General features: G+C 43.8%; 2 protein-coding genes across 5 annotated transcripts; both read left to right on the top strand.

The window, feature by feature from the left end:
- The first annotated feature begins 41341 nt into the window (after positions 1 to 41341).
- LOC125545291 lies at positions 41342 to 45693 on the top strand. Of its 2 annotated transcripts, none has more exons than XM_048709188.1 (5): positions 41342 to 41812; positions 42061 to 42167; positions 43952 to 44782; positions 44868 to 45029; positions 45119 to 45693. In XM_048709188.1, the coding sequence occupies exons 1-5, from the start codon at positions 41764 to 41766 to the stop codon at positions 45530 to 45532; spliced, it is 1563 nt and encodes a 520-aa protein (XP_048565145.1). In that variant the 5' UTR covers positions 41342 to 41763; the 3' UTR covers positions 45533 to 45693. The 2 variants fall into 2 exon arrangements, with proteins under 2 accessions (XP_048565145.1, XP_048565146.1); XM_048709189.1 differs by lacking the exon at positions 41342 to 41812 and adding an exon at positions 41823 to 41976.
- Positions 45694 to 51432: 5739 nt separating this feature from the next.
- On the top strand, positions 51433 to 56962 carry LOC125545290. 3 transcript variants are annotated; one of them, XR_007299974.1, is made up of 4 exons: positions 51435 to 51892; positions 52967 to 53081; positions 53396 to 53772; positions 54415 to 56962. XR_007299974.1 is itself a non-coding variant. In XM_048709187.1 (3 exons), the coding sequence occupies exons 1-3, from the start codon at positions 51448 to 51450 to the stop codon at positions 52972 to 52974; spliced, it is 696 nt and encodes a 231-aa protein (XP_048565144.1). In that variant the 5' UTR covers positions 51433 to 51447; the 3' UTR covers positions 52975 to 53372. The 3 variants fall into 3 exon arrangements, 2 of the variants coding, with proteins under 2 accessions (XP_048565144.1, XP_048565143.1); XM_048709187.1 differs by lacking the exons at positions 53396 to 53772; positions 54415 to 56962 and adding an exon at positions 51975 to 52217 and having other exon boundaries at positions 51433 to 51892; positions 52967 to 53372; XM_048709186.1 differs by lacking the exons at positions 52967 to 53081; positions 53396 to 53772; positions 54415 to 56962 and adding an exon at positions 51975 to 52857 and having other exon boundaries at positions 51433 to 51892.
- The last annotated feature ends 15127 nt before the right edge of the window (positions 56963 to 72089 follow it).

The following is a 72089-nucleotide window of genomic DNA, read 5'->3' as shown; positions in this document are numbered from 1 at the left end:
CAAAATAAGACGTTGCTGGTAAGCAATATGACTATTATCGCGCACAACTCTTTGTGTTCTACTCGTGCATATAACATCTACGCATAGACCTGGCTCGGATGCCATTGTTGGGGAACGCGGTATTTCAAAAAAATTACCTACGATCACGCAAGATCTATCTAGGAGATGCGTATCAACGAGACGGGAGAGTGTGTCCACGTATCCTCGTAGACCAAAAGCGGAAGCGTTTAGTAACGTGGTTGATGTAGTCGAACGTCTTTGCGATTCAACCGATCCTAGCACCGAACATACGGCACCTCTGTGTTCAACACACATTCAGGACAATGACGTCCCTCGAGCTCTTGATCCAGTGAGGACGAGGGAGAGTTCCGTTAGCACGACGGCGTGGCGACAGTGATGATGATGTTACCAGCGCAAGGCTTCGTCTAAGCACTACGACGATATGACCAAAGTGTGTAACTGTGAAGGGGGCACCGCACATGGCTAAGAGAAGACTTGGTGTGCCTTTGGGGTTCCCTCCTCCCAGGTATATAAAGGAGGGGGAGAGGAGGAGACCGTCCCTAGAGGGGGCCCGCCAAGGGGGGGAGTTCTACTTGGACTCCCGGTCCAAGTAGGATTCGCCCCCCTCCTTCCTTTCTACGGAGGGGGAAAAGGGGGAAGGAGAGGAGGGGAAGAGGGAAAGGGGGGCTACGCCCCCTCCCCTTCCTATTCGGACTCCACTTGGGGGTGCGCCTCCCCCTTGTGGGCTGTCCCCTCTTCTCTCCCATGGCCCATAAGGCCCATGATTTCCCCCGGGGGCTTCTGATAACCTCCTAGTACTCCGGAAAAATGCCCGAATCACTTGGAACCATTCGGATGTCCGAATGCAACCTTCCAATATATGAATCTTTACCTCTCGAGCATTTCAAGACTCCTCATTACGTCTGTGATCTCATCTGGGACTCTGAACAAACTTCGGTCATCAAATCACATAACTCATAATACAAATTGTCATCGAACGTTAAGCATATGGACCCTACGGGTTCGAGAACTATGTAGACATGACCGAGACATATCTCCGGTCAATAACCAATAGCGGAACCTGGATGCTCATATTGGCTCCTACATATTCTACAAAGATCTTTATCGGTCAAACCGCATAACAACATACGTTGTTCCCTTTGTCATCGGTATGTTACTTGCCCGAGATTTGATCATCGGTATCCTCATACCTAGTTCAATCTCGTTATCGGTCAAGTCTCTTTACTCGTTCTATAATGCATCATCTCACAACTAACTCATTAGTCACATTGCTTGCAATGCTTATAGTGATGTGCATTACCGAGAGGGCCTAGAGATACCTCTCCGATACATGGAGTGACAAATTCTAATCTAGATCTATGCCGACCCAACAAACACCTTCGGGAACACCTATAGAGCATCTTTATAATCACCCAGTTATGTTGTGATGTTTGATAGCACACAAAGTGTTCCACCGGTATTCGGGAGTTGCATAATCTCATAGTTAGAGGAACATGTATATGTCATGAAGAAAACAATAGCAATAAAACTCAACGATCATAATGCTAAGCTAACGGATGGGTCTTGTCCATCACATCTTTCTCCTAATGATGTGATCCCATTCATTACATGACAACACATGTCTATGGTTAGAAAACTTAACCATCTTTGATTAACGAGCTAGTCAAGTAGAGGCATACTAGGGTCATTCTGTTTTGTCTATGTATTCACACATGTACTAAGTTTCCGGTTAATACAATTCCAGCATGAATAATAAACATTTATCATGATATATGGAAGTATAAATAACAACTTTATTATTGACTCTAGGACATATTTCCTTCAATTTTTATTTTTGAATTTGAGTCTCCATCTTCTCTTATAAAGTATCAACTAGGAGGCACTATGATCGTACTTGAGCATTCGGTGTAGTCAATGTGCAACTATGTTTCATGAATGGATCAATGATCGAGTATGATGGGTTGGACTGAAGAAGAATCTCCCCTCTCTTTTCTAAAAATAGTTACTTGAGTTGCTCAAAATTGCCCGTAACCAGGGGCATGGCTAATCTATTAGGTTAAACCCTCTACAGAGGTCGTACACGTTCCCCACATGACACAACCAACCCCGTTTTTGCGATGAAGCCTTTCCGTAACAGCCCCCTATACCTGACCAAGCCGCCCGCTCTCCGATGACGGTCCTGAGGTAAGGGTTTACCGTTAGTACTAAGCTAAGCCAGAGCCCATAGTAGCATGTGGTTGTACTGGAAGCTACATCAAACAGTACTTGGAAGATCTCATTCCCCTGGACGGCAATCCCCACCAAAAACCTGTGTGCAAGACCCCAGTCGGGCGCATTCACTGCAAGACCCCGATGGGCGCATTCACTGCAAGACCCCGATGGGCGCAATCACTTGTAGACACTCCCGTCAATACCATTCCGCCCAGGGAGTAGAAGTATAATAGTATATAGTTTTAGTTTTCAAAAGTTTTCACAAAACATTGCCCCAAAAGAGGGCAAGTTTATTTGTTTAAAACTAGTTTGATTTTCAACCCACCCAATTGTGCAAGCGTGGCCAAGCATGGTAGTTAGTCCTTATGGCTCTAGCTAAAAAGTATACTTTGCAAAACTTTTATAAAATATGCATAGTATTAAATTTTAATGAGATATGTATAATATGAAAATATAGGTCAAAGCATGATCAATTTGTAACTTGCCTGAGTCTTGAAGTTGATTCCCTACTTGTTATCGTCAGTCCTTTAATTTACGATATATCTAACGACGAAAGAAAATACTTCAACACACAAAAATTCAAATAAAGATTCAAATTAACAATACAAAGACATTCTTAGGATAATTATCATGTCGTGGCTATGGTTGATAAGAAGTTTCATTGGATGGGAATGTGTCATAGATTTTATTCTAGGGTGGGTCAAGTTGGTTCAAGGAAAGATCATGGTGTCAATATATAGAGTGATTGAGAGACATGTTTTGATAACCAAATTTCCATAAAGAAACTATTTAGAATATTAGACTTGTGGTCGACTATGAGAATGAAAGTTATGAGTTTAGGGAATTGAAACTAATAATTGACTAACTCCAAATTTGTGTGGTAGTAACATATGACCACAGAGATTTGTAAGGATCAATCTAAGAGCTTTATCTAAGCATAAAATTTAATTGGTCGAAGTTGTTAAATTATGAGTAAGGATGGTGTAGAGGCTAAAACATGAACTAAGCATGGTTAAAAAAAATAAGGTATGGGTCCTAACAGATAGGTATGGTTCTAATGGCCAATTTTTATATAATAAGCTTTTGGGTATGAATTAAAGATTAAAAGATATGGCAAAAATATTCAATTTACCATTTAAATCAAAACTAAATTTTAGTTTGCTCAAAATTGAAATTTTATAATTTCATAAGAAACTACAGGTTCCCACGAATCCGGAGATATCTTATTTGTCAAAATCGGACATACGGTTTGGGAGATACGAATTTCCAAAGTTTGGTATTATTGTGAAGATGCAATACGGGATTTAATAGGCTGCCACCAAGTGTCAAGTTGTGATTAGTGCATACCCTTTCATGTGTTAGCGTCGTGATTCCAGAGTTAACGATGGAAATAAAAGAAAGGAGAGAGCTTACCGGCGTGAGACTGCCAGCGAGGTAGAAGAAGACGGCCGCAGGTCAGGCGTCATCGGCGTCGTCGTTCTGGTGATCTCAGGCGAATATCCAATAGGAGAAGATGTGCAGGACGGTGAGGTAGAGACGTTGATGGCTGTGGAAAGCTTGTGCCCATCCTCTGGCACACATGTATGGTGGCCGGAGTGAAACAGAACGCCGGCGGATTTTGGGCGCGCTATGGCCGGAGGATCGACGGGAGAAGGTGGTCAGCGAGGTGCGTGAAAGATAGACAAAGAGAAAGGAATAAGCGGGGGTCCTGGGACTCACCGACGGCGATGAAGTCGAGTGCGGACAGGGGCTACGGTTTGGAACTCCGGCGAGGAATTTACAAAGATGAGGAGGGGGGTATGCTCCCGAAGGAGAGGGCTTCGAGCGAGGAGATTATGGACGGCGTCCTAGGCTTTTATAGAGGGTCAGGGGGAGGGTCAGACCGAGCTCCGTCGTGGTGTTAATGGCTGCAGTAAAAGCAGCAGTTTCCTCGAGCTCTAATGGCCATTAGGGGTGCCTTAAGGCGCACTACTGAGGGAAGGGGTCGTGGGAGGCGAGAGGAACCGATTCAGGAGGTCAACGGGTGCAGGGGAAGGGAAGGGAAGCGTTGGGCGCAGCCGCTGTACGCCATGGCGGCTCATGTGGGGTGAACGTGAGGAGGAAAAAGACCTCCTGTATGTGTACGTGAGGAGCTGGGCTGGTTGGGCCTAGCCCAATTAGTTTTAGGACTAATAAACTATATTTTGTGTGCGTGTGTGCAAGAAGTTTAATTATAACAGGAATTAAATGTTCGTGTTTACCTATTTATTATTTCAATTCTACGCACATTAAGTTCAGAATTCAATAAACTTATTTCGTGCACAAACTTATTTTAATAATGCATTACGGGCTTCATAATTTCCCCAACATATGTGTGAGGGTTTTATGAATACCCAAATGACTAACAAGAAATATTTAATATTTCCGAATAATAGTTTTGGAGAAGTCATTTATCTCCTCTCACATTTATTTTTATTTGAGTAATTTGGAAATATTTAAATGACACTAAAGCTTCAAATAAGACCCAATTCAAATGGAACTCCCAAAATTCAAATAACTTCAAATGAAATATTCATCCATCACATTTGAGAAAGTCAATTTTATTCTCACTCCATAAATTTGAAGGTGGTTCAAAATATTTTGAAAGAATCAAAAAGAGTTGAATGCCCTTTGAATCCTTAAATAAACTTCCCCAGCCATAGTTTTCTTTATTGGACAAAATTTTCATCCAACTTTTATAACATGGTTTGAAAAGTTTAAACAAGGTCCAAAAAGTTTTAATTTCCCTTGAACGCCATAGCAATTCATTCAAAAATATCTTATTATTAACATTCCAAAATTTGGAAAATTTTGGGATGTTACACTATTGCTTTGAACAATATAAAAGTCCAAATGTCCATGCTATAAAAAAAGAAATATGATATGACATGTTAGGTAGCATTCCACATCAAAAAATCTGTTTTTATCACTTACCTACTCGAGGATGAGTAGGAGTTAAGCTTGGGGATGCTGATATGTCTCCAACGTATCTATAATTTTTGATTGTTCCATGCTGTTATATTAGCAATCTTGGATGTTTTATAGTCATTTTATATCATTTTTTGGTACTAACCTATTGACATAGTGCCAGTTGTTGTTTTCTACATGTTTTTTACATCGCAGGAAATCAATACCAAACGGAGTCCAAATGCAATGAAACTTTACAGAGATTTTTTTGGACCAGAAGACACCTAATGGGCCAAGGCTACGCCTGGGGGGTCCTCCGAGGAGAGCACAACCCACCAGGGCATGCCAGGAGGCCCAGGCCCACCCTGGTGGGTTGTGTCCACCTCGGGTGCCCCCTGGACCGACTCTTTGCTCTATAAATACCCCAATATTCCAGAAACCCTAGGGGAGTCGACAAAAATTAATTCCAGCCACCGCAGAGTCCAGAACCACCAGATCCGATCTAGAGACCATCACGGAGGGGTTCACCACTTCCATTGGTGCCTCTCCGATGATGCATGAGTAGTTCTTTGTAGACCTTCGGGTCTGTAGTTAGTAGCTAGATGGCTTCCTCTCTCTCTTGTTTGATTCTCAATACAATGGTCTCTTGGAGATCCATATGATGTAAATCTTTTTGCGGTGTGTTTTTTGGGATCGGATGAACTTTGAGTTTATGATCAGATCTATCTTTTTATATCCATGAAAGTATTTGAGTTTCTTAGATCTATTTTATGCATGATTGCTTATAGCATCATATTTCTTCTACGATATTTGGGTTTTGTTTGGCCAACTTGATCTATTTATCTTGCAATGGGAACAGGTGCTTTGTAGTGGGTTCGATCTTACGGTGCTTGATCCCAGTGACAGAAGGGGAACCGACACATATGTATCGTTGCTACTAAGGATAAAACTGAAGGAAATATGCCCTAGAGGCAATGATAAAGTTATTATTTATTTCCTTATATCATGATAAATGTTTATTATTCATGCTAGAATTGTATTAACCGGAAACATAATACATGTGTGAATACATAGACAAACAGAGTGTCACCAGTATGCCTCTACTTGACTAGCTTGTTGATCAAAGATGGTTATGTTTCCTAACCATAGACATGAGTTTTCATTTGATTAACGGGATCACATCATTAGGAGAATGATGTGATTGACTTGACCCATTCCGTTAGCATAGCACTTGATCGTTTAGTTTGTTGGTATTGCTTTCTTCATAACTTATACATGTTCCTATGACTATGAGATTATGCAACTCCCGTTTACCGGAGGAACACTTTGTGTGCTACCAAACGTCACAACGTAACTGGGTGATTATAAAGGTGTTCTACAGGTGTCTCCGAAGGTACTTGTTGGGTTGGCGTATTTCGAGATTAGGATTTGTCACTCCGACTGTCGGAGAGGTATCTCTGGGCCCTCTCGGTAATGCACATCACTTAAGCCTTGCAATCATTGCAACTAATGAGTTAGTTGCGGTATGATGTATTACAGAACAAGTAAAGAGACTTGCCGGTAACGAGATTGAACTAGGTATGGGATACCGACGATCGAATCTCGGGCAAATAACATACTGATGACAAAGGGAACAACGTATGTTGTTTTGTGGTCTGACCGATAAAGATCTTCGTAGAATATGTGGGAGCCAATATGAGCATCCAGGTTCCGCTATTGGTTATTGACCGGAGACGTGTCTCGGTTATATCTACATTGTTCTCGAACCCGTAGGGTCTGTTGGGTTTCGTAGTAATTTCAAAAAAATTCCTACGCACACGCAAGATCATGGTGATGCATAGCAACGAGAGGGGGAGAGTGTGATCTACGTACCCTTGTAGATCGACAACGGAAGCGTTAACTAGGTTGATGTAGTCCTATGTCTCCACGGCCCGACCAATCAAGTACCGAAACTACGGCACCTCCGAGTTCTAGCACACGTTCAGCTCGATGACGATCCCCGGACTCCGATCCAGCAAAGTATCGGGGAAGAGTTCCGTCAGCACGACGGCGTGGTGACGATCTTGATGTACTACCGTCGCAGGGCTTCGCCTAAGCACCGCTGCAATATTATCAAGGGCTATGGTGGAAGGGGCACCGCACACGGCTAAGAATATGATCACGTGGATCAAATTGTGTCTCTAGGGGGTGCCTCTACCTCCGTATATAAAGGTTCAAGGGAGGGGGGCCGGCCGGCCAGGAGAGGCGCGCCAGGAGGAGTCCTACTCCCTCTGGGAGTAGGACTCCCCCCCTTTCCTAGTTGGAATAGGATTCGTGGGGTGGGAAAAGAGAGAGAGAGAGAGAGAGAGAGAGAGAGAGAGAGAAGGAGGGGGCGCCGGCCCCCTCTCTCCTTGTCCTATTCGGACTAGGGGTGGAGGGGCGCGCGGCCCAGCCCTGGCTGCCTCTTCTCTTCTTCCACTAAGGCCCACTAAGGCCCATATACCTCCCGGGGGGTTCCGGTAACCTCCCGGTATTCCGGTAAAATCCTGATTTCACCCGGAACACTTCCGATATCCAAACATAGGCTTCCAATATATCAATCTTTATGTCTCGACCATTTCGAGACTCCTCGTCATGTCCGTGATCACATCCGGGACTCCGAACAACCTTTGGTACATCAAAATGCATAAACTCATAATATAACTGTCATCGTAACCTTAAGCGTGCGGACCCTACGGGTTCGAGAACAATGTAGACATGACCGAGACACGTCTCCGGTCAATAACCAATAGCGGAACCTGGATGCTCATATTGGCTCCTACATATTCTACGAAGATCTTTTATCGGTCAGACCGCATAACAACATATGTTGTTCCCTTTGTCATCGGTATGTTACTTGCCCGAGATTCGATCATCGGTATCCCATACCTAGTTCAATCTCGTTACCGGCAAGTCTCTTTACTTGTTCTGTAATACATCATACCGCAACTAACTCATTAGTTGCAATGATTGCAAGGCTTAAGTGATGTGCATTACCGAGAGGGCCCAGAGATACCTCTCCGACAATCGGAGTGACAAATCCTAATCTCGAAATACGCCAACCCAACATGTACCTTTGGAGACACCTGTAGAGCTCCTTTATAATCACCCAGTTACGTTATGACGTTTGGTAGCACACAAAGTGTTCCTCTGGCAAACGGGAGTTGCATAATCTCATAGTCATAGGAACATGTATAAGTCATGAAGAAAGCAATAGCAACATACTAAACGATCGGGTGCTAAGCTAATGGAATGGGTCATGTCAATCAGATCATTCAACTAATGATGTGATCCCGTTAATCAAATAACAACTCTTTGTCCATGGTTAGGAAACATAACCATCTTTGATTAACGAGCTAGTCAAGTAGAGGCATACTAGTGACACTCTGTTTGTCTATGTATTCACACATGTATTATGTTTCCGGTTAATACAATTCTAGCATGAATAATAAAATTTTGTCATGATATAAGGAAATAAATAATAACTTTATTATTGCCTCTAGGGCATATTTCCTTCAGGGTCCGCACGCACGCTTAAGGTTTCGATGACAGTTATATTATGAGTTTATGAGTTTTGATGTAACGACGGAGTTCGGAGTCCCGGATGAGATCGGGGACATGACGAGGAGTCTCGAAATGGTCGAGACATAAAGATCGATATATTGGACAACTATATTCGGACATCCGAAAGGTTCCGAGTGATTCGGGTATTTTTCGGAGTACCGGAGAGTTATGGGAATTCGCCGGGGAGTATATGGGCCTTATTGGGCCATGCGGGAATAGAGGAGAGAGGCCAAAAGGAAGGAGGCGCGCGCCCCCCTCTGGTCCGAATTGGACATGGGGTTGAGCCCACTTTTCCTTGTTCCTCTCCCCCTCTTTTCTTCTCTCCTACTCCAACAAGGGAAGGAGGAGTCCTACTCCCGATGGGAGTAGGACTCCCCCGTTGGCGTGCCCTCCTCCTAGGCCGGCCACCTCTCCCCTTGCTCCTTTATATACAGGGGCAGGGGGCACCTCTATACACACAAGTTGATCAGTTGATCTCTCCCAGCCGTGTGCGGTGCCCCCCTCCACCATATTCCACCTCGGTCATATCGTAGCGGTGCTTAGGCGAAGCCCTGTGTCGGTAGCAACATCATCACCGTCACCACGCCGTCGTGCTGACGGAACTCTCCCGTGAAGCTCTACTGGATCGGAGTTCGCGGGACGTCATCGAGCTGAACTCGGAGGTGCCGTGCGTTCGGTACTTGGATCTGTCGGATCGTGAAGACGTACGACTACATCAACCGTGTTGTGCTAACGCTTCCGCTTTCGGTCTACGAGGGTACGTGGACAACACTCTCCCCTCTCGTTGCTATGCATCACCATGATCTTGCGTGTGCGTAGGATTTTTTTGAAATTACTACGTTCCCCAACAAAAACGATGGGGTCTATCTCTACATAGATAGATCTTGTCTACATCATGTCATCGTTCTTATTGCATTACTCCGTTTCTCCATGAACTTAATACACTAGATGCATGCTGGAGAGCGGTCAATGTGTGGAGTAATAGTAGTAGATGCAGGCAGGAGTCGGTATACTAATCTTGGACGTGATGCCTATATAATGATCATTGCATGGATATCGTCATGATTATTTAAAGTTCTATCAATTGACCAACAATAATTTATTTACCCACCGTTTGCTATTTTTCTCAAGAGAAGCCACTAGTGAAACCTACGGCCCCCGGGTCTCTTTCTCATATTATTTGCATTTGCGATCTATTTTCCTTTTCTTTTATTTTCAGATCTATCAAACCAAAAATCCAAAAATACCTTGCAGAAATTTATTTTATTTGGTGTTCGATCTATCAATATTTACAATGTTCTCCCGTCCACGTGCCAATTTCTGGCGAAGTTACCCGAAAGGGATTGACAACCCCTTTAACACGTCGGGTTGCGAGTATTTGTTATTTATGTGCAGGGGCTGTTTACGTTGTGTTGCTTGTTCTCCTACTGGTTCGATAGCCTTGGTTTCATATCTGAGGGAAATACCTACTGCCGCTATGCTGCATCATCCCTTCCTCTTTGGGGAAATACCGACGTAGCTTCAAGCGACATCACAACCCCAACTACAACTTTGGATATCCACCAGGCCAATGCTCGTAGACCAACATAGGCCAAAAACCTAAGCTTGGGGGAGTATGTATTTCTCACCGACATTATATTCATGTTCACACACTCATTTCAGTTGGCGGTGCTCATACTTTTTCATTGTATTATCCATGTTAGTTTATTTATTTTTCTCGCTTTCTTCTTGTGTGTTTGATTAACCTTAAGAGAAAAACCAAAAAAATAGTTGTAGCTAGTTTACCGTTTATGCATGCTTAGTTGTTGTAACACCCCGGATGTAACTTTCCCAATTTGTACTCCAACTCTTGCCATTTCCGGCGTTAAGTTATATTTATTTCTCGGGTTCAGGTCTTTGTCTCTGTGTGTTGTTTTCGTTGTCATGCATCTCATATCATGTCATCATGTGCATTGCATTTGCATACGTGTTCATCTCATGCATTCGAGCATTTTCCCCGTTGTCCGTTTTGCATTCTGGCGCTTCGTTCTCCTCCGGTGGTCATTTCTAGCTTTCTTTCGTGTGTGGGGATTAAACATTTCCGGATTGGACCAAGACTTGCCAAGCGGCCTTGGTTTACTACCGGTAGACCGCCTGTCAAGTTTCGTATCGTTTGGACTTCGTTTGATACTCCAATGGTTAACCGAGGGTCTGAAAAGGCCTCGTGTGTGTTGCAGCCCAACACCCCTCCAATTTGGCCCAAAACCCACCAAACTCTGCTCCATGTCCTAGAGCGTTCGATCACGATCGCGTGGCCAAAAACCGCACCTCGTTTGGACTCTCCTAGCTCCACTTATGCCTATAAATACACCCCCCTTCGTTTCGGATCTCTCTCTCCCCGAAACCCTAGCTAAAAAAACAGATCCCCGCCACCGACGGACACGTCCGCCGCCGCCTTCATCCAACCGGGTCGCGCCAAGTGGCGCCGCCACCTTCCACCGCCGCCGGGCCCGAAGGCCCAGGGCAGGCCCTCCGCCGCTCCCGCCTGGGCCGACCTCGCCCGCACTCCGCCGCCATCTCCTCCGCGCCGCCCACCGCCCGCTCCGCCGGCCGCGCCGCCCGCCGCCCGCGAGCCGCCCGCCGCGGACGCCGCCCGCCGCCACCGGCCGCCCCAGCCTCGCCTCGCCTCACCGGCCCCGGCCTCTCCCCTCCATCTCCGGCCACCACGCCATTTCCGGCGACCTCAAGCTACAGCAACTCCGGCGGCCTCGGTTCCCGTGCGATCTGGATCTAGATCCAAAAATATCCCGAACGGTTGACTTTTCCCTCCGAACCCTAATTTTTTATGCCTACTTTGACCATCCGTATCTCCACATCCGTAGCTCCATTTTCGACGTATTGTATATCAAAATGTTCGCCTCGATGAGTACATCATTTCATTCCATTGCATCATTTTCATTTGAGTACATCTTGACGCCCAAAATGCTGTTAGAAGGAGGCTTCGTGAGTTAATTGTCAAATCTGCTAGTTCATCTTAGACTTTTGTCATTTTTGCCATGATTATTGTGTGCATGCTATGCCTGTGAGTCCTTCATATGTTTTGTTAAGGATTTTGTCTTCTTTCCAGAGGTGCAACCCATGCATTTTTAGGATGTGTGTGGTGACTTGTGCAAGCTTGCAAAGTGAGGCACCCGGGAAATCTGTTTTCAGAGACTTAGTTGTTTTCACTAAGTCTGGGATTATTCAGTTCATGATGCCATATGTTCAGCTTGTTTCCTAGTGATCCGTGCCTCTTTTAAGGATGATCAGTAAAGGATTTTTGTTAATCATGTTATGCTCTATCCATCCATATCTTTGTTTGAAATTATGGAGCACCCTAGCTTGAGTCAATCGAGCTCTACTTTTGCTTCATTGTGAATCTAGGCAGATCGTCAACTCGTTTGCGATTTAGCCGGCGTTGTTATAGTTGATCCGTGCATGATATGTCATTGTTCTTGCCATGTCTAGATAGCATTTTATGCCTTCTTAATGGATGTATGCTTGCCTTGCCATGACTTGCACCGTAGTGAGTGCATCGAGCTCGTTTACATGCCTTCGTGAGTTATATTTCAGCATGTCTCAGTTTTCACTAAGTCTGAAAACTGATTATGTTTTTGCTATGTTCGTGTGCCCGTTAGTATATTTTGTGAACCCTTTTGGCCCCAGGTCACTCTGGGTCTTCTGTTAGGCTTGTTGAGTAGCTCCATGCCATGTTCTTACTTGTCTTAATCAGGTCATGTATCATGTTGTTTTTCTGCTCCGAAGAGGGCTTCGTGATCTGAAATTTCAGACAAGTGTTAATTTCACTAAGTCTGGAATCTGTTTTGCATTTGCGTTTTTGCCATGCTTGTTTGAACCTCATATTGGATGATTTGGCCGTAGCTCACTGCTAGTCTTTTGTTAAGAATCTTGTGTGCATCCCTGCCATGTATTTTGTTGTCATGTTTGGTGGCTGTAGCATGTTCATCTCATTGCTTTTAGATGCCTACTTGCTGTAAATCGCAGACCGGTGTCATTTTTGAATCGCTTGCCGTTTCCAAACCGTAACTCCGATTCCGGCGTTCTTTATATCGTTTTCAAGCGATTTCATCTCATCTTTCCAGTGGCACCCTTGGAATTCCAACTTGAGGCCAGGTCCATGCATTTCCTGTCATATCTTGCATTTTGCATCCCGCATCGCATCCCGCATAGCATATCATCATTTCATCATATTGCTTGGTCTTGCACATGGTTGATTGTATCCTTGTTGCTTGTTTGTCTTGTTGGGTAGAGCTGGGAGACGAGTTCGCCACCGAGTTGCCCGTTGAGTTTGCTTGTGAGGATCCAGTCAACTCTGACAACTGTGCAGGTGAGATGATCATACCCTCGAAATCACTACTATCTTTGCTATGCTATTTTGCTCGCTCTTGCTATGCCACTGCTACGATGCCTACCATTTGCTTTTCAGCCTCCCAATTTCCATGTCAAACCTCTAACCCACCTTGTCCTAGCAAACCGTTGATTGGCTATGTTACCGCTTCGCTCAGCCCCTCTTATAGCGTTGCTAGTTGCAGGTGAAGATTGGAGGCCGTTCCTTGGTGGAACATCATTTATTTACTTGTTGGGATATCATTATATTGCTATGTTATCTTAATGCATCTATATACTTGGTAAAGGGTGGAAGGCTCGGCCTCTCGCCTAGTGTTTTGTTCCACTCTTGCCGCCCTAGTTTCCGTCATATCGGTGTTATGTTCCCGGATTTTGCGTTCCTTACGCGGTTGGGTTATAATGGGAACCCCTTGATATTTCGCCTTGATTAAAGCTTTTCCAACAATGCCAAACCTTGGTTTTACCATTTGCCACCTAGCCTTTTCTTTCCCTTGGGTTCTGCAGACTCAAGGGTCATCTTATTTTAACCCCCCCGGGCCAGTGCTCCTCTGAGTGTTGGTCCAAACCGTCAGCCGCCGGTGGCTACCAGGGGCAACTCTGGGCTGGCCTACCGGAAGTTTAGACAATCTGAGTGTGCCCTGAGAAAGAGATATGTGCAGCTCCTATCGGGATTTGTCGGCACATTCGGGCGGTGTTGCTGGTCTTGTTTTAACCTGTCGAAGTGTCTTGTTGTACCGGGATGCCGAGTCTGATCGGTGTGTCTCGGGTGGAGGTCTATTCCTTCGTTGACCATGAGAGCTTGTCATGGGCTAAGTTGGGACTCCCCTGCAGGGTTTGAACTTTCGAAAGCCGTGCCCGCGGTTATGGGCAGATGGGAATTTGTTAATGTCTGGTTGTAGATAACTTGAACCTTAATTAATTAAAACGAATCAACTGAGTGTGTTACCATGATGGCCCCTTTCCGACGGAGTCCGGGAAGTGGACACGGTGTTGGAGTTATGCTTGCGCAGGTTGTTCCTCTAGATTCTCGCTCGCGCCTTGCCTCCTCTTCTCGCTCTCTTTTGCGAATAAGTTAGCCACCATATAAGCTAGTCGCTTGCTGCAGCTCCACATATATTTGCCTTACCCTTCCTATAAGCTTAAATAGTCTTGATCACGAGGGTGCGAGATTGCTGAGTCCCTGTGGCTCACAGATACTATAACTCCAGATACAGGTTCAGGTGATTCCGCTCCAGGTGACGAGTACGAGCTCAAGTGGGAGTTCGACGAAGACTCTCAGCGTTACTACGTGTCTTTTCCTGATGATCAGTAGTGGTGCCTAGTAGGGGTTCGATTCAGGGCCTTGTCGCATGTTGTGTTCTTTTCTATTTTGGCGCCGTAGTCGGGCCATGAGTGTTTGAATGATGGATGTTATTTATGTACTCTGATGTGACGTGGCGAGTGTAAGCCAACTATGTATCTCCCCCTTTTATTATATATTATATGGGATGTTGTAATGATTGCCTGACTTGCGACATTGCTTTCAATGCGGTTATGTCTCTAAGTCGTGCCTTGACACGTGGGAGCTATAGCCGCATCAAGGGCGTTACAGTTGTAGTATTAAAATAAAACCCAAAAAGATTTCTCGTTCTTCTTTTGCTTGTTGGGAGCTTTCCCGTGTAAATAGTTTTTCTCATTCTTGTTTCTCTTTCTTCAGAAAAACAAAAACTCCAAAAATATTTCAGCTTGTTTCTTTGAAATTCTTTTCTTTTCTTTGGGGGTCGAGAGGAGAAGACCACGATGAAAATGTTGAGTAGCTCTCATATGCAGTACTGTTGATCTAACAAAGAGCCCATATTACCTTGTCTTCTCCTTTGAATAAATGTTGCAGATTCCAGCTTAGTACGATGCACATGCACTATTATTATTATCCACATCATTCGGTCATGCAAGTGAAAGGTAATAATGACGATATCTCTACTCCTAATGGAGCAGTTGGTAGTCTCGTTTCCAGGTTTTTTTCCGTCTCACCTCCCATGGTTTTTTTGGTACCTCCTCCCACCTTCGCTGGTTTTTTTTCGTAGATTTTTTCCATCCCTTCCCCCCACTCCTCGGTTTATTTTCGCGTCACCCTTTGACATAACGAAAGAAATCTGAACAGATCAGAACTTTCCATACTGGCGCAAGTTATGTAGTAATGTAAAAGCAATCACGAACAATCTCTAAAGATCAAATGTAAATCAATTAACCTTACCTTAAATCACTCAATCACATTAATTAGAAAACAAATAATTGATTCTCAGAAAACTCGCTCAATCACATTAACCTTACCTTAACTCACGGATGGTAATCAATCTCCAAACAAAGGAAACAATACATCGAGGGAGCTGTAAATAAACTCCCTTTCTTATGACATGTATATGATCTTCCCTTCCCTCTCCATTGTCGAGCATTCTTGATTCTCGAGGCCGATGCTTGGGCTGCGTCACTGGATCGCGGCGGTGCCGGAGAACGAGGACGGCGAGGCCGGGTGCCGCGGCCGGTGAAGGGGGCGAAGAAGGGCGGCTTCTCTGGCCCTGGCCGTGGCCCTAGGAGTTGGTGCAGTGGAACCGGCACTTGAAGGACCCGGCGTGGGTGGCCGGCGCGCAGACGCACTTGGAAGCGGGCCCGTGGCACACGCCGGACGGCACCGACGCTGACCCATGCCACCTCCTCCGCGTATTCTTGGAGCTGTGGCTGGCCGATTTACATGAAATTAATTCCCTCAGTTGTGGTGGCAAATATAATACACATAATCCATATTGTTATGCACTAGCGTGTGTGTGAAATAGATGGATTATGGTCCCGTACCCAATATGATGGATATATGTGTGTGTTAGAGAGAGAGAGGGAGAGGGAGGGAGAGAGTGTGTGTGTGAGGATTTGATGGTAAAAAAGGTCGCCAATGTCACTTGATGTGTATGTGAATATGGAGTTGTGGCTGGCCGATTTACATGAAATTAATTCCCTCAGTTGTGGGCAAATATAATACACATAATCCATATTGTTATGCACTAGCATGTGTGTGTGTGTGAAATAGATCGATTATGGTCCCGTACCCAATAAGATGGATATGTGTGTGTGTTAGAGAGAGAGGGAGAGGGGAAGAGAGAGTGAGGAAGAGGGAGGGAGAGAGTGTGTGTGTAAGTGAGGATTTGATGGTAAAAAGGGTCGCCAATGTCACTTGATATGTATGAGAATATTAATATTGAACTCTTAAAGTTAATGTGGCCCCGTTGCAACGCACGACCGTTCTTCTAGTATGATGAAATGATTGAGATGAGGAAAAGCCGGTATGAACTCATCCTATCTTGTTTTTGTAAATATGATTAGTTCATCGTTCCTGATTCAGCCTATTATGAATGAGACATGTTTGCAATGACAATCAGAGATTGCAGTTACTCATGCCATGCTTAATTAACTAGGAGTTTATAATGGTTTATCTTGCGCGCCAACATGTTATTAAAATGGTTGTGATGTAGTATGATAGGATGGTATCCTGCTTTGAATGATTTGAGTGGCTTGACTTGGCACATGTTCACACATGTAGTTGAAACAAAACCAACATAGCCTCCATGATATTTATGTTCATGGTGATTTATATCCTACTCATGCTTGCACTCAATGTTGGTTAATCTCAATGCATGTTTATGACTGTTGTCACTCTCTAGTTGGTCACTTCCTAGTCTTTTTCTAGCCTTCACTTGTACTAAGCGGGAATACTGCTTGTGCGTCCACTTCCATAAACCCAAAGTTGTTCCATATGAGTCCACCACACCTTCCTATATGCAGTATTTACCTACCGTTCCAAGTAAATTTGCATGTGCCAAACTCTAAACCTTCAAATAATAATCTATTTTGTATGCTCAAATCGCTCATATACCAACTAGGGTTGTCAATATATTCCATGCTAGGTGGGTTATTCTCACGATGAGTGGACTCCGCTCATCATTCACGAGAAAATGGCTGGTAACCGGGATGCCCAGTCCCTTGCTCAAAGCAAATCAAATCAAAATAATTGCAAACAAAACTCCCCCGGGATTGTTGTTAGTTGGATGGTACTCGTTGTTTTAGACCAGCCGTGGAGTGTGCTTGTTGGTGGTGGGGGAGTATAAACTTTACCATTTTGTTTCGGAACCGCCTATAATGTATGTAGCATGGAAGATATCAAGATCTCTTAGTTGTTATGTTGATAATGAAAGCATACCGCTCAAAATATTATTCCTCTCTATTTCAAAACTCGAGCTCTGGCACCTCTGCAAATCCCTGCTTCCCTCTATGAAGGTCCTATCTATTTACTTTTATTTGCCGAGTCATCATCCTCTTAGAGAAGGCACCAGTTAGAGAGGACCACTATCATTTGTATGCATTGTTATTAATTTACATTGAGTATGACTATGACTGGAACTCTTTTACCATGAATTACAGTGTCTAGTCGGTCCTTGATCTTCAGGGATGCTCTGCATTTATGTTTTGCGGTATCAGAAAGGGCAAGTGAGATATGATACCTCTCCGTCGCATCTATAATTTTTTTTTATTGTTCCATGCCAATATTCTACAACTTTTATATACTTTTGGCAACTTTTTATACTATTTTTGGGACTAACATATTGATCCGGTGCCCCGTGCCAGTTCCTGTTTGTTGCATGTTTTTTGTTTCACAGAAAATCCATATCAAACGGAGTCCAAAGGGGATAAAAACTGACAAAGATTTTTTTTTGGAATATATGTGAATTTTGGGAAGTGCAATCAACACTAGACGATGCTCGAGGGGACCACGAGGCAGGGGCGCGCCCCTGACCCTCGTGGCCAGCCCGTAAGGCGGTTGGTGCTCTTCTTTCGCTGCAAGAAAGCTAATATCCGGGTAGAGATCGTGTTAAAATTTCAGCCTAGTCGGAGTGATGGATCTCCAGGAATTTAAGAAACAGTGAAAGGGCAGAATCAGAAAATGCAGAAACAAGAGAGACAGATCCAATCTCGGAGGGGCTCTCGCCCCTCCCACTCCATGGAGACCATGGACCAGAGGGGAAACCCTTCTCCCATCTAGGGAGAAGGTCAAGGAAGAAGAAGAAGAAGAAGGGGGGCTCTCTCCCCCTCTCTCCCGGTGGCACCGGAACGCCGTCGGGGCCATCATCATCACCACAATCTACACCAACAACTTCACCGTTGTCATCACCAACTCTCTCCCCCTCTATGCAGCAGCGTAACCCCTCCTTTACCCGCTGTAATCTCTACTTAAACATGGTGCTCAACGCTATATATTATTTCCCAATTATGTATGGCCATCCTATGATGTTTGAGTAGATCCGTTTTGTCCTATGGGTTAATTGATGATCGTGATTGGTTTGAGTTGCATATTTTATTATTGGTGCTGTCCTATGGTGCTCTCTGTGTCGCACAAGTGTGAGGGATCTCCGCTGTAGGGTTTGCAATATGTTCATGATTTGCTTATGGTGGGTGGCGTGAGTGACAAAAGCACAGACTCGAGTAAGTAGGTTGTTTGCGTATGGGAGTAAAGAGGACTTGATGCCTTATAATGCTATGGTTGGGTTTTACCTTAATGATCTTTAGTAGTTGTGGATGCTTTCTAGAGTTACAATCATAGGTGCATATGATCCAAGAAGAGAAAGTATGTTAGCTTATGCCTCTCCCTCAAATAAAATTGCAATAATGATTACCGGTCTAGTTATCGATTGCCTAGGGACAAATAACTTTCTTGTGTGACAACAAGCTCTCTACTAAAACTAACTTAGTTGTGTCTTCATATAAATAGCCCCTACTTTTTATTTATGTGCTCTTTATTATCTTGCAAACCTATCCAACAACACCTACAAAGTACTTCTAGTTTCATACTTGTTCTAGGTAAAGCGAACGTTAAGCGTGCGTAGAGTTGTATCGGTGGACGATAGAACTTGAGGGAATATTTGTTCTACCTTTAGCTCCTCGTTGGGTTCGACACTCTTACTTATCGAAAGAGGCTACAATTGATCCCCTATACTTGTGGGTTATCAAGACCTTTTTCTGGCACTGTTGCCGGGGAGTTATAGCGTGGGGTGAATATTCTCATGTGTGCTTGTTTGCTTTATCACTAAGTAATTTTTATTTTGTGCTCTTGTTTTCTATCTTTAGTTATGGGTAGGAAACGCAAAATACCAAAAAAATTAGTTGTACCTACTACACCAATGGTTGAAGAACCACTCAAAATCTATCACACTCCTGAAGCTTTTTTACTTGGATCATCTTCGATCCCTATGTGCTCGTGCTGAAACCCCAACTAGCTTAGTTGAGGGCAAATCTTTAGATGAGCATGCTTGTTATGTGCGACATCGCTTATCTGAAAAATGGAAACTTTTACTGGATCAAATTCATCGTTTGCAATGCTATGCTTGGAATTTATGTGAAATATATGATTTTGCTTGTTGTTCTGAAGACCCTAAGAAACACCTTCCCTACCAATGTGAGTTTAGTGATAATGGAATCGTATCTTCGTATGCTAAGGGTGTTTATAATTACTATGATGTTCAACAAATTGAAGAATTTCTTGCTTTTAAGGGTGCTTATGAAATTGCTTCTTTGATTGGAAAGTATGATGCTACTCTTTACAAATCTGAAAAATTTGCCATACTTAAATATAGTTATGATAATTATGCTTCTAATGCTTATGTTAAACCATATATTGAGAACTCCTCCGCTGTCCAAGCAGAGACTAATATTTTGTAGGAGTCTATGGAAGAAGGAATTGATGAAACTGTGAGCTCATTGGATGAAAAAGATGATAAGGAGAGCGAAGAACAAAAGGAGGAAGAGCGGATTAGCTACCCGTGCCCACCTTCTAATGAGAGTAACTCTTCAACTCATACATTGTTTAATTTCCCTTCATGCTTACCGAAGGATGATTGCTATGATGATTGTTATGATCCCATTGATTCTTTTGAAATATCCCTTTTTGATGATGCTTGCTATGCTTGTGGCCAAGATGCCAATATTAATTATGCTTATGGAGATGAACTTGCTATAGTTCGTTACGTTAAACATGAAATTGTTGCTATTGCACCCACGCATGATAGTCCTATTATCTATTTGAATTCTCCCGACTACACTATATCGGAGAAGTTTGACCTTATTAAGGATAATATTGATGGGTTGTGTTTCACTACTACACATGATGATTTTGATAGATATAATATGCATGTGCTTGCTGCTCCTACTTGCAATTATTATGAGAGAGGAACTACATCTCCGCCTCTCCATGTTTCCAATATGATAAAATTGCAAGAAACTGTTTATACTATGCATTGGCCTTTACTATGTGTGCATGAATTATTCTTTTATGACATGCCCATGCATAGGAAGAGAGTTAGACTTCGTCATTACATGATATATGATGCTTTGTGCTCACTACTAAATCGCAAATCATTGTTAATTAAAATTGGCTTTGATATACCTTGGGGTCCGGGTGGATTCATTACTTGAGCAACTTATGCCTAGCTTAATGGCTTTAAAGAAAGTGCTCCCAGGGAGACAACCCGGAAGTTTTAGAGAGTCATTTATTTCTGTTGAGTGCTTTTATATAGTTTAAAAACAACAACAAAATAAAGAGGGGAACCCAAAACTTTTCAAAAAGGAAAGTGAAAGTGAGAGAGACAAGCATTGTTGAAGTGAGGGAGCTCCTTGAACTTTGTTCATGCTCACGGAAACTTTATGAATCTTGATTACAGAAACTTTTCAACAAAAATAATTATCCCCTTGTACAATTCCATTGTATTATAAAGATAATGTGCCAAGATTTGCCTTTAGGATGTTTACATTGCTTGTTGGTTTGTGCGGTACAGAATAGAAACTTTGGCTGTAGTGCGTGATTTTACATTTTTTACTGGAACGTAAAACGGTTCTGAAAATTTTTGCACTGTCTTTCTATACAAATTTTTTATTTTTCCTATTTTTTAAGAATTTTTGGAGTAACAGAAGTATGGTGAATGTTCAGATTACTACAGATTGTCATGTTTAGGACAGATTCTGTTTTTGATGCATAGTTTGCTTCTTTTGATGAAACTATCAATTTCTATCAGTGGATTAAGCCATGGAAAAGCTATATTACAGTAGATACAATGCAAAAACAAAATATGAATTGGTTTGCAACAGTACTTAGAGTAGTGATTTTCTTTATTATACTAACGGATCTTACCGAACTTTCTGTTAAGTTTTGTGTGATTGAAGTTTTCAAGTTTTGGGAGAGATCACGATGGATGAAGGAATAAGGAGTGGCAAGAGCCTAAGTTTGGGGATGCCTGAGGCACCCCAAGGAAATATTCAAGGACTCCCAAGCAACCAAGCTTGGGGATGCCCTGGAAGGCATCCCCTCTTTCTTCTAACGATCATCGGTAATTTCACTTGGAGCTATATTTTTATTCGTCACATGATATGCGTAAATCTTGGAGCGTCTTTTGCATTTAGTTTTCACTTTTATTTTATGCACCATGCTGGTATGAGATAGTCCTTGGTTGATTTATAGAATGCTCATTGCACTTCACTTATATTTTTTGAGTATGGCTTTATAGAATGCTTCATGTGCTTCACTTATATCTTTTGAAGTTTGGATTGCCTGTTTCTCTTCACATAGAAAACCGCCATTTGTAGAATGCTATTTTGTTTCACTTATATTTGTTAGAGCGTGGGCATATCTTTTGTAGAAATAATTAAACTCTTTTGCTTCACTTATATCTATTTAGAGAGATGACAGGAACTGGTCATTCACATGGTTAGTCATAAAATCCTACATAAGACTTGTAGATCACTGAATATGATATGTTTGATTCCTTGCAATAGTTTTGCGATATAAAGATGGTGATATTAGAGTCATGCTATTGGGTAGTTGTGGATTGTAGAAATACTTGTGTTGAAGTTTGTGATTCCTGTAGCATGCACGTATGGTGAACCGTTATGTGATGAAGTCGGAGCATGAGGTATTTATTGATTGTCTTCCTTATGAGTGGCGGTCGGGGATGAGCGATGGTCTTTTCCTACCAATCTATCCCCCTAGGAGCATGCACATAGTACTTTGTTTCGATTACTAATAGATTTTTGCAATAAGTATGTGAGTTCTTTATGACTAAAGTTGAGTCCATGGATTATACGCACTCTCACCCTTCCATCATTGCTAGCCTCTTCGGTACCGTGCATTGCCCTTTCTCACCTCGAGAGTTGGTGCAAACTTCGCCGGTGCATCCAAACCCTGTGATACGATATGCTCTATTACACATAAGCCTCCTTATATCTTCCTCAAAATAGCCACCATACCTACCTATTATGGCATTTCCATAGCCATTCCGAGATATATTGCCATGCAACTTCCATCATCATCATATACATGACTTGAGCATTCATTGTCATATTGCTTTGCATGATCGTAAGGTAGCTAGCATGATATTTTCATGGCTTGTCCGTTTTTTGATATCTTTGCTATGCTAGATCATCGCACATCCTGGTACACTGCCAGAGGCATTCATATAGAGTCATATATTTGTTCTAGTATCGAGTTGTAATATTGAGTTGTAAGTAAATAAAAGTGTGATGATCATCATTATTAGAACATTGTCCCATGTGAGGTTATCAAAATAAAAGAGGCCAAAGAAGCCCAAATAAAAAAAGAGGCCAAAGAAGCCCACGAAAAAAAGAAGAAAAAAGAGAAAAAATAAATAAATAATGAGAGAAAAGAGAGAAGGGGAAATGTTACTATCCTTTTACCACACTTTTGCTTTAGAGTAGCACCATGTTCTTCATATAGAGAGTCTCTTGAGTTATCACTTTCAAATACTAGTGGGAGTTTTCATTATAGAACTTGGCTTGTATATTCCGCTGATGGGCTTCCTCAAATTCCCGAGGTCTTCATGAGCAAGCAAGTTGGATGCACACCCACTTAGTTTCCAGTTTGAGCTTTTATACACTTATAGCTCTTAGTGCATCCGTTGCATGGCAATCCCTACTCCTGACATTGACAGAAATTGATGGGCATCTCCATAGCCCGTTGATTAGCCATGTCGATGTGAGACTTTCTTCCTTTTTGTCTTCTCCACACAACCTCCACTATCATATTCTATTCCACCTATAGTGCTATATCCATGGCTCATGCTCATGTACTGCGTGAAAGTTGAAAAGGTTTGAGAACGTCAAAAGTATGAAACAATTGCTTGGCTTGTCATCGGGGTTGTGCATGATTTGAATATTTTGTGTGGTGAAGATGGAGCATAGCCAGACCATATGATTTTGTAGGGATAACTTTCTTTGGCCATGTTATTTTGAAAAGACATGATCGCTTTATTAGTATGCTTGAAGTATTATTGTCTTAATGTCAAATGATAGACTATTGCTTTGAATCACTCGTGTCTTAATATTCATGCCATGATTACATATGTGATCAAGATTATGCTAGGTAGCATTCTACATCAAAAATTATCTTTTTTATCATTTACCTACTCGAGGACGAGCAGGAATTAAGCTTGGGGATGCTGATACGTCTCCAACGTATTTATAATTTTTTATTGTTCCATGCTATTATATTATATGTTTTGGATGTTAATGGGCTTTATTTTACACTTTTATATTATTTTTGGGACTAGCCTATTAACCGAAGGCCCGGCCCAAATTGTTGTTTTTTTTGCCTATTTCAGTGTTTCTTAGAAAAGGAATATCAAACGGAGTCCAAACGGAATAAAACCTTCGGGAACGTGATTTTTGGAACAAACCTGATCCAGAGGACTTGGAGTGGATGTCAAGCAATCAACGAGGCGGCCACGAGGCAAGGGGTGCGCCCTCCCCCCTTGTGGGCCCCTCGTAGCTCCCCTGACTGACTTCTTTTGCCTATATATGTCCATATACCCTAAAAACATCAGAGAGCAGAATAGATCAGGAGTTCCGCCGCCAGAAGCCTCCGTAGCCACCGAAAACCAATCTAGACCCATTCTGACACCCTGCCGGAGGGGGGAATCCCTCTTCGGTGGCCATCTTCATCATCCCGGCGCTCTCCATGACGAGGAGGGAGTAGTTCACCCTCGGGGCTGAGGGTATGTACTAGTAGCTATGTGTTTGATTTCTCTCTCTCTCGTGTTCTTGAGTCGGCACGATCTTGATGTATCGCGAGCTTTGCTATTATAGTTGGATCTTATGATGTTTCTCCCCCTCTACTCTCTTGTGATGAATTGAGTTTTCCCTTTGAAGTTGTCTTATCGGATTGAGTCTTTAAGGATTTGAGAACACTTGATGTGTGTCTTGCATGTGCTTATCTGTGGTGACAATGGGATATCACGTGATCCACTTGATGTATGTTTTGGCGATCAACTTGCGAGTTCAGACCTCGTGAACTTATGCATAGGGGTTGGCACACGGTTTCGTCTTGACTCTCCGGTAGAAACTTTGGGGCACTCTTTGAAGTTCTTTGTGTTGGTTGAATAGATGAATCTGAGATTGTGTGATGCATATCGTATAATCATACCCACGGATACTTGAGGTGACATTGGATAATCTAGGTGACATTAGGGTTTTGGTTGATTTGTGTCTTAAGGTGTTATTCTAGTACGAACTCTTGAATAGACCGATCAGAAAGGATAACTTTGAGGTGGTTTCGTACCCTACCATAATCTCTTTGTTTGTTCTCTGCCATTAGTGACTTTGGAGTGACTCTTTGTTGCATGTTGAGGGATAGTTATATGATCCAATTATGTTATTATTGTTGAGAGGACTTGCACTAGTGAAAGTATGAACCCTAGGCCTTGTTTCAACGCATTGCAATATCGTTTGTGCTCACTTTTATCATTAGTTACCTTGCTGTTTTTATATTTTCAGATTACAATAACCTATATCTACCATCCATATTGCACTTGTATCACCATCTCTTCGCCAAACTAGTGCACCTATACAATTTACCATTGTATTGGGTGTGTTGGGGACACAAGAGACTCTTTGCTATTTGGTTGCAGGGTTGCTTGAGAGAGACCATCTTCATCCTACGCCTCCCACGGATTGATAAACCTTAGGTCATCCACTTGAGGGAAATTTGCTACTGTCCTACAAACCTCTGCACTTGGAGGCCCAACAACGTCTACAAGAAGAAGGTTGTGTAGTAGACATCAGGAAACGAGGAGACGGCATGGCAACAGGGCGCACCCTAGGGATAGGGTGTGGCCTATTACCTCGTGGGCCCCACATGGCTTTGTCTAACCTAATTCCACTTCTATAAATTCTCGAGTATTGGGAAACCCCCAAAGAGCCACTTGAAACACTTTTTCTGCCACTACAAGCTTCTGTTCTTCCGTGATCCCATCTGGAGGCCTTTTTCGGTACTCTGATGGAGGGGAATCGATCACGGAGGGCTTCTACATCATCATTGCAACCCTTCGATGTTGTGTGACTAGTTTACCACAGACCTACGGATCCATAGCTAGTAGCTAGATGGCTTCTTCTATCTCTTTGACCTTTAATATAAAGTTCTCCTCGATCTTCTTGGAGTTCTATCCGATGTAATCTTCTTTTGCGGTTTGCTTGTTGGGATCCAATGAATTATGGATTTATGATCAGATTATTCATTGAAAGTAATTGAGTCTTTTCTAAGCTTTATTATGCATGATTGTTATAGTTTTGTATTTCTCTCCGATCTATCCGTTTGGTTTGGCAAACTAGACTGATTTATCTTCAGTGAGAGAGGTGCTTTGTGATGGGTTCAATCTTGTGGTGTCCTCACCCAGTGACAGTAGGGGTATCAAGGCACGTATTATGTTGTTGCCATTAAGGGTAAAACAATGGGGTTTATTCATATTGATTGGGTTTACTTTGTCTGCATCACGTCATCTTGCTTAAAGCGTTACTCTGTTTGTCATGAACTTAATACCATAGATGCATGCTGGATAGTGGTCGATTGGTGGAGTAATAGTAGTAGATGCAGGCAAGATTCGGTCAACCTGTCATAGACATGGTGCCTATATACATGATCATTGCCATGAATAATGTCATAACTATGCGCTTTTCTATCAATTACCCAACAATAATTTGTTCACCCACCGTATGCTATGTGTTCGAGAGAGAAGCCTCTAGTGAAAACTATGTCCTCAGGTCTACTTTTACCATATTATAAAAACCAAAAATACCTTGTTGCAATTTATTTACTTTTATTTTGTTTTGCAATTTATTTATCTATCTATGACTACGAGAATTAATCCTTGCAAGTAATGAGTTCAAGGGGATTGACAACCCTCTTGCACGTGTTGGGTGCAAGTTTTTGCTTTTGTGTGTGTAGGTATTGATAAAGAAGGTTTGCGTGGTTCTCCTATTGGTTCGATAACCTTGGTTCTCACTGAGGGAAAAATACTTATCTCTACTATACTGCTTCACCCCTCCTCTTCAGGGAAATCCCAACGCAGTTTACTGTTCTTCATCGGGAGGCCAGATCTAGAGTCGTTTGGGGCTCCGGAGAGGGGGATCTTACGTCTTCGTCATCATCAACCATCCTCCATCACCAATTTCATGATGCTCACCGATGGGAGTGAGTAATTTCTTCGTAGGCTTGGTAGACGGTGATGGGTTGGATGAGATTCATCATGTAACTGAGTTAGTTTTGTTATGGCTTGATCCCTAATATCCACTACGTTCTGAGATTGATCTTGCTATTCTTAATGCTTGTCACTAGGGCCCGAGTGCCACGATTTCAGATCTGAACCCTTTATGTTTTCATGAATATATTTGTGTTCTTGATCCAAACTTGCAATTTATATGCACCTGCTACGTGCTATGATCCACATACCCCAAGGTGACAATAATTGGGATTATTTCCGGTGATTACTGTAGTTTGAGGAGTTCATGTATTCACCATGTGTTAATGCTTTGTTCTAGTTCTCTATTAAAAGGAGGCATTAATATCCCTTAGTTTCCTTATGGACCCCGCTGCCACGGGAGGGTAGGACAAAATATGTCATGCAAGTTCTTTTCCATAAGAACGTATGACTATTTAGGGAATACATGCCTACATTACATTAATGAATTGGAGCTAGTTCTGTGTCGCCCTAGGTTATGACTGTTGTATGATGAATATTATCCAACATTATCACTGATCCAATGCCTACGAGCTTTTCTGTTTCTTGCTAAGTTACTACTATTGCTACTACTGTTACAACTGCTACAAAACTATTGACACTATTGTTACCGCTACCATTGCTATCATTACTACTACTATCAAATTACCATACTATTGTGCTACCGATTACTCTGCTGCAGATCTTTAGTTCTGCAAGTGTGGTTGAATTGACAACTCAACTGCTAATACTTGCAAATATTCATTGGCTCCCCTTGTGTCGAATCAATAAATTAGGGTTGAATACTCTACCCTCGAAAAATGTTGCGATCCCCTATACTTGTGGGTTATCAAGAGTACACGGGAAGGTGCACTTGCAATTTTAGGGGTTTTGTCAATGTCGATCCACCATTTAGGGTTATTTGCCATTTTAGGGGTTTTGTCAACATCGAGCCACCATTTAGGGTTATTTGGCATTTTAGGAGTTTTGTCGATGTCGATCCACCATTTAGGGTTCACTTTGGCAGAACATACAACTGAGAACATTGATCATGGAAGAACTCACAACATCAAACCATACATTGATCATAGCAGAACATGCAACTCACAACATAACTTGATTTAGTTTGACAATGTAACAGAACATAACTTGGTCATCACAATATGTAGCAGAAACATCACAACATTTAGTTTGATAATGCACTGGCCAACAACATGTAACAAACATAAGTACCAAAACATTACCAAAATACATCAGTTCATAGTTTGACAAACATTGCATAACAACACCACATCAGTGCATTGATTGGAGGGAACATGTAGCCAACATCATCACCATTTGACACCAGTAGCGGTCAAGTAGTCCTTAATTTTATGGGTGGGCTTCTTGGTTCTCTGGGAACCACCAGTAGGTATTGGAGGCAAGAAATCTCCCCTTGGTCCCTTTGTAGCAGCAGATGAAGATCCAGTTGTTGGTGCCTTTCCCTTTCTAGCAGTTGATGGAGATCTAGTTGCTGGTGCAACACTTGCAGGTGAACTAGCAATAGCAGTAGATCTACTTGTCCTCTTTGATGGTGCAGCAATAGCAGCAACAGATGATGCCCCCCTTGATGGTGTGGCACTTGCAGTAGTAGCATCATCAGAGTCTGCCCTCCTCGCTGGTGCACCACTTTGCAGCACTAGTATTAGGTGAGTGCTACCTATTGAGCTTGCGTTGGTTTTTCACTTGAAGAGAAAAGGGTGATGCAGTAAAGGAGCGTAAGTATTTCCCTCAATTTTGAGAACCAAGGTATCAATCCAGTAGGAGACTACGCAACAAGCCACCGAATACCTGCACAAACAAACACCAACTTGCAACCAACGCAACAAAGGGGTTGTCAATCCCTTCACGGTTATTCGCAAAGTGAGATCTAATAGATATGGATAAATGGTAAAGTAATATTTTTGGAATTTTTGGTTTATAGAACGGAAAGTAAAATATTGCAAAAGTAAGTAAATAGGAAACTAGAATTGTAGATTGAAAACTTATATGATGGAAAATAGACCCGGGGGACATAGGTTTCACTAGTGGCTTCTCTCAAGATAGAAAATATTACTGTGGGTGAACAAATTACTGCCGAGCAATTGATAGAAAAGCGCAAATTTATGACGATATCTAAGGCAATGATCATGAATATAGGCATCACGTCCATGTCAAGTAGATCGAAACGATTCTGCATCTACTACTATTACTCCACACATCGACCGACCCCTACCTGCATCTAGAGTATTATGTTCATAAGCACAGAGTAACGCATTACGCAAGATGACATGATGTAGGGAGATTAACCCAAGCAATATGATGAAAACCACATCTTGTTATCCTCGATGGCAACAATACAATACGTGCCTTGCTGCCCTACTGTCACTGGGAAGGGACACCGCAAGATCGAACCCAAAGCTGAGCACATCTCCCATTGCAAGAAAAACCAATCTAGTTGACCAAACCAAATCGATAGTTCGAAGAGACGTGCAAAGATATCAAATCATGCATATAAGAATTCAGAGGAGATTCAAATAATATTCATAGATAAGCTGATCATAAATCCACAATTCATTGGATCTTGGCAAACACACCGCAAAAGAGTATTACATCGAATAGATCTCCAAGAACATCGAGGAGAACATGTATTGGGAATCAAAGAGAGAGAAGAAGCCATCTAGCTACTAGTTATGGACCCGTAGGTCTGAAGTAAACTACTCACGCTTCATTGGAGAGGCAATGGTGTTGATGTAGAAGCCCTCCGTGATCGATTCCCCCTTCAGCAGGATGCCGGAAAAGGCCCCAAGATGGGATCTCACGGGTACAGAAGGTTGCGGCAGTGGAAAAGTGGTTTCGTGGCTCCCCTGGATGTTTTTGGGGTATAAGAGTATATATATAGGCGAAAGAATTAAGTCAGGGGAGCTATGAGGGGCCCACAAGGTCGGGGGGCGCGCCCCACCCCCTGGGCGTGCCCTCCACCCTTGTGGCCGCCTCGAGGCTCCTCTAACTGGTACTCCAAGTCTCCTGGGTGCATCTGGTCCAAGAAAAATCATGGCGAAATTTTTATTCCATTTGGACTTCGTTTGGTATTCCTTTTCTGCGAAACTCTATAACAAGGAAAAAACTAGAAACTGGCACTGGGCTCTAGGTTAATAGGTTAGTCCCAAAAATCATATAAAATAGCATATTAATGCATATAAAACATCCAAAACAAATAATATAAGAGCATGGAACAATCAAAAAGTATAGATATGTTTGAGACGTATCAAGCATCCCCAAGCTTAATTCATGCTCGTCCTCGAGTAGGTAAATGATAAAAACGGAATTTTTGATGTGGAATGCTACCTAACATATTTATCCATGTAATTCTCTTTATTGTGGCATGAATGTTCAGATCCGTAAGATTCAAAACAAAAGTTTAATATTGACATAAAACCAATAATACTTCAAGCATACTAACAAAATAATTATGTCTTCTCAAAATAACATGGCCAAAGAAAGCTTATCCCTACAAAATCATATAGTCTTGCTATGCTCCATCTTCATCACACAAAATATTTAAATCATGCCTAAACCCGATGACAAGCCAAGCAATTGTTTCATACTTTTGACCTTCTCAAACTTTTTCAACTTTCACGCAATACATGAGCGTGAGCCATGGATGTAGCACTATAGGTGGAATAGACAGTGGTTGTGGAGAAGACAAAAGAAGGAGATAGTCTAACATCAACTAGGCGTATCAACGTGCTATGGAGATGCCCATTAATAGATATCAATGTGAGTGAGTAGGGATTGCCATGCAACGGATGCACTAGAGTTGTAAGTTTATGAAAGCTCAAAAAGAAAACTAAGTGGGTGTGCATCCAACTCGCTTGCTCACGAAAACTTAGGGAAATTTGAGGAAGCCCATCATTGGAATATAAGAGCGAAGTTCTATAATGAAAAATTCCCACTAGTATATGAAAGTGATATCATAGGAGACTCTCTATCATGAAGATCATGGTGCTACTTTGAAGCACAAGTGTGGTAAAAAGGATAGTAACATTGTCCCTTCTCTCTTTTTCTCTCAATTTTTTTATTTGGGCCTTCTCTCATTTTTTTGGCCTCTTTTTTTCGTCTGGAGTCTCATCCCGACTTGTGGGGGAATCATAGTCTCCATCATCCTTTCCTTACATGGGACAATGCTCTAATAATGAAGATCATCACACTTTTATTAATTACAACTCCAGAATTAAAACTCGATACTTAGAACAAAATATGACTCTATGTGAATGCCTCCGGCGGTGTACAGGGATGTGCAATGAATCAAGAGGGACATGTATAAAAAATGATGAATGGTGGCTTTGCCACAAATACGATTTCAACTACATGATCAAGCCAAGCAATATGACAATGATGGAGCGTGTCATAATAAACGGAACGGTGGAAAGTTGCATGGCAATGTATCTCAGAATGGCTATGGAAATGCCATAATAGGTAGGTATGGTGGCTGTTTTGAGGAAGGATATGTGGTGGGTTTATGGTACCGGTGAAAGTTGCGCGATGCTTGAGAGACTAGCAATGGCGGAAAGGTGAGAGTACATCTAATCCATGGACTCAACATTAGTCATAAAGAACTCACATACTTATTGCAAAAATCTATTAGTCATCAAAACAAAGTACTACGAGCATGCTCCTAGGGGGATAGATTGGTAGGAGAAGACCATCGCTCGTCCCCGACCACCACTCATAAGGAAGACAATCAAACAATAAATCATGCTCCGACTTCATCACATAACGGTTCGCCATACGTGCATGCTATGGGACTCACAAACTTTAACACAAGTATTTCTCAAATTCACAAATACTTACTAGCACGACTCTAATATCACCATCTTCATATCTCAAAACAATCATAAGGAATCAAACTTCTCATAGTATTCAATGCACTTTATATGAAAGTTTTTATTATATCCCTCTTGGATGCCTATCATATTAGGACTAATTTTATAACCAAAGTAAATTATCTTGCTGTTTAGAGACCCTCAAAATAATATAAGTGAAGTACGAGAGTTCATAAATTTCTATAAAAATAAAACCACCGCCGTGCTCTAAAAAGGTATAAGTGAAGCACTAGAGCAAATTTTGCCTAGCTCAAAAGATATAAGTGAAGCACATAGAGCATTCTAATAAATCACGATTCATGTGTGTCTCTCTCAAAAGGTGTGTACAGCCAGGATAATTGTGTCAAACTAAAAAGCAAAGACTCAAATCATACAAGACGCTCAAACCAAAACACATATCATGTGGTGAATAAAAATATAGCCTCAAGTAAAGTTACCGATAGACGAAGACGAAAGAGGGCATGCCTTCCCGGGGCATCCCCAAGCTTAGGCTTTTTGACATCCTTGAACATTACCCTGGGGTGCCTTGGGTATCCCCAAGCTTAGGCTCTTGCCACTCCTTATTCCATAGTCCATCAAATCCTTACCCAAAACTTGAAAACTTCACAACACAAAACTCCAACAGAAAATCTCGTAAGCTCCGTTAGTATAAGAAAATAAATTACCACTTTTTGGTACTGTTGTGAACTAATTCTTTATTTATATTGGTGTAATATCTACTGTATTCCAACTTTTCCATGGTTCATAACCCCCGATACTAGCCATAGATGCATCAAAATAAGCAAACAACACGCGAAAAATAGAATCTGTCAAAAACAGAACAGTCTGTAGCAATCTGGATATTTCGAATACTTCTGTAAGTCCAAAAATTCTGAGAAATTAGGAAGTCCTAGATAACTTGTTTATTAATCCTCTGCAATAACAATCAGCATTTTATCACTCTTCTATTAAATATTAAAACTAATCTCCTGGTCGCAAAAGTTTCTGTTTTTCAGCAGGATCAAATCAACTATTAACATAAGCTATCCCAAAGGTCTTACTTGGCAGAAACACTAATTAAAACACAAAACCACATCTAACCAGAGGCTAGATAATTTATTTAATGCAAAACAGGACCTAAAAGCAAGAAAAAATTGGGTTGCCTCCCAACAAACGCTATTGTTTAACGCCCTTAGCTAGGCATGAAAACATGAATAGATCTAAGTATTATCATCTTTGGCATGCAAATCTTTAATCACACACTTATGACTCTTGGGAGATTCTTTGGTTTTATAGATGATCAAACTCCTAGGCAAGAAATCAAGAGATTCATTCGTGACAATAGGTTCCTTAATAATATCGAGAAAATTGGGGTGAGTACTAATTGATTTGAGATCTTCATTATTTTTGCTAGAAGATTCACCCTTATTCTTAGGAACATAAGTAAACTTGGCAATCTTGGTAGGAGGAAGATTTTGAGTAGTTTTAATGGAGGAAAAAGCGAAACCCAAGTTGGTAATAATATCTTCTAGCTTGCCAATTCTAGTAGAATCTTGATCTATCTTTTCATTAACTATTGGTTCCTTTTCCCTAAGATTCTTTAAAGTAACTCCTACTTTAGATCCATATTGAGTAATCTGATTATGAATCTTTTTATCCAAATTTTCAATCAACTCAACTATAGCAATTTTATTTTCAATAATGTCCAATCTTTGCATAACATGTTCGAAAGTTAAAACAGTTCCATTAACCAAAAGAGGTGGTGGGCCTAGCAATCTATCATGGCATTATAAGAATCAAAAGTATGACTCCCCAAGAAATTTCCCCTAGTAATGGTATCTAGAACATATCTATTCCAAGGTGTAACGCCTACATAAAAATTGCGAAGAAGAACAACAGTAGATTGCTTTCGAGTAGATCTATTTTGAGCATTGCAAATTCTATACCAAGCATCTTTCAAATTTTCTCCTTCCCTTTGTTTGAAATTGAGAACTTCATTATCAGGAGTACTCATGATAATGGGAGGACTAGCCATGAGAGCTAAATGGACATTTAAACACACGAGCACACAAAAAGCAAGCAAAAATGACGAATGGGAGAGGGGCGAAGAAAAGGCGAATCTTTTTGAAAATTGTTTTAGAAGTGGGGGAGAGTAAAAGGAGAGGCGGATGGTGAATAATGTAATGCGAGAGATGAGAGTTTATTATGGGTACTTGGTATGTCTTCGCTTGGTGTAGATCTCCTCGGCAAGGGCACTAGAAATCCTTCTTGCTACCTCTTGAGCTTGTGTTGGTTTTTCCCTTGAAGAGGAAAGGGTGATGCAGTAAAGGAGCATAAGTATTTCCCTCAGTTTTGAGAACCAAGGTATCAATCCAGTAGGAGACTACGCAACAAGCCACCGAATACATGCACAAACAAACACCAACTTGCAACCAACACAACAAAGGGGTTGTCATTCCCCTCACGGTTATTCGCGAAGTGAGATTTGATAGAGATGGATAAACGGTAAAGTAATATTTTTGGTATTTTTGGTTTATGGAACGAAAAGTAAAAGATTGCAAAAGAAAGTAAATAGGAAACCAGAATTGTAGATTGGAAACTTATATGATGGAAAATAGACCCGGGGGCTATAGGTTTCACTAGTGGCTTCTCTCAAGATAGAAAATATTATGGTGGGTGAACAAATTACTGCCGAGCAATTGATAGAAAAGCGCAAAGTTATGACGATATCTAAGGCAATGATCATGAATATAGGCATCATGTCCGTTTCAAGTAGATCGAAACAATTTTGCATCTACTACTAGGACTCCACACATCGACCGACTCCTGCCTGCATCTAGAGTATTAAGTTCGTAAGAACAGAGTAACGCATTAAGCAATATGACATGATGTAGCAAGATTAACTCAAGCAATATGATGAAAACCCCATCTTGTTATCCTCGATGGCAACAATACAATATGTGCCTTGCTGCCCCTATTTTCACTGGGAAAGGACACCACAAGATCAAACCCAAAGCTAAACACTTCTCCCATTGCAAGAAAAACCAATCTAGTTGGCCAAACCAAATCAATAGTTCGAAGAGACTTGCAAAGATATAAAATCATGCATATAAGAATTCATAGGAGATTCAAATAATATTCATAGATAAGTTGATCATAAATCCACAATTCATCGGATCTCGGCAAACACACCACAAAAGAGTATTACATCGAATAGATCTCCAAGAACATCGAGGAGAACTTTGTATTGAGAATCAAAGAGAGAGAAGAAGCCATCTAACTACTAGCTATGGACCCGTAGTTCTAAAGTAAACTACTCACGCTTCATCGGAGAGGCAATGGTGTTGATGTAGAAGCCCTCCGTGATCGATTCCCCCTCCGGCGGGATGCCGGAAAAGGCCCCAAGATGGGATCTCATGGGTACAAAAGGTTGCGGCGGTGGAAAAGTGCTTTCGTGGCTCCCCTGGATGTTTTTGGGGTATAAGAGTATATATATATAGGTGAAAGAATTAGGTTAGGGGAGCTACGAGGGGGCCCACAAGGTCGGGGGCACGCCCCACCCCTTGGGCGCGCTCTCCACCCTTGTGGCCGCCTCGAGACTCCTCTGACTTGTACTCCAAGTCTCCTAGGTGCATCTGGTCCAAGAAAAATCATGACGAAAGTTTTATTCCGTTTAGACTTCGTTTGGTATTCCTTTTCTGCGAAACTCTAAAACAAGGAAAAAACAGAAACTGGCACCGGGCTCTAGGTTAATAGGTTAGTCCCAAAAGTCATATAAAATAGCATATTAATGCATATAAAACATCCAAAATAGATAATATAATAGCATGGAACAATCAAAAATTATAGATACGTTGGAGACGTATCAGTGAGGAAGCGTTGGTGCTTGGTTGCAAAGACAACAAAAGAAATTAGTAAGTAAGCTAGTTATGAACAAAACAAACAACACGGTACTATTAGCATGTTAGTTAGCTGATGCATGCTCTTTCTCATGGCCAGTGCAGGCTTAAAAGCATCATGGCAACTAGTGTATCTATGGCCTACCTTGTTGCAATTGGAGCAAGTAATTGAGGCCATCCTTGAAGTGTCCTTGGGAGCTGGCTTTTCATACTGCCCCTTTCACCTCTAGCTTAGTCTGAGCTCTGCCCTTATGTTCTTTGAAAATTGGAGGATCAATGTTCAGACTATCTATCCTTGGCCACATGTCAGGGCCAGGTACATGATATATTATGGGACTGCAAGCTACCCTGTACATTGGTTTTTTGAAGAAGAAAAAACGTAAACTAAGTCCTCTTACTGAAGCTTAGCCTTGTGTATGGCAGAAACAACATGGTTGCAAGGCACTGCTATCATATCCCACTTCCTATACCCACAAGTCCTATGTTCCAACTTGACCGCATATGTTTTCTCTCCACTTGTCACGTGGTAAAGATGTGGGCCAGCCATCAAAGATTGCCAGTTCCTATACTGTGATAGCCTGGCTTATTAGGGATGATAGACTACTCATATCAATAAGGAATTCCTTCTTTTCCGGGAGCCCATTCGGACAGAACTCCAAAGTTAAGCGTGCTCAGCTTGGAGTAGTGTCAGGATGGGTGACCAACCGGGAAGTTGCTCCCGGGTGCGCACGAGTGAGGACAAAGTGCGCAGAAAAGACTAGTATTGATCTGTGGGGCCAGTCTAAATCCCGCCAGGAGTAACGACCACCGGCGGGTGTGTCCGGGGTGTTACAAGTTGGTATCAGAGCCGACCCTCGCGGTTACATGGATGGTTGCGCACATGTGCGTGGTCATGTTGTTCATGACGTTTGTGACCCGTCGTGGCACCCGACATGGCGCATGTACCAGACTGGAAGCACAGACGTTTGTGCCAAGAGGGAACGTTCCTGTGGCCCGACGAGGACGTCGGTTCCTCTGAGTGGGGGTGTATGTGATAGCCTGGCTTATTAGGGATGATAGACTACTCATATCAATAAGGAATTCCTTCTTTTCCGGGAGCCCATTCGGACATAACTCCAAAGTTAAGCGTGCTCAGCTTGGAGTAGTGTCAGGATGGGTGACCGACCGGGAAGTTGCTCCCGGGTGCGCACGAGTGAGGACAAAGTGCGCAGAAAAGACTAGTATTGATCTGTGGGGCCAGTCTAGATCCCGCCAGGAGTAACGACCACTGGCGGGTGTGTCCGGGGCGTTACATATACCACTTCTTTGCTTCCTCAAGTTTCTCAGCATACGTTGGGCAAATCTCCCATTTAATAGTCTTAGTTTTGGTTCTATTTGCATTGAACTTGGTCGTTAACTTAGTTCTAACACCATCAACCATGGTCCTTATTGTCTTTGCCCTGACATCTAGAACCCACTTGTTGAAAACCTCACTTAATTTGTTGACTAGTAGCAGCAAGAATTTGTTGACCAATAGTAAGCTTTATGAAGCATCAATCCGCATTTGCACATATAGTAAGGTAATTAAAGCACAAATGATGAGTTGATCAAAGCACATATTAGTTATACAAGGGAATTACCTATGAATGGTCTGCAACCATTGAGAAACCCTTCTTTGCATCCATTTAGGCAGATGAACAACCCATGAAACCTAGGGTTCTTGCTTGTATGATCCTTCAGATATCTTATCGTGACAATGCATCTAGAACCTGGATTAGTATCTAGCACACCCTGCAAGTAATCTCTAATCCTGGTGTACTGGGCCTTCTGATCTCCTAAAACAACTCTCTTAGCTGCCCTCTTAGCCATGTAGGTCATATGGGTTGATATCTCCATTGCATACTTGCTCTTTGCAATGCTAATAATTATTGTAATTATTGTGCATGGGTCATTCCTGATTGCATCCTCACAATGTTTTGCAACCCACTTGGCAGTGACGTTGGTGTTCTTTGACACGAAGGGCATGTGTGCATCAAATACTGCTTCCTGATAGTAAATGTCTTCTCAGTTGTAATCTGAGAAGTTGTTGTATAAAAAGGGCATTGTTCATCTATGCGTTGTGCTATAATTCTATCATTGCAATTTCTATGGTACTCAAAGTTCCTATTCTGTGAAATGTGCGGAGTTTGAGGTGAACTTCTGAACTGGTACACATTAGTAAAGCAAAGATGCTTCACACACTGCTCCTGTGGGTGAGCTCTCTCCTCTTCATACCAGGTCCTTGGCTCCATCTTCTTTGCTTTGCTCTTTCTACAAGTGGGCAACACATATGCCAGGGCCTTAGCCCCGTCATCATCTTCCAGACCCAAGTCTAATGGTTTCATGTACTCATCGGATGATGGTATCCAGTCGTCCTCAAGCAAGTGATCTATACTTGCATGTGCTCTGCTTGTTGGGCCTTTTCTATATTCTTTTGCACATCTTGCGAAACCTCCCCTTCTACTTCCTCTTCCTCCAATTCCTCCTCCTGTTGCTCCTCTTCATCCTCTTCTTCCCCTTCTGGCTCGTACAGTCCCTCCTCCTCCTCTATCTCGTACATTTCCACAACATCTGTGTCCTCCTCAAAATGTAGTAGTGGATCATCCCTCTATATTTTCATATCCTCAAGCCTAGCAAGGATATCACCATATTCTATCAAATTAACATCCTCATTGTCCTCTTCATTGTCCATAACTGCAGCTTTCCTTTACAATGAATTGCCCTTCTCTTTTTGTTTCTTATTCTTCCTAAACATTTCAATCTCCTTTCTCCTAGTCTCCACCATATATTTTTCTATTTTCTCTTGATCCTATAATTGTTTGCTACATGATCTTCTTCCACTTAAAAATGAAAATCTTGTTCTACACCACCTAAAGCAGGTTGCAGGCTCACAATGTTTATGCTCTGATGTGTTTGAAACTATATTGACATTGGCTCTTGTTCTGCTGTTGCATATGGATTTTCTACTACTACATCTACATGTTGTGCATTTAACAAGACTCCTTCATCATCTATCTGATACAGTTTGGGCTCTCTAATTTCTTCTTGAGGGACCTGCTGCTCAACAACATTGGCACTGCTGCTTATATCTTCAGGTTTGGGAGAATTAACCCTAACAACTGCCGCATTCAATATCTTCTACTGCTGCATGACTAAGTGGTATAGAATTTCCTCCAGCTTGTCATAATCATCTATTTCATCCATTCCTTCAATCCCTAGGCTAGGATCCCTGACATAATACATGTAAACTCTCAAACCATATCTTTCAGTCTCTATCAGTGCTACTAGGTTGTAAAATGCGATGTTTGACAATGTCATAGTTCTCTCAAGATTGTCTCTATCATGAAAATGCATTCTCAATTCCCAAAACTCACCATCCAGACTGCCAATAATGAAAACAACATAATAGTGCTTAATTAAAACTATGTAAAACAAATGAAACAGGGCATAGCAGTGTGATACAAAGCTTTGCTTAATTAAAAAGTTGGACAACAAAAAATAGAGCAATGCAACATAAATGATTAAGTATAACTAACCCCTAGCATTCAACATCACCTAATTTGACAAACAGTACACTAACCCTAGGGTTCAACAACACCTAGTTTGACAAACAGTACAACTAACCTTAGCATTCAACAACACCTAATTTGACAAACAGTACACTAATCATAGAGTTCAACAACACCTAATTTGAACTAAATGACACGCAAACAGTATACAAATTGAACAATTAGCACATCATAGCATTAAACAACACCTAATTTCTCTACTGCAATAGTAACAGTAACCCTAGCCCTAACCCTAGTCAAAGCAGTAGAGAGGGGAGAGGGGGAAGGGGGAAGAAATCTCGCTATACTCCGCCGAAGGATGATGTGAGGTGGTGGCTTCCCGTCGGATTGGCCTTCACCGCCACGGCAAACGCTCTCGCCGCCGTGTATTCGACCGAATACTGCAACAACGCTATCTTTGTCGGCTTGCTAGGTTCGAGCTCCCGCAAAGCTTGCCTGGCTTAGGATCCACATCGCCTGCATCACCGCTGGGCTGGCCGCCGCCGCCACCTGGTTTTGCCAAATTCGCCATCTCTAGACTAAGGCCAACTCCAACGCGTGACCCCAAATAAATGTTCGTTTCTTCCCCTTTTTCGTCCGTTTAGGGGTGGTAATGGGGTCGTGTCCACCCGGATTTCTGGATGCGGTGGCCGTGCGCCCAACGTGCAGCCGCATTTTGGCCGCATCTCGCCCACATACATTTTTTTGCAACACATATCTTTTATTTTCATCATTGATTTTTGATACATTGGAGCACATCACCAAATCTTGACTAGAATAGCAAGACCAAACAAAACAAGAACCACAAGAAGACATTTTAGAAGATATCCAACTTCCATAAATGCTCCCGTAAATTGGATTAGTGCCTTCTCGATGCATTCATTGTTGATCTGCGGAGGCTCGATCTTGCATGCTTCTTTCTTCTTCGAGTATAAAGAAGTAGACGTTACTTCTTCTTCGCACCTAGTCTCATCTCTAGCCTCCATTCTAGCAACAAGTGCATGAATATCTATTAATCTGGGCTCTGTCAATAGATCGATGTATTCTTCTTCCCTATACCAAAAGTTGCATCCATCCTACACAATACATATATGAGTCTAAGCAAAACGAGCCGAATCCGAAAGCACAATCGAAGCTAAACTAGCACATACCCCATCATTTGTGCACTTGACTAACACCCATCCGGGATGTTCTGGCGTTGTAGACATGCGGCGCAAGACCTTCCATGGACAGTCGTTGCACTTTATGAGCGGCAACGTCGCGCCGACGAGCCTTTGGGTCAGCTTTGAGCCCGGACGACGGTCGTTCGTGTATTTGCCGGTGAACCGGCCACGGGTTCGATCCGAATGGCTAGAGACGGAGTAAGTACCTGCATGCGGCCTGGGGGCCTTGTCGGGGCTTTGCGGCTCGGTACTCGGCCAGTCCATGGCAGGGCGTGGCCTCCGGCAACCGAGGTGAGCTCAAATCACCCCGATTCGCTCCAAATCCTGCCGCTGGATGCGCTGAAATCAGGCGGCTGGGGGTGGACAACTCCGGGCGTCGAGTCAATAGGGGCTGCGGAAGGGGAGGGGCCTGGGTTTCGCGGCCGTGCTGGACAGCGGACGACCGAGAAAAATGGCGGCGGTGGCGGCTAGGACGGAGCGAGGGTGGGTGGGGTGCGGTTGGAGAGGGGGGAAGTAGAAAAAAGGGCGCATGTGTCCTCGATGGACGGGCTAGGGGCACGCGCCACGCGCCGTCCGTGCGTGTCTGTTCGGCTGCAAACGTGACCCAACTTTGGGCCAGGAATGGGTCAAAAGCGGACGAAAAACGGACGACAGTCCATTTGCTCCCGCGCGTTAGGCGGCCTGTTCTGTCCGTTTGCCCCAAACGGACGCGCCGGACCATTTGGGGTCGCTCGTTGGAGTTGGCCTAAGAGAGGGAAGAAAGCGAGGGGAAAATGCTGATGCAGCGGGAGGGAAAATGTACTTGGTCTGGACGACGTCGTCGAACACCTTCTAACGGCGGGCGGGACGGCTCGTATAGCCACGTAGGCAGAAAACGGGCTCCATCTGTCATAAACACTTAACAGGGCCAAATTCGCCGATCAGCGGTTTTGGCACAAAAATTACACAAGACGAGGAGCCATTTCTTTTTGGCGATTCTCCCGGAATCGCCCCCCTTCCCAGCTTCTCCCAGAATCGTTACTTTATTTTTTTTATAATTCTATCTAGTTAAGGTCTAATTAATTAGGATTGTAAAAAATACATGAAGTGGTGATTCTATAAGAAGCTGAGGAGGGGGGACAGGCCAAAAGAACTGGCCCGAGGTGTTTCCTGCTAACCACTTCAATGTGGGACAGGCCGCTCGCGCCCCTCTCCTCGTACAGCTCCGGGATCTCCACGCCGACGAGGCCGACGCTGACGATTTGCTCCCTGCGGGCCTCACGGTAGCGCTCGTGGCCTCGCCAGTCGTCTGTCGCCGTCGCGCACGCCCGCATCCCCTCCGTCCCTCCTCTTACCCCGTCGCGCGCACACGAGCCGCGCCGCCTCCAAGGGGGTCGTCCGCCTGCCCGTTGGCCCTGTCGTCTACCCCGCGTTCCCGTGCGTGGAGCCGGTGCTCTCGCTTCCACACCCCTCGCTGCCCTCCTCACCCTCGCCGTCAGGTCTCAACCCCCGGCCGAATCAAAGGCGGCCCACTCAAGATTTGACAAGTGGACGCAGAGATAGCAGGGGAGCCAATGCCTTGTTTAGTTGATACACGATCCAAGATAAGCCTTGGAGTTGGAGGTAGGAGAAACAAATGGTTGGAGAAGGATCTTCATCCCACTGTCTGATGAGCTCCTCCATCATTTTTTGCAAAAACATTTATGTTTTTTCTTGAATTTAAGCGAGTGCGTGTTAGTTATCTTGCAGAAAACTGGGTAAAAGGGAGAACCAGAATTGTTGTGCCTGTGCGTGTGTGTTTGTATGCTCGAGTTGGTTGTTTCCTTCTGTTAACATCTGTATCACTCACTGCCGTGTATTATGTGCTGCAGATGAATTGGTTACTTCAGTGCCAGATAAAAAGGACTCACTCTGCCAACAAGATGATCAGTCACAGGGTGATGATACGCCGACATCTTCAGGGCCGGATCTACCTGAGGTATGGCATAAAACATTGATAATGGAAAATTGGTTGACCTGTGCTGTCCGCATAAAATCGTGAACATATCTTCTAGTATTATCTTCTTTGTTGCTTTGACAGTGAAATTAACCTCTCAGTTGCTTATTACTGAGGTGATTTACGTGGTCTGGCTTGTACTCTTGCAAATCAGCCTATGAGGCTTTCTTTTTGGTACTATCAGATTACCTGGGCTCATTTGCGCTGTAAGCTATTCATTTGGCTTGCCATCAATAATCGATGTTGGATGGCGGACGGCCTGGCCAAAAGGAGGTTGCTACAACCGGCTGCTTTCCCCTTGTGTGAGAACATATCAGGTGCACCGAGCCAACTCATGCACCGAATGCACCCATGCTATATGAGCCATTGGATAAAAAACTTAAGGATACGATCAGGCTGGTAGTTGGATTGTTGGAACATTGCAGAATATTCCTATTTATCAAAATCAACCCACACTACACATCTCCCTTTCCTATAAATAAATCTACGCGTTTAATTTGTTTACTTCAAACAAAAAGGTGCCATATAGTTTAAACTAAATGTCCGATTTCTGATCCGTTTTGACAGCCATCTTTGTTTTGACGAGATCTTCGAATCAAGATCAATATTGAGTATAATTTTTTTACTTTTTGAAATTTTTAACTCAACTTGACTGCAACATATACATGTTTTGCATCTTTCTCACAAGTTCCGAGTCAAGCTTCAAAAAACCAGCAACTACTAATTTTTGGATACATATTGAACATCAACCTTATTTCGAATATCTTGTCAAGACAAAAATGATAGTCAAAACGGATCTTAAATCGATCGTTCGGTTCAAAATATATGAACCATTTTATGTTTGGGCCAGAAAAATAAACACACAGATTTTTTGATGGGAAGTGTGTGCTGTGGAGTGCGGGTTAGTTTGTAGAAAGTGCAAGGTTGTCTCTGCAAAAGAGGTATAGTCCTTCTTTTGACCAAAATCTGGCCCATTATTTTTTCATCTAAGGGTCCTAAATTCACCGGTGCATTGGGTGCATAAATTGGCTCGGTGCACCTGATATGTTCTCCCCCTTGTGTGACCGAGTTGAGGAGTCAACTCAGCACATCCTTGTGCGGTGTGCCTTTGCCCTGCAGGTCTGGTCTTGTATTTTGCAAAGACTAGGCCTAATTGCTGTTGCTCCACAACCCACCACTGGCTGGTTCTCAAGCTGGTGGTGCCAAGTTCTCAATCAAGTTCCCAAAGAATTCCGAAAAGGGCTTAACTGCCTCATTATCTTGGTAGCGTGGGACATATGGAAGCATCGGAACAATTGCGTTTGCAGTGACGCTAGGCAAAATGTTTTCATGGGTTGCTGACAGTTGCTAGTGAATGCACCCTCTAGTGTTCAGCCAGACATTTGGCACTTCGGCAGCTTTTATGTGGGCCGCTTACCTTGGACAATTAGGCTCGTCCTTTGTCTTAGTTTGGTAGTTTTGTTTCCTGTGGTGTGAGTTCTTAGCTTGTTCCTTAGAGGTGTGTTTGGGTTGAGGAAGTTTCTATCTTCAGCCTTCTACATATTTCTTTCTTAATGAAGTGTTACACAGCCCTCCTGCGTGTTTGAGAGAAATATATTTATGATTGCTTTGCATGTCAACGTTATTTCTGTCTTTTTGCTACTGGGTTTATTTGTTCCAAGCTATCGCACAAAGCACCATTCCTTGACTGGGTTCCTTAATTTTTTGTAAAAAAAATGTTTGCCTTTACAATCCCAGTGATCAACTATTTTTCCATGCCTGTGCAGGATATCTGGTGCCTTGTACATTCCCTAATGCCATTGTGTGATTCTGCCCACTCTGCCTGTGTCTCTCGCACATTTCTACGTTCTTGGAGATGCCACCCCAAGCTTATCTTCACTGAGGAAACACTAGGCTTGAAACAGACGGAAGCAAGGGATTTCACTAGCAGAGTTAATCAAATTCTGAAAAATCACTCAGACACCGGTGTGAAGATACTTGAGTTTGTATTTGATGATTGTAACAATGTCAACACATGTCATTTAAATAGTTGGCTCCAGAAAGCTGTCACGCCAGGGATTGAAAAAATCACCCTTTTTCTGCCTTGGCGATATAGGGAAGAGTACAACTTCCCGTGCTCAATTTTACTTGATGGGCGTGGAAACTCAATTTGTTATCTTGACCTCACCAATTGTGCCTTCCATCCCATGGTTGGATTTGATTGCTTGAGAAGCCTGACAAAGCTGCGTCTCTATGGAGTTTGTATCACGGGGGATGAGTTGGGGCATCTTATTTCCAATTGTTTTGCTTTGGAGGAGTTGCAAGTCTGGTGTTGCATGGAGCTAATCTGCTTGACGATACCATTCTGGCTGCAGCGGCTTAGTTGTTTGACTCTGTCAGAGTGCAATATGCTGCGAGTGATAGAGAGCACAGCTCCAAACCTCACCACTTTAGACTTCTTTGGTGAACCAGTACAACTCGTGCTTAGAGAATCATCAAAGGTCAAACACTTGAAGGTGGGGTATTCATATAAGCCCAATGCTGTAAGTTATGCTATCACTAAGCTACCTTCTATTGCGCCACATCTTCAGACTCCTGCTATATACTCGTCTTCTGAGGTATACTCTGAAGCTTCAATTATTATATTCCAGTGTTTATGAATTGTAAGAAGGAATGTGATTAATTCGAGATATCTTTGTGCAGACGGTTAATACCCCAATGGTAGCTGATAAATTCCTTGACATAAAGCACTTGAATATTCACCTTGGTGAGGATGATGATGATGCTGTTACCCCGACCTATGATTATTTATCCTTGGCTTCGTTTCTGGATGCTTGTCCTGTCCTGGAGAGTTTCACCTTAAGTGTGAGTTTACTGTTCACGCTTCAAATGTGTCTAAGTATCTGCTGCGGAGACATTTAATTTGATTGGCAATAATATTTGATGCTATGCAGGTAGATCAGAGTGATATGCAGCATGAGTCGGTTTTTGGAGATCCCTCCTTATTTTTGAGGCAGATTCTTCAACACGAGCATGAGAGGCTCAAGAAGGTGCAGATCATTGGCTTTTGCTCTGCAAAGAGCATGGTGGAGCTAACATGTGATATTCTCAAGAATGCAACATCACTTGAGAGCCTCACACTGGACTGTATATTTGGTGCCGGTACGGGGGCGATTAGTGATTCTGTTAGGTGTGGTCCCTCAAAATCCGGTAAATGCTGGATCAGAAGCCGAGCTATGATCTTGGAAGCACATAAAGCAGTTGGTGCCATCAAAAGATACATCCTGGAGAGAGTTCCCCCTGCAGTCAAGTTAAATGTTGGGGGGCCCTGTAGCCGGTGCCAAGCTATGAATGTGATGCTACCGTAATTATCCAATGTTTAGATTTGCAATGTTGTAGATGTCATTGTCATTGTTTAGTGTTATAGCTAGTATATGCAACGCCGAATGTGTTGTCAGAATTTTTCTATGCTATGCACCTTATTGGCGTCTTTTAACACTGCAAGTTGATTGTTACTCCACCTTGATTAGAGCTAAGGCTAGCTATGCAAATACATTTTGGTCTGTTTGGTTCCAAAGTATTCTTAAGTATTCCAAGAATACCAAAGTATCTTGAAAAACTATATGATACATAATAAGTGTCGTAATTTGGGACTAAGGTTGAACTAACCTGAATTGAAAATTGCCACACTTATTTGGATCAGAGGGAGTACCTGTTTGGAAGCAATGATAACACCAGTTTTTCGAAGTATTGTTGAAACGATGATGGTGTGTATGGCAATAATAAAAGTACATAGCACTGTACTTGGTCACCGTCCTCTTCTTTTCCCTCTCTGTTTGTTGCCGGATTGACTAGTCAAGGTGAATAAATTTAGCGCTGAAATCACCAAACTCAGTGTTGATGTGTAATCAAGAGACATTCGAGAGAGACAACAAAATGAATCAACTGTGTATTCTTTATTGATGATTGAAGCTTATATACAATGGAACGGTTGCCTCCAAGGGAGGCGACGGTTCGCTGGAGGCGTCTCTCCAGGCTGTAACCGACATGACGGTTGCTAGTATTGCGGAACCGCACGAGTGGAAAAGAGCGGGGATTATCCCCTAATAACGGCATGGGTTATTATTCTTAACACTCCTCCTAATTACCGCTTGACTGCATAAGGATCCATCATCTTTGGTTAAGTCTCCTTCAAAAACCATGTGGGAAAAATGTGAGGAGTAGTACAGGCTATGCTGATAAAACTCCTTCAAACCCAGTGGGAAAATAAGGAGAAAATGATCCAACATATAATGATTATTGCCTCCGTTAACTCAATATGAAGTATATTCATAGAATTTAGAGGACAATAAATATGTCGTATATACTTTCCTAAAAAACCCGGTGGGGAAAACAGAAAGTATGACATATGATCTTGTGTTGATATTACCTCATTAAAAACCTTGATGAGAACCTATGAAGTAAACTCGTAAAGGAAAAAAGAGTATAATATGATGCATTGAACATGAGTAATTCAGGAAGATACTCCCCCTGATTCTTGCATATCTCAAAGTCATCGAATACCAATTCCAGAAACATTTTCTGCATGTTGAAGTTGGTAGAGGCTTTGAGAACAAACGTATAAGTTTGTTGTATGATTTGACTTGCAAGATGAGCAATGTAGTGATATTGCTTGTTACGTAAACTGTTTACATCCGGGCAACACAAATAACATTATCTTTGAGATAATGGTTGGTGGATGTAGCCACGAGGTCTGTTTTGAAGACTATTCATGATAGGGCTACCACACCTAGTAGGAACACTAAGCTTCTCTATGATCTGACATAGCGGAGATCTGATCAATGTATCCAATGCTATTGGTGTTCAGATTTCTATGGAACTTTGAAAAACCAGGACAAGATGTTTGATGCCTTTGGAGATATCGATAGATATTCTTGAGTCCCAACCAATTGTGTTTGGTGGATCCAATGGCATTATGGAACACCGAGTCCCAATATCTCATTTCCATCATCTCTTGGTCTAAATAAATCTTTCTCTACGTCTAGAGAATGAACTACCATGAGAGTTATGGATGGATAAGATTTGTCCACAATGAATTTCTCCAATATATTTTGGATATAGACAACGTAGTATACCATAATGTATGAATGAAGGTGCTCAAGTTGTAGTAACGAGCGGTATTTTGGTTTACCCAAATCCTTCATTTTAAACTCCGTCATTTTAGATGATTACATGTGTCGTCATTGCAGACACACAAACATGGATAACCATCATTGTAGGAGTAATCCTTATGTATAAGGAACTCACTACGTCGGTTGTACCAAATGTACTGACAATAATAATAAGTCATATGGTGACTTATTGATTTTACACAATGTATGTTGCATTTTATACTTCGATTCAGAATTGAGGTTCTGCCAGGAACCATCTATATCTGAATCTAATGATCTACATGGGTATGTAATCACTACGTCTATCAACTGCAGAGATAGATGATTTTGAACTGCCAATTATATAAGTTATCTGAATGAGATCCCACCTCTGGAGAATAGTTGGGTATCTGCGTGAACCCTTGTGCTACAATACTTGCTCTTTGTTTCACCACCTCATTGTTCTCAATTCTGTTTCCAGAAGAAAACTGGTGTAGGTATTGCTTATGAACACCTTCCCATTATTGAGCAAGATCATTTCTACCTAGATTATACCCTTTGCTTGAGTTCAGCCCGAGTGTTGTTCACACTTTGCCATGGCCATGGTCTTTGGATCTGAATCATTTGAAAGGTTTTTGCAATCTAGTTGAGAAATGTATGTCGATAATTGTAGACTTCCGGTTATATGATTCTCCAGAATCTATATATAAATATATAGTTGATGGAAATATAGTTACCCATAGTCACTGCTCGCGATTTCCCAATGCGATTGAGTCGGGTATTCCGATGTCCCGGTCATTGTGTGCACTATGATCTGAGTTGGTGGAGGTTTCCCGTCCACTGGGTGTATACTACCCATTTGGTGTCTGTCAACGTGAAGTTGACTTGCATTTACTGATTCACAGGCCTTGATATCCTTACTTGGAGAAGCCGGATCCTGATGTACTTCTGCCATACATATCCCCCTGTTGCTTTGAACGGGGAGTGGAGTGGATTTTGTTGGTACCTCCACTCTTTCAGGCATACTTTTACAGGATTGTAGAATTGTGTGACACCTTTATAGTCAGTAAATGAATCTGGCAGGTTATTTGCAATGTGTTGCAAATCTTCTGAACGCATAGTTTAGATCTTTGAGTACATGGATTTGAGGCAGAAATGTGTTGAACATTTCACTAATTTCCTGGCATTCTTTATGGTACTTGAAATCTACCCTTAATGCCTGGAAATGTTCCTCATTGAATCAGCATACTGGCCTTGAATAACTCCCCATGTGTCGGGGGGATGAACCCTGATGACCCATAAGTATAGGGGATCTATCGTAGTCCTTTCAATAAGTAAGAGTGTCGAACCCAACGAGGAGTAGAAGGAAATGATAAGCGGTTCAGTAAGGTATTCTCTGTAAGCACTGAAATTATAGGTGACAAATAGTTTTGTGATAAGATAATTTGTAACGAGAAACAAGTAACAAAAGTAAATAAAGTGCAGCAAGGTGGCCCAATCCTTTTTGTATCAAAGGACAAGCCTGGACAAATTCTTATATAGAGAAAAGCGCTCCCGAGGACACATGGAATTATCGTCAAGCTAGTTTTCATCACTTTCATATGATTCGCGTTCGGTACTTTCATAATTTGGTATGTGGGTGGACCGGTACTTGGGTACTGCCCTTACTTGGACAAGCATCCCACTTATGATTAACCTCTATTGCAAGCATCCGCAACTACAACAAAAGTATTAAAGTAAATCTAACCATAGCATGAAACATATGGATCCAAATCAGCCCCTTACGAAGCAACGCATAAACTAGGGTTTAAGCTTCTGTCACTCTAGCAACCCATCATCTACTTATTACTTCCCAATGCCTTTCTCTAGGCCTAAATAATGGTGTAGTGTCATGTAGTCGACGTTCATATAATACCACTAGAGGAGAGACAACATACATCTCATCAAAATATCGAACGAATACCAAATTCACATGACTACCAATAGCAAGACTTCCCCCATGTCCTCAGGAACAAACGTAACTACTCACAAAGCATATTCATGTTCATAATCAAAGGAGTATTAATATGCATATAGGATCTGAACATATGATCTTTCACCAAATAAACCAACTAGCATCAACTACAAGAAGTAATCAACACTACTAGCAACCTACAGGTACCAATCCCGGACTTAGAGACAAGAATTGGATACAAGAGATGAACTAGGGTTTGAGAGGAGATGGTGCTGGTGAAGATGTTGATGGAGATTGACCCCCTCCCGATGAGAGGATTGTTGGTGATGACGATGGCGATGATTTCCCCCTCCCAAAGGGAAGTTTCCCCGGCAGAACAGCTCCGCCGGAGCACTAGATTGATTCCGCCAAGGTTCCGCCTCGTGGCGGCGGAGTCTCATCCCGAAAGCTGGTTTATGATTTTTTTTCCTCATTGAAAGACTCCATATAGCAGAAGATGGGCATCGGAGGGCCACCAGGGGGCGCACCCAGGGGGTGGGGGCGCCCCCACCCTCGTGGGCAGGGTGTGGCCCCCCTCCGGAACTTCTTGCGCTCAGTATTTTTTATATATTCTGAAAATGACTTCCGTGAAGTTTCAGGACTTTTGAAGCTGTGCAGAATAGGTCTCTAATATTTGCTCCTTTTTCCAGCCCAGAATCCCAGCTGCCGGCATTCTCCCTCTTTATGTAAACCTTGTAAAATAAGAGAGAATAGGCATACGTATTGTGACATAATGTGTAATAACAGCCCATAATGCAATAAATATCGATATAAAAGCATGATGCAAAATGGACGTATCAACTCCCCCAAGCTTAGACCTCGCTTGTCCTTAAGCGAAAGCCGAAATCAAAAAATATGTCCACATGTTTAAAGATAAAGGTGTCAATCTTTTCCTAATAATAAAGCACGGATTGAGTTCCTTTGCTTTTCGAAAATGGGGGCTGCTACAAATAAGCCGGATGATTTCTTAGAGAAATCATTCGCCTATTTAGCCGTTCGATCGGTGCACTGGTGGCCGTTGAATTACAGCGACGCCACGGTAGCAGTGAGTCAACGCAGCCCCATTGCAGACTTGCAGTCCCAGCGCAGCTCCAACGCAGCACCACAAATTGATTCCGGTGAGCTCCATTGCGGCCCCAGCAGAGCTCCGACGCAGCACCGACGCGCCGGCGAAGCTCCATTGCAACTCCGGCCAAACTCCAATGCAGCCCCGGCGGAGCTCCAACGCAGCTCTGACGGCTCCGGCGAAGCTGCATTGCAACCCTGCCTGAGCTCCACCGCAGCGCTGACGGCTCCGGCAAAACTCTATTGCAACTCCGGCGAAGCTCCACTACAGCCCGCGCGTGTTCCAAGGCAGCGCCGACGGCTCCGGCGAAGCTCCATTGCAACTCCGGCGGAGCTCCATTGCAGCCCGGCATGGTCCAAGGCAGCGCCGACGGCTCCAGTGAAGCTCCATTGCAACTCCGGTCGAGCTCCATTGCAGCCCTGCCGGAGCTCCACCGCAGCGCCGACGGCTCCGGCGAAGCTCCATTGCAGCCCGGCCTGGTCCAAGGCAGCCGATGGCTCCGGCTCCACGGGTCACATGTCGCTTGCTACACTGCAGCTCCTCGCCGATTCGCGTTGCAGCGTCACTGGTCGACGGCGAGATCGTGGGGTCGTAGCGCTGCTGTGGTTGGACTGGTCGCGTCTAGAAAAAAGAGAAGAAGCAGGTGGAGCGGTGATGGCAGCTGGTGGTGCCTGCAGCAGCAGGTTGGGTTGGCTCATGCAGCGGTAGCTGCCGCGACGACGGGCCAGTGACCGGTGGCGGCTTGCTTATCCTGCGTCCGGAGAAAGAGATAGGGATTTGCTTCTGCAGAGATAGGAGATGAGGGAGCCGAGGGACACGCGGAGAGGATAAGGTTGTGAGGTCCATGCCACGCGGGACACTCGTCGCTGTTATCAGCCGGATGAAAATAAACGATTTCCTTCGAAAATAGAACCCACATTCCTTTCTTTAGTGAATCTGGGAAAACGCTTCGGTTTAAAAAAAAGACCCTTTTTGCATAAAGATCCCTGTGCTTTTTAGTATTTCACCTGCAGTCCATGGATAAGTGAAACGATTCATCCACGCCGTCTTATTTTCCACCCGCGCCGCACAAGGATGGATAAGGCGAAGGGGGCGAAAGATGCTGACGCGTGGGGGGAGAGAGTGGGAGGAGTGCGCGTACACGGGAGGCGGGAGGCGGGGCCAGGGAGGAGGAAGACAGCCGCGACGGCGACCAGTGCCGCGCCGCCGGCGGCGAGGAGAGCTCCGGGTTCACCGGATCGAGCGTCGCCGAGGAGGGGGACACTCCACGGCGGCGGTGCTTGGGGCTCCGACGAGCGGCGACAGGAGGCGACAGGAGAAGCTCCGCGGCGACCTGAAGGCCATCAGCCATGGCCGTTGTGGTTTCGCGTGCGCCCGCGAGCGGCTGCACGCTGGGGGAGGCGGAGCTTGACGCAGCGCGCGAACCTAGCCTTGGTGCGAGTGCGACGGCGACGCGGCTGCTGTCCTCCCGTCCAACCCGCAGCACGTCGAGCCTCACCGGAGTTCCTCCATGACGCCGGTAGGAAGCCCCTATCCCGCAGTCTCTCTCTGCTTCCTTCCCATGTTCCCTCTCTGAATCTCTCTCTCCTTCCTTTCTTCAGTAAGCAGCTGCCACTGCCCTCCATGGAGCCCCGACGCCTCCGCCATGAACCCATCCATCCCTCCTGTGCGCGCTTCCCTGCAACTCCAGACGCCCGCCCGCAGCTCTCTGCATCGAGCAGCAGCAGTTCGGGCAGAGGACGACGCCTCTGCCTCGACCGCTCGCCCCCTCTGCTTCGCGCTGGACTGCCAAGCCCCTCCCGTCCTCATCCCCGTGCAGCTGCGCGCTCTCGCCTGCCCCCACGGCGAGCTCCGCCTCCTGCGTGTGGTCGCCGCCTCCCTCAACCTCCACCACCTGCTGCAAGTTGGTGCCCAGGGCGTCGCAAGCTGCCAGCGGCGGCAGAGTTGCTGCTCCCGTGTCGTGATTGGACTCCGTGTTCTTCTCCAACAGCAAATACGTGTTCTTCTCCAACACCAATCAATGGATTTCCCGAGCCGGATTTGAGTTGCCTACTATAAGAAGGAAGGGTCCTCGGACCAGAAGCTCCATCACATCAAATCAAATCCCGTCGAAATTGCAATCTTCGTCGAAACATCCATGTCGCCGCCGAGTTCGCCGGAGGAAGAAGCGCAGAGTTCGCCGGAGGAACAAGCGTTGGACGTGTGTGGCGGCGTGCTCGGAGAGCGGGGAGGGGCGCTGTGGTGGTGGAGATGGCCGACGCCGTAGACAAGCGCTGGGAGCTTCTGAAGCCATGGCCGAGCGAAGGGGAGAGCCGCCATGCTAGACGAGAACAACAACCGTGGTAGATGATGTTCAGGGAGATATTACAAACTGCTAGATGTTGCTACTGTATTGACTATAAGCTGCTGGATTTCTTGCTCCCAAGTATACTTGCTTATCTGTGCTATAATGGAAAATAGCCTAACCGTTGGACCTTCAGTTTATTATATTTTCTTCTTTGTTCTTGGTAGACATGCGCAAGTCAATGGCTGATCACTTCTTTATATGCGATCCTGAGCTGATGTGAAGGTCCTATGTTTTCTTGATTGGCAGGCAGGTGAGCAAGAGGAGGACCATAGGTCAGGGAGTGTTTGGTTTCAGGGAGATCGTTGGGGAGGAGTTCATGACCATGTTCCTGTCAGTTTTTAGCCGTATGGTTCAGAGACTGGTAATTACTTTGTCAAACACACATATTCTTTCTTGATACGCATTTTCATTTTTGGTTATCTGTGAGAATGTTTAGTATACAGAGAAGTTGTTCCATGGATCAGCTAAACAAAAAATAACTTTTCATTTGTGATAGTTTGCGATATGCAGAGATAGGTCTATCAAAGTTTGTAATGGCTCATGGCCAAACATATGAAACTGTTCTTGATACTATTTTATCCTTTTCTTAATATCATCATCATCATATATATATGTGTGTGTATATATATATATATACACACAAATTAGAAACTTTCTAACATCTGCATATTTCAGGTTTAGGAGGATGTAGAGAGAACGATGTTCAAACAATTAAGTGCAGCGTCAACAGACGTGTTCCTAAATTTTGATGACTATTAGAAAGAGAGAGGATATGGTGACCGAAAGTCTATGTGTTTGTGCCGTGTACGTGTCGGGCAGTGGTAGATTAAAGATATTTTGTAATTGGACTTGGCAAGGGATAGAGACTAGCATGAATTTTTTTTTTGAGCAGCGAAATGGCGCAACCCTTCGTGATTTTTGAAGTTTGAACAGAGTTATGAACTATTCGCCGCCTAATCCCTAGATTCTTGGAGTATCAAGATGGTGTGGCCATCAGGGTTCCCATCACCATGCATGCCATGCTTGAGCTCCTCAAGAACGCCACCAAGCTGGTAAGTTTCTCATATCTTCCGTCCTTTATTTAGCCTTTGCAAATCTACATTCAGTTTATTGCATCAGAAGAACACTAACCCAATCTAGCATCATACAGTAATCGTCATTGTTATGGATACAAGAAAGTACAAATATTTTCTTAGGCAGTATCTGAGCGTTATTGTCTTGTGATTGTGGCCAAGCATAAACTGACATAATGACATCTTTCAGCAAAAGTCGGTAGTGCTTCAAGCCTGAAAGTTGATACTTTAAATTTAACAACGGATTCGTGTTGTAGTGCTTCAAGTCTGATTGCTCCTTGTTTGATTCAAGGCTTAGTTCCTGTTAAAATAGTATACCTGGTCCAGTTACATATAATTCGTGTTTTGCATTATATTAAATACTCAAAAAAGGGCATGCTTGGTTGAGTAACCCCAGGTAAAAGGTGGCTGCTACAAAAACTGTGGCAAACAAAATGACCACGAGCTTGGCAAATAAGTTCTGTTTCTCCCGATTTAATTCAAGTTTGAAATATTCACAGATGCTACACTTCAGGCCGTAAATGAACAAAAAAGCTAGGACTGATCTTTTAGTCAGTTTTGTGTCAATGAGTAAATCAGTGCTCGTCCTCTGAGATTGAGCATCTATTTTATTTCCCATAGGCGTGTAATGGATGATGGCTGATGCAACGATGGAGGAGGCGTATTGATGTCAGTTTGAAGCAAATCAGGAGAACGCCACCATCGGTGAGGTTGCCAGGTGAAGGAAGCAGCGGACTGGTGGCAAGGCTTTTCTACTCACCGCCGTTTGAGTTCATCATCTGTCGCTACTGTACCCACTCAGTCGTATCCATGTTTGATATTCTCCAGCCCATTCAATAATCCACGGTAAGTGGTTAGGAGCTACATGGTTTCCACTTTTGCCATGTTTTATATACCGAACTAATATTTTTTTACATGAAACTAGATTCCGATCTTCTGGTCTTGCCTACTGTTTACTTATTCAAATTGTTTCAGTTTTCCGTTCGTGTGCATTAGTCATATTATAAGTTGTTGCACGCTGCCGCAAGCTGCCCGGAGCCACGCAACGTCTGTCCTAAAGGCACGACATCGCTAATAATTCTGGCTCCACTTCCTCTAGGAAGCATAGTCATTGAAACCCATAATATGAGAGACAGTTTAGTTGCCCGATGGTAGGATGCTGCTATGGCGGAATAAAAGGAAGATTGTGATTACAAGTACATTTTGGATAATAGCAGGAAGGAGCTGCTGGAACTAACTAATCTAGAAAGTAATTTCTTGATCTATTTACTCACATACACAAGTAGTTGTTGAGGTAAAGCAATATGCTTTTTGGGCCCAAGTAGCATTTACATTAATAGTGATTTTTGTGAGAAGAAAAATATTATAGGCTGATTCCTATTGTTACAGTACCAACTTATCTTAGAAACAAAGAAGCACCAAGCTGGACTGCTGGCCGAGGAGATGCATATGTGGGCACTTTCTGCTGGCCAAGTTCAGAAGCAAATTAACTGCTTGTATTTGCATAAGCAACAGAGAGAAAATGTTAGAGAACTTAGCAAAAAAATGGTACTCGAGGCTTAGAATGTCTTGCACTTTCTGCTGTAACACATCCACTGTTTAGTGTGTTTTAAAGCAGCTTTATCCTATTTTCGCTTGAACAGAAAGGAGAAAGAAATGTCTAAGAAACTGAAGGTATTGCTGCAGCTGATAGGTCGCCTACTCCTTTGGATACCATTCATATCGTACTTAACTCAGTGAGCAAATTGAGGACTACGGTTATCTTCCATGTCTATGTGAAATAAATGCGATAGTTTCATAACACCAAATGGTCCAAAGTGCATCCAATACATGGTCAAGAGCACCACTGACGTTCACGAAACCGATAATATTACAGGTCAGTGTAGATATGAGTTTTCTAATTTTGTCAAATGCAGCTATGTTATACTAACAACCCGTGTTTGCATGTCCTAATTTATGTCTGCAAAAGCTGTATCTTTTGTTGAGCTATATTATAATATTATGTGTATGTACGCGCATGTTGCACAGAGATGCTATTTGGCATGCATGAATTCTAATTTTAATTTAAAGTTAGGCATGCTTAATCTCACACACCACAAAATTTCCTTACTGTGTACTACATCTTTTATCTCCAATTTGGATAATCTAAGCGATAACTCTTTAGTCTGATTTAATTATCTTCAAAAGTTTGCTAGAGGCTATAGATGACCTTCTGGTTTTTCTTCAATAATTTTTTATAGTGCAATTGTATGAACTGGTTTCCCCATCAGGGCTGTATTTTCTTTTCTTTGATAGATTCTAGAGTCATGTACTTCCGTTTCATGTGCCCATGTTTGCCATTATATGTGCCTTTCTTGTTGAGCTCTATTTGGATGAACTTTTGTTATGGGATGTGGCTTCATGGGCATGAACGGACATTTTGATCTAACCTTGTTTGAGATGTTCTTTTATGCTTGCCTCAGGCACTCAGCTTTGTGTGGTTAGTGATGACAATCGACAGTGTCTCTGTTAAAAATTATTCATAATTACTAGGAGCATTCCATAATTTGTATCGGGCTGTTTATTTATTTATTGAGGAAAGGCTTGTATCAGGCTGTCCTGGTGGCTATCTGGCGCGCGCGCGTTGCAGCGCTCGTTTTCGGACAGGCTCGATTTGGAAAGTGGTTTAAATACGTGATTAGTTAGGGGCGGATTAATTAGGCGCGGCCCCCTCTGAAAATCAGGGGGGGCGATTAGTGTTGATTTCAGATGGGGCCGACTCCTCATGCCTTCCCAGCCTTCATACAAAGGCCTCACGTGGTGGGCCCTTATGGAAATTCTGGTCGGCTGATGACTTGTCTTGGATTGGCTTCGCTCGTTGGAGCGGTCGAGCGCTAAGGAGTCTTCTCGGTCCTGGTGTGGCTACCTAGGAAGCACAAACAGGGTTGGTCGTCACCAAAGATGAAAACATTGTCGAGCCTTACTTTTTGCAAGTTGCCTCACTTCTACTACTTTTAGAGGAAAGATAGCAATTTCAGTCATGTTGCACGAACACTTGTAGATCGCGGTGCATCAAGATCATAATTGCTACACTCAAAGGTTACATCGACCTTATTTCTGACATTTGCAAAAAATGTATTAAAAATGCTGCATAATGGCACATGGAGCAATTTATACTTAATATTTCGTCTGGTGCAACGCACGGGCATTTGTACTAGTAAAAATAAAATACGGACATGAGGGCATCATGGTCATTCTTAGAACAACAACTTATATAATTCTTGTCATATGATCTCTTATGCTAGAGGAACAATTCAATCACAATTTTAAGTATGAATCATAAACTTCATTGAGAACTAACAAACTATAATCTCAGTCATTGGAGCAATTGCAATTTATCATAACATAGGAAAGAGTCAATATAAGAGCTTTTCAGCAAGTCTACATACTCAACTATCATATAGTCTTTCACAATTGCTAATACTCACGCAATACTTATGGGTATGGAGTTTTAATCGGACACGGAGAAAGATAATGGCTTATAGTTTTACCTCCAAACGTTTTACCTTAAGGGTAATGTCAACAATAATAGTTTATGAAAACTCACATCCAATTAGCCATATATATACCAGGATCTTTCCAACATGTTGTGCTTGCCAAAAGATAAAATGTAAAAAGGAAGGGTGAGGAACACCAAGACTTTTATGTAAGGTAGGAGATAAATGTAAAAGATAGGCCCTTCGCGGAGAGAAGCAGAGGTTGTCATGCGCTTTTATGGTTGGATGTACAAAATCTTAATGCGAAAGAACGTCACTTTATATTTCCACTTGTGATATGGACCTTTATTATGCAGTCCGTCGCTTTTACTTCTTCCATATCACACGATCGTATAAAGCTTGTTTTCTCCCACACTAATAAGTCATACATATCTAGAGAGCATTTTTTTTATTGCTTGCACCGATGACAACTTACTTGGAGGATCTTACTCAATCCATAGGTAGGTATGGTGGACTCTCATGGCAAAACTGGTTTAAGGGTGTTTGGAAACACAAGTAGTATCTCTACTTGTGCAAAGAATTTGGCTAGCATGAGGGGGGAAGACAAGCTCAATCATGTTGGATGATCCATGGCAATATAATTTTCAGATGTAAGAAAACATAACCCATTACACTGTCTTCCTTGTCCAACGTTAACTCTTTAGCATGTCATATTTTAATGAGTGCTCACAATCATAAAATATGTCCAAGATAGTATATTTATATGTGAAGACCTCTCTTTCTTTATTACTTTCTATTAATTGCAACGATGACCAAAACTATGTTTGTCAACTCTCAATAACTTCTATTCATCACACTTTTTATATGTGAGCTCATTACTCTCCATAAGATCTATATGATCTCTTTTATTTCCTTTTTATTCATGCCAGGCTAGTTAATAGACAATCTCATATTCATTAGATCAGTCTCGTGGTAGACATATGTACTCTGTACTACATCGACATGAATATAATTAAAAGCAGGACATAGGGTTTTACCTCCATCAAGAGATCCTGAACCTGGTTAAAATCCCATGTCCATATTACCATCGCTTCAAGACGCCTAGCTTAGGACCCCTACTACAAGATCCGCCAATTTTGACATCGACATTGGTGCTTTCATTGAGAGTTTGCTAGGCGATCGTTGCGGTTCGATGGATCTTCAACAAATGCCAAATCAGGTGTTGTAGTTTCAGTTTATTTCGTTGTACGTAGATCAATTCTTTTGCCAAAAGAAAAATCTCTGTTGTTCATTGCCATTTTTTCTGCAGATTCGATTCGGCTCCGCGCGCATAGGCCATCAAGGCAAGAAACATGCGTAGCTATACGAGCGCCAGATGCCAACGTGTGCTAGAAGCAGCGGCGGCAGGAGGCCTGGCGGCCGAACACATCATTGGGGAACACATGCCCTAGGGTACCTGATCAGGGCCAGGTTCGTACGCTGGCTGGACAGCAATTCATGGGACCTGCCAAAAATCCGAACTATGGTAATCCAGCGAGGAGACCCTGCCTATGCTGAACAGTGTGCGGGCCGACAAGAATTCAGATTTGCTGGAAAATGATCCGATCCTAGTTTTATTTTCTTTATTATTTAATCATGAGACTGTCTATGCTTTTGGCTAACCATCTGTCCCCTATGCATGTCCCACGTGCAAGTGCCAGGACTGCCATTGTCCACGTAATAGAGGCAGCATATGTTTTTGTTTGCATTGCCACAGCACTCACGTGAAGACAAGGACCTCCGAACACACTTGCAATTAAAGCATACAGTGCCCTTTGCACTGCCGCAGCAGGCGCAAGACGCGCAAATCACAAGAGACTATCCAAATGATAGCACGGTTGCTTTAATCAGTACAAGCAATTAGTTTTTTTCCTTCCAATAAAATTGTTCGCGCAGATAAGTACTGCCGAAGACCTTTGTACTGGCAAAAGGTATAATTTTGCGCGCAGGTTATTGGCGCTGGCAGTTCACAATCAGATTTTCGCTCTAGCCGATGACCTCTGACCCGCGTCGACGTCCCCGCACTCTCGATCTTACTTCGGCGCGGGGGTCGTATTTGTTTTATTATTATTATTATTATTATTATTATTATTATTATTATTATTTGGTTGCATTATTTTGTGTGTGCAGGCAATCTATTTAGATTGGGCCGCGCTAACACCTCGGCAAGGTGATATCGTCATCCTGCCGACGTTGACCAAGTCGCCGTGTCGCGTCGACGCATGTCCCTGTGTCAACGTTTCCACATTGCGGCTCCGCCGGGCTGACCTTGTCACCCAGGCCATATCTCTTTCATTATTTACTTCACTTATATTAATTAAATAGAAGAATTTGTTTATATACATTATTATTTGTCATTACTTTTTGGTTTGCACTATTTTATCTGTGCAGCCAATCGACTTAGACTGAGCCGCGTTATCGCCTCCGTCAACCAAATTGTGTTATCGCCTTGGCGCGCTGCCCTATGTTGGCAACCCCGCGTCGTCGCTTCGTCAACCTACTCAGCCGGAGACTCCGGTGTCACTCGCCGATCTGCTCCATCACCGCGACTGGACTGGGGGCTTCATCTTTTCGGAGTGCCGAACTCTCTGCTCGGCCACCTCGGGACCAGCCTGGGAGCTGGAACCTTGTCCCGCATCAAGCTCAGACCACATCATCAATACTGAACACATTAACCACCTAAGTTGCCTTCATGCTCAAAGTTTTAAATTTTTAACTTGTGTTCGGTTCGACCAAGCATTATACTTTTTTGGCAAAAAGTTGTTTGTGAAAAAATTCCTTGTCATAACCCTGTTTGGGACACACAAATTCAAATACCCCATTTACTTGGGGGCTTCCTTTATGAAACTTTTCCTCTTGCATATGATTATACTTGTACGGCTCCGTTCCTTGTTCATGTATTACGCCACAATATGCACCATGTTGACTTAAGCGATTTGCAAGCTGGGTTGCCTCGCTCCTGTGTTTACCCCTATGTTCCCGATTGTTCGGCTAGGGAGTAAAGGAAGCACCTCTGCGATTGTCACAATCGGGTCATCCGAGCCGGACCTCAGACTGGGTGAAGCCGAAAGTTAGCGCTCTTATTTTCAATTATGGTCGGCACACAACGGAACTCATGAGTACAAAAAATCTATTGCACAAGCCTCATAGTAACAATGAGCATCGAAGAAAGGTATCGGTGGGGGTACTATTTTCTTCGAAGATGCTTCTTACACTTTGTCAGTAATATAGCATAAGTTCCCTGAGCGTGCTTTGTCTGTTACAGCCATATGACCTGATTGCCTGGTTATTGGAAACACCGTTGATATTCTCGACAGGTGGAGTACATAACACTTTTCGGTCCTTGACCGAAGAGGGAGAAGCCGACGGTCGGTTAAGATGCGTTTAAAGTTCGGTGAACACAGATATGATACAAGTACTTCCGTACATACGATCATTATACATAAAAATTCTTTTACCCAAGTCACTTGGGGGCTCTTAAAATTTATATGAGCCGTTTATAATAAATAATTTCTTCCTAGTCGTTGCAAAGTCTTTTTCTATCACTTCTTTTTCGACGCGAGTGTGTGGTCAATAGTCGGGTAGCCTGATTTCTCTCTCAAGCCGCTCGGGTTTTAGTTTGCTAAATTGGCCTAACGAGAAGTACCCCGCCTTAGGGATAGGAGGTTGTAGCCGTAGGCTAACCCGCTTGAAGTCTTGAGATAGGATGTGTCATATTAAAGCACGACATAAGCACTTTTTTTCTTTTCTAAGACCAATTTTCGGATTGACACCGAACACTTGATCTTGTTCGGACGTCTAGTTTTTATTGACATTTTTTGGTTTTCCAAGCTTATGGCACTTTTAAACTATTTGTGTGTTTCCCGCATAAGTCACGCAGTGCAACGCCGGACACCTTTAGAGATTCGGCAAAAACATTCTCGGATATTACTATATATGCATTGGTTTCGAATTATGTCTTCGGTCAATAGTTGGGTTGCCCGGCTCTTGTGCTTGACCGCCTACGTTCCGCTTTGTTCGGCCAGGTGTGCAAAAGGAGAACCACTATGATTGTGCTTCCAGCTAGCATGGTTAAGCACCTCAGTGGAGAAAGCCGAAAACTGACTGTCACAATAAGCGTAAACTGGTCAGTGATCCGATGACTGTGTTAAATGACGGGCCGTTCATAACAGTGGCCGAGGTGTTTACGGCTTGACCTCGGCTGTCGCCGAACACTAACTGGGGGCTTGTAGCTAGCTTCCCCAATTTAAAACTCCTCTGACTAAGTGAAAGTTATAAAGCTCGCATATCTGATTGACTCGTTTCCGCTAACTCAACCGCCTTCGGGCACCGAGATGTCGGCTAAGGGTTGTCTTGTTATTGCGGAAACACCCTGCGTAGTATCTACAAAGGGGTAGAAGCCGACGATGGGCCACTTTCAACTGATAAACGGTCGCAATGGAGTCCAAATAAACATATCATCAGCATTTACATTTTACTTTGGATATCGATCCTTAATTCGGCCACCCGTGCCCACATTAAGGCTCGGGGCTACTGGGCCTCGTGCCTATTATTTACAAACATTAAAGGGGTACATCGATCCCCTGATCTGGTGTTCCCACCCGACCAGTGTCTCGGGGGCTACTGCATTGACAATCCAATGCTGAAAATTTAAAGTGCAATATAGTTTTCGAGGAGATTATTATCCTCAGGTTGGTTGACCGCACCCAACCTGAGTCTCGAGGACTTTGCACACCGTGTTTCTATTCCTAAGTATGCTGCCGAGCTGGGAATTGATCCTCAGGCTGATTTTATGAATCGACCTGAGTCTCAGGGGCTACTAGGGTTAGCGGTTTGATTTTTTCCTTCAGGTGCATCCCGGATATTAGGACAACACGCACCCATCTCAGCAAAGATTCCTTTACACAATTCGAAATTAAATTCATAAGAATCAGCCCATGGTCGAGGTGGTGTACTACCTCCGATACAGTCCGGCGTTGGTGCTCGACTACAATAGACACCCTGGAAGCAGTCCGGCATAAAGCTTGGATGCCAGTGGTAGGCTCCGTAGAGGGCATGAGGGAGTCCTGGATTAGGGGGTCTCCGGACAGCCGGACTATATCCTTTGGCCGGACTATTGGACTATGAAGATACAAGATTGAAGACTTCGTCCCGTGTCCGGATGGGACTCTAATTGGCGTGGAAGGCAAGCTAGGCAATACGGATATGTATATCTCCTCCCTTGTAACCGAACTTGTGTAACCCTAGCCCCCTCCGGTGTCTATATAAACCGGAGGGTTTTAGTCTGTAGGACAACAGACAATCATACCATAGGCTAGCTTCTAGGGTTTAGCCTCTACGATCTCATGGTAGATCAACTCTTGTAATACTCATATCATCAAGAACAATCAAGCAAGACGTAGGGTATTACCTCCATCAAGAGGGCCCGAACCTGGGTAAACATCGTGTCCCCTGCCTCCTGTTACCATCCGCCTTAGACGCACAGTTCGGGACACCCTACCCGAGATCCGCCGGTTTTGACACAGACAGAGGGCATCCGAGGATTCGAGAGTTCCATTGTGTCGTCACCATAAAGGGGGGATGGACCGTCTCGTTGTCAATGACAACATCACTTCTGGGGGAGCCCTGGCTGTAGGCCAAACTCTCCAGCTAGGCGGCTTCGTCATGACCGCCCGCTCGGCCGCTGCGCCAACTATGACTTCTCGGGTCATCGAAAACAGCCTCCACATCGGCTCAGAATTCGCCGAGCATATGGATCCAATGGAGCTCTCCTCTTTGAACGAGCTCTTGGATCGCATCGCCGCTGTGGGAGTCACTACGGACTACGATCTGATCGGGCTTAAACCCGACCAAAGGGAGATTAACTCTCTGCGGCTCACCCATAAAATAGCGGTGGTGGAGGAACAAAGCGGCGTTTCTCCCTCTATCCCGAGGACGAACTATGTCCGGATTCCCGAGCTCTCCGATCCGGATACTCGCTCACGGGAGGACAACTCCCTAACCCTGAACCTGGAATCAGGTCGCATACCGAACCCGCGGAGCAACATCCCCGAGTCCGAACTTCCAAGATCGGAAACTCCCCTGCCCCGGGATCTCAGATTGGGTCAAGGTCTGGACTTAAATCTACCCACCCACCCAGATACAAATGATCTCTCCCACATTAGGCAAGCGCCCCAAGAAACAGTACATCACTATTGGGCCAGATTCCTCCTTGTAATGAACAGGGTCAATGACTGTCATGAGGAAGACGCAATTTCGTTCTTTTGTAACAATTGCACGGACAAGGGGATCCTCAACGCCATAAGTCGCCGCGACATTACACACTTCACCGACTTGGCGGCCATAGTACGGAAATACTGTGCGATGGAAAGCGCCTGGAAAACCCAAACTCAATTCTGGGATAATTTGGCCCTGTCAAAACCCCCAGCCCGAACTAAAAGGGTGCACTCTCATAAGTCGCCCGACTCAATTATAAAGAAACAAAAGCCCACTACAGGGCGTGCAACCGTATTGGAGGGATGGCTTAACGGGCCCTGCAAAATTCATAGTACAACGGATGCCATACCAACACATAGCCTTAGAGCATGTTGGGTACTCCGGCAGATGGCCAAAAGCGGTGAGGATCTCCTCATCCAAAACACCCCAGAACACTTCCCTGGGGATCACAATACAGTACTGACAGTCTTCGAGACCTTTGCCTCAAACAATAGGCGTAAGCGAGTACTCTGCAGCCTTGCTGAAGTCTGCCACGTAGCAGCAACAAATCCATGGAGCGACACGGCTATAACCTTCAATGCCAGTGACAAACCTCAATTCCGAACAACGTGAGCACCAGCTTCTTTGGTCCTCAGTCCAATTGTGGACGGCTTTCGGCTCACTAAAGTGCTCATGGACGGCGGCAGCGGATTAAACCTCATTTACGAGGAGACCCTCCAAAAAATGGGAATAGACAGCAACCATATAGAGCAAAGCAGCACGACCTTCCGAGGAATTATCCCTAGTCGGGAGGCACGTTGCGCTGGGAAAATCACACTAGATGTGGTATTCGGCACTCCGGAGAATTATAGGTCCGAAGAAATCACATTCCAAGTGGCCCCGTTCAGTAGCAGATACCACGCCCTTCTAGGGCGGGAGGCATTCACGATTTTCCAAGCCATACCTCATTACGGGTACATGAAGCTCAAAATACCCGGACCCAATGGAATCATCACTCTAGCTAGTGATCCGGACATAGCACTCCTGCCGAAAACAAAACAGCCGCACTGGCCCTCGAGGCACTATCCGAAGCCCTTGTGGCAGAGGAGTTAACCGCGCTGCGCTCCACAGTGGACAGGGACGACGTGATACTAGACAAAAGATCCAAGTCCACCTCCTTTAAACCAGCGGACGAAATAGTCAAATTCCAAGTCCATCCAACGGATCAAACAAAAACAGCATCCATCGGGGCACAGTTAAACCCCGCTGTAGACGCCGCACTACGGGAGTTTCTGCGCGAGAATTGGGACATATTCGCCTGACATCCTTCAGACATGCCAGGAATCCCACGCAGATTGGCCGAGCATAGCCTTAATGTTCTAAAAGGATTCAAGTCGGTCAAGCAGACTCTTCGGCGTTTCTCTGAACCTAAGCGACAAGCCATGGGAGAGGAGCTAGCCAAGCTACTAGAGGCCGGATTTATTAGAGAAATAAAACATCCGGGCAGGCTAGCAAACCTGATGATGGTACCAAAGAAGGACAAATCCTGGAGCCTATGCGTCGACTTCAAAGACCTTAATAAGGCTTGCCCAAAGGATCCCTTCCCACTCCCTTGCATCGATCAAATCATCGACGCTACCGTAGGACACGAATCATTGTGCTTCCTCGACGCATACTCCGGTTACCACCAGATTAAGATGGCGGAGTCCGATCAAGCCGCGACGGCATTTATCACTCCATACGGCCCCTTCTGTTTTAACACAATGCCCTTTGGGCTCAAAAACACCGGCGCAACATATCAGCGCATGATTCAGACATGTCTGGAAAAGCAGATCGGCAAGACTATGGAGGCATATGTAGACGATGTGGTCATTAAAACCAGACACGTCGACTCCTTAATAGACGACTTGAGGCTCACATTCACCAATCTCCGAACATACGACATTAAGCTCAATCCGGAAAAATGTGTTTTCGGCATCCCCGCCGGAAAGCTCCTGGGCTTCATCATCTCTAGTAGAGGAATTGAAGCAAATCCGGCTAAAATCCAAGCCCTGTCGCAGTTGGCTATCCCAACCAAGCTCAAGCAAATACAGAAGTTAACTGGATGTGTGGCGGCCTTAAGCCGCTTTATCTCCCGATTAGGAGAAAAGGCACCCCCCTTTATCGCCTTATTCAGCGCACCGAACACTTCGAGTGGACGGACGCAGCCACGGACGGATTGGAGGACATAAAAGCCATCCTGGCCACCAACCCAATCTCGGCCGCGCCAAATGTCGGCGAACCAATGCTATTATATATAGCGACAACGCACCAAGTTGTAAGTGCAGTGCTCGTCGTCGAACGATAGACAGAGGGACATAAATTCCTGCTTCAAAAGCCGGTATACTATGTATCTACCATCCTTACTCCATCAAATCACGGTACCCACATTATCAAAAGATACCATACGCGGTATTCATGGCATCCCGGAAATTACGACACTACTTTCAAGAGTGTTCAATCACGGTGGCCTCTGAAGTACCACTCAACGACATAATAAACAACCGCGATGCCACGGGCCGGATTGCCAAATGGGCCATCGAGCTCCTCCCTTTCGACATAACATACAAACCATGACGAGCCATCAAGTCGCAAGTGCTGACTGATTTCATCGCCGAATGGACAGAGGCCGAACTCCCTAAAGAGTACGACGCGTACTCCAATTGGATCATGCACTTCGACGACTCTAAAATGCTGGCTGGTCTGGGGGTTAGCGTCGTCCTGACGTCCCCCACCGGAGATACAGTTCAATACGTACTCCAAATACTATACACAGACTCCAATAACGCAGCTGAATACGAGGACCTATTGCACGGTCTCCGGATGGCAGTTTCCATGGGCATTCAACGCCTGGAGGTACGTGGGGATTCAAACCTCACAATATCCCAAATAAATGGAGACTTCGATGCCAAGGATCCGAAAATGGCGGCATATCGCAACACCGTTCTCAAAATATCAGCTTGGTTCGAGGGGCTTGAATTCCATCATGTGGCCCGGGAAAATAATCAGGCGGCGGATATCCTCGCCCGTCTCGGCGCTAAGTGCGTCCCTGTCCCACCTAACATCTTCCTGGAAAAACTGTTTAAGCCATCCGTGGTATGGGAAGGGGACACCGGCAATAAGAGCCCGGACCCGGTCACAACACCGGATACCGAACGCTCTGACACAATCAGAGGCTCTGCCATTGAAATAACACCTTCAGCCCATGTAATAATGGCTGTCATCGCTCCCTGGACAGAGCCATTCCTGGCCTACCTAACCAGGCAGGAACTACCCGAAGACCAAAATGAGGCACGCTGCATAGTGCGGCGATCTAAATCCTACAAGGTCCACGAGGAAGAGCTTTATAAGATAAGCACTACCGGAGTCCTTCAAAGGTGCATATCCGAAGAGGAAGGGCGGAAGCTTTTGGCAGAAATCCATGCCGGACTCGGCGGCCACCACGCTGCAGCCTGGGCCCTTGTAAGCAAGGCCTTCCGTACAGGTTTTTATTGGCCGACGGCCCGGGCAGATGCACAACATCTGGTCCAACATTGCGTCGATTGCCAGCTTTTTGCAAACCAAAACCATATGCCACCCACCGCCCTCCAAACAATCCCCATGACTTGGCCCTTCGCGGTCTGGGGGCTTGACATGGTCGGACCCCTTAAAGGGGGAACCCATAAGAAAAAAATACTTACTGGTCATGGTGGATAAATTCACCAAATGGATAGAAGCCAAACCTGTGAAAACGGCTAAATCCGGACCGGTGAAGCCAAACCTGAGACACTTTTCATAAAATAATAAAAATACCTGCCAAACATGAAGGCCAGGGGGACCACCACCTTGCCACGAGGGTGGGGGGCATGCCTGCCCCCCTAGGGCGCGCCCCCTACCTCGTGGGCCCCCTGTTGCCTCTCCGACTCCAACTCCACCTCCATATATTGAGTTTCGGGGAGAAAAAAATGAGAGAGAAGAAATCATCATGTTTTACGATACGGAGCCACCGCCAAGCCCTAAAACCTCTCGGGAGGGTTGATCTGGAGTCCGTTCGGGACTCCGGAGAGGGGAATCCGTCGCCATCATCATCATCAACCACCCTCCATCACCAATTTCATGATGCTCACCGCCGTGTGTGAGTAATTCCATCGTAGGCTTGCTGGACGGTGATGGGTTGGATGGGATCTATCATATAATCGAGTTAGTTTTGTTAGGGTTTGATCCCTAATGTCCACTATGTTCTGAGATTGATGTTGCTATGACTTTGCTATGCTTAATGCTTGTCACTAGGGCCCGAGTGCCATGATTTCAGATCGGAACCTATTATGTTTTCATCAATATATGAGTGTTCTTGATCCTATCTTGCAAGTCTATAGTCACCTATTATGTGTTATGATCCGTTAACCCCGGGGTGACAGTAATCGGGATACTTACCGGTGATGACCGTAGTTTGAGGAGTTCATGTATTCACTATGTGTTAATGCTTTGTTCCGGTTCTCTATTAAAAGGAGGCCTTAATATCCCTTAGTTTCCGTAAGGACCCCGCTGCCACGGGAGGGTAGGACAAAAGATGTCATGCAAGTTCTTTTCCATAAGCACGTATGACTATATTCGGAATACATGCCTACATTATATCAATGAACTGGAGCTAGTTCTGTGTCACCCTAGGTTATGACTGTTACATGATGAACCGCATCCGACATAATTTTCTATCACCGATCAATTGCCTACGAGATTTCCATATATTGTTCTTCGCCTATTTACTTTTCTGTTGCTATTACTATCATCACTACAAAATACCAAAATCATTTACTTTTACTACTGCTATCTTTTGCTACCGTTACCACTACTATCATATTACCTTGCTACTAAACACTTTGCTGCAGATATTAAGTTCCAGGTGTGGTTGAATTGACAACTCAGTTGCTAATACTTGAGAGTATTCTTTGGCTCCCCTTGTGTCGAATCAATAAATTTGGGTTGAATACTTTACCCTCGAAAACTGTTGCGATCCAATATACTTGTGGGTTATCAAGACTATTTTCTGGCGCCATTGCCAGGGTGCATAGCTCTATTCTTTGAGTCACTTGGGATATATATCTGCTTATCATTATGAAGAACTTGAGAGATCCAAAAACCAAGATCTATCCCTCAACTACGAGGGGAGGTAAGGAACTGCCATCTAGCTCCGCACTTGATTCACCTTCTGTTTTGAGTAAGCTTGCGACACCTACACCTGCTTCTGCTATTCGTTCTGATATGTCGCATGTTATTGATGATGCCACTTCTGCTATGCATGATACTTATGATGAAACTACCTCTATGCCTGATACTACTATGCCACTTAGTGATTTTCTTGATGAACAACTTGCTAGGGCTAGAGAAATTGGAAATAGTGACTCTGATGATACTGATGAAAGTGATGATGAAGAACCACATGCTATTCCTAAGGGTTATGTATTTGATCAAGATGCTTCTTTAGCTATTTTAGCTTGCAGAAATAGAACTGAACTTAAAAGATTATTAGCTAAATGGAGTAAGCAATCTCTAAATGCTAGCATGAAACATGACCCTGCTTTTGCTACTTCACCTATCTTTGTTATTGATAAGGATTATGAATTCTCAGTTGATCCTGATATAATTACCTTGGTTGAATCTGATCCTTTTCATGGCTATGAATCTGAAACTATTGTGGCACATCTTACTAAATTAAATGATATAGCCACCTTGTTCACTAAAGATGAGAGAACTCGCTACTTTTACATCCTTAAAATATTTCCGTTCTCATTAAAGGGTTGTCGGTGTCAAAATCGGCGGATCTCGGGTAGGGGGTCCCGAACTGTGCGTCTAGGCGGATGGTAACAGGAGACAAGGGACACAATGTTTTACCCAGGTTCGGGCCCTCTTGATGGAGGTAAAACCCTACATCCCGCTCGATTAATATTGATGATATGGGTAGTACAAGAGTAGATCTACCACGAGATCAAGGAGGCTAAACCCTAGAAGCTAGCCTATGGTATGATTGTTGTATATATTGTATATCTATCGACTAGCCTGGCCTCGGTTTATATAATGCACCAGAGGCCTAGGATAACAAGAGTCCTAGCCGAATACGCCGGTGGGGAGAAGTCCTTGTCTTGATCGCCAAGTCTTGTGGAATCTTCCTTGTATGCGGTAGCCGTCCGAACTGGCCCATGAGTATACGGCCACGGGGGTCCTCGGCCCAATCTAATAGATCGGGAGACGACGTGGTGAGTACCCCCTAGTCCAGGACACCGTCAGTAGCCCCCTGAACCGGTCTTCAAGTTAGGGACGCCCATCGATTCTTTCGAACTGTTCTTCATCTTCGGTTGCCGGTCTTGAAAACTGGTTCAACAAATCTTCTTTATCTTCGATCTTGAGGATCGCCGAAATGCATTCGACGAGTTTACACGTCGGGTATCCGAGGAGCCCCTTTAAGTTTCCGGCCTTTATCAATGCCTTGTTTATTTTTATGCCACACCTCGGGTTTGAAGTTGTTCCCGGGAGGCAGGGTCCTCTTGCGTCCGAGCTCCAACGCCGGACTGCATTCGAGGTATCTTTTGCAGCCGAGCACCAATGCCGAACCGCTTCCCAGCTCTAGCGCCGGAATATATCTGAGCTCCAACGCCGGACTGTGTCCAGGCTCCAATGCCGGACTATATCCGAGGTGTCATATCACCTTGGTTCAAAAAAGTTGAAGGAGTTTAGCCGAGCTTAATGCCGGAAATGCCCTTTCTGGAGCCAGCCACTAGCGCCCGAGCTTTATGCCGGACTGCTTCCGAGGTGGTGCACCACCCCGACTATGGGCCGATTTTTTGTCAATATTTTTTATTGGTGCAATTTATTCTCTGCCGAGATATATAGCCAGTAGCCCTCAAGGTGTGTATCGGTCTAAAACCCGAGATGCACATGAAGGATGACATAAGACCGCTGATCCCAGTAGCCACTGAGACTCAGGTTGATTTGCAAAATCGGCCTGAGGATCAAGTCCTAGCTCGGCAGAATACTTTGGGACACAAAAGCAGCGTGCTTAGTCCTCAAGACTCGGGTTGGGTGCTGCCGACCAACCTGAGGATCAAAATCTCCTCGGAAACTATATTGCACATAAAATTTTCTGCATTGGACAAGCAATGCAGTAGCCCCCGAGACACTGGTCGGGTGGCAACACCAGATCAGGGGATCGATGTGCCCCTTTAATATTTGTAAATAATAAGCCCGAAGCCCTGTAGCCCCCGAGCCTTAATGCGGGCACGGGTGGCCGAATTAAGGATCAATATCCATAGTAAAATCACAAATTTTGTGTAATGACTCTATGTATCCAAGTACTTTACGTCATTAATGCTCGGATCCGCATTGTACAAAACTTTGTTGACCGACCATCGGCTTCCACCTCCTTGGCCAGTAGCCGAGGAGTGTTTGTCCTACTTTATAAAGCCTTTATGAGGGCAAAGATTTACGACAAACAAGGCAATCTGGCCACACAGTTTTATAAACAAAGGTACGCAGAGAGATATGTTATATTACTGTTTAACAGAAGAAATGTATTCCAAATAAAATAGTCCCGCTATCGGTTCCTTTCTTTGGGTTGTCATGCTAAGCATGATCATGAAACCTCAGCTCGAATGTAAGAGCAAAATGTCGAGGATTTAGTTTGGGAGGCCAGTTAATAGCCCCCGGTAGTGTCCGGCGACAGTCGAGGTCAAGCCGTAAACGCTTTGGCCAATGTTATGAATGGCCCGTCATAGTCATCGGATCGCTGACCAGTTTATGCTTATTGTGACAGTCAATTTTCGGCTTTCTCCACTAAGGTGCTTAACCATGTGAGCTGGAAGCACAATCGCAGTGGTTCTCCCTTTGCACGCCTAGCCGAACAAAACGGAACGTAGGAAGCAAGTGCAGGAGCCGGGCAACCCAACTATTGACCGAAGACACAATTCGAAACCGATGCATATATAGCAATATCTGAGAATGTTTTTGCCGAATCCCTAAAGGTGTCCGGCGTTGCACTGCGAGACTAATGCTGGAAAAGCACAAATAGTTTAAAAGTGCCAAAAAGCTTGGAAAACCAAGAAACATCAGTAAAAACATGACGTCCGAACAAGATCAAGTGTTCGGTGCCAATCCGAAAATTGGTCTTAGAAAAAAGAAGTGCTTCTGTCGTCCTTTAACACGACACATCCTATCTCAAGACTTCGAGTGGGTCAGCCTACGGCTTCAACCTCCTATCCCGAGGGCGGAGTACTTCTCATTAGGCCAGTTTAGCAAACTAAACTCTAGCGGCTTTGAGAGAGAAATTAGGCTCCCCGGCTAGTGACCGCACACCCGCGTCGAAAAAAAGGAGTGATAAATAATAATAAAAGAACTTTGCAATGACTGAGAAGAAGAACACTTATTATAAAACGGCTCAAATAAACTTAAGAGCCCCCAAGTGACTTGGGTAGAAGAATGATTGCATGTACCGAAGTACTTATATCATATCTATGTTCAACCGAACTTTAAACGCGTCTTAACCGACCGTCGGCTTCTCCCTCTTCGGTTAAGGACCAA

This window comes from Triticum urartu, chromosome 3 (genome assembly GCF_003073215.2).
Source record: "Triticum urartu cultivar G1812 chromosome 3, Tu2.1, whole genome shotgun sequence".
In the NCBI taxonomy this organism is placed as follows: Eukaryota; Viridiplantae; Streptophyta; class Magnoliopsida; order Poales; family Poaceae; genus Triticum; species Triticum urartu.
The sequence above is the reverse complement of the archived record's forward strand: the minus strand, read 5'-3'. Positions and strand labels throughout refer to the sequence as shown.

Excerpts from the sequence above, each read along its gene's own strand:
- LOC125545291 (XM_048709188.1), top strand. The coding sequence starts at position 41,764 with ATGCCTTGTTTAGTTGATACACGATCCAAGATAAGCCTTGGAGTTGGA. Across the intron at positions 41,813-42,060 it reads GATAAGCCTTGGAGTTGGAG|ATGAATTGGTTACTTCAGTG; the intron begins GTAGGAGAAACA and ends TATGTGCTGCAG. Across the intron at positions 44,783-44,867 it reads CTATATACTCGTCTTCTGAG|ACGGTTAATACCCCAATGGT; the intron begins GTATACTCTGAA and ends ATCTTTGTGCAG.
- LOC125545290 (XM_048709186.1), top strand. The coding sequence starts at position 51,448 with ATGGATAAGGCGAAGGGGGCGAAAGATGCTGACGCGTGGGGGGAGAGA. Across the intron at positions 51,893-51,974 it reads GGAGTTCCTCCATGACGCCG|TAAGCAGCTGCCACTGCCCT; the intron begins GTAGGAAGCCCC and ends TCCTTTCTTCAG.